Source organism: Pinus tabuliformis, chromosome 2_2, assembly GCF_031772625.1.
Source record: "Pinus tabuliformis cultivar Carrire ecotype Pingquan chromosome 2_2, CPIR1, whole genome shotgun sequence".
Classification (NCBI taxonomy): Eukaryota; Viridiplantae; Streptophyta; class Pinopsida; order Pinales; family Pinaceae; genus Pinus; species Pinus tabuliformis.
The window spans coordinates 984,437,265-984,509,353 of record NC_142300.1 but is presented as its reverse complement, the minus strand read 5'-3'; positions in this window follow the sequence as shown (position 1 = coordinate 984,509,353).

Here is a 72,089-nt window from a genome sequence, read left to right as displayed (position 1 = left end):
CACAGTAATAACAATATGGGGACAATAGGGGCACAACAATATTAATAAGGGATACAACTACAATATTAATGGGGTAATCACTAGTATTATAGGGACCCAACATGCCCCTCTCCTTCAAAAAAATGTTGTCCTCAACACTTGAATAGTTTTGGATGCTTCTGTATAGAATTCTCATCCTCCCATGTGGAATCTTCAACGAATAAGTTCTTCCACTTGATTAGATACTCCAAAATTGATCTATTTCGTAGCTGTCGAGTTCTTGTTTCTGTGACTGCTTCCGGTTCCAATATAATTTTTCCTTCCTTGTCAAGTTTTGGCAATATTGTTTAAACTGGGATCTTGTCACCTATAACCTTCTTTAAACATGAAACATGGAAAACTGGGTGCAATCGAGAAGCTACAGGAAACTCCAATTTGTATGCCATAGTACCAATCTTTTGCAACACCTTGTATGGACCATAATACTTTGGTGATAATTTATTATCCTTCTTAGCTTGCTTGAGGGACATTTTCTTATATGGTTGTAGCCGCAGGAATACCCAATCACCTACATCAAAACTTCTTTCGCTACGATGTTGATCTGCCTGTTGTTTCATTCTATTCTGTGCCAACACGAGGTTATACTTTAAGAGTTGGAGGACTTGTTGTTGATGTTCGATGTGATGTTCCACTACTTGAACCTTAGAACTTTCTCTTAAATATGATGTGATGGATGGTGGTTGATATCCATAAAGTGCCATAAATGGGGTCATTTTCTTTGTTGTATGGAAGGAAGTGTTATACCACCATTCAGCTAGAGGCAACCATTTGACCCATTGTGTCTATTTATCAGATATAAAGCAATGAAGATATCCTTCCAAACATTTGTTTACTATCTTAGTTTGCCCATCAGATTGATGATGATAAGATGAGCTATGAGCTAACTGAGTACCAAGACAAGAAAAAAGTTTTGTCCAAAAATTTCCAGTGAAAATGGGATCTCTGTCACTTACAATAATCTTTGAGTTTCCATGTAGCTTTTGAATTGTTTCCATAAATGCAATAGAAACTGTACTGGCTTTAAATAGATGTGATAATGCACAAGAGTGTGCATACTTGGTAAGTCTGTCAACTACCACCATGATGACACTCTTTCCCTCAGACTTGGGTAAACCTGTGATAAAATCCATTGAAACCTCCCCCCAACGTTGGCTTGGAATGGATAAAGGTTGTAATAGACCCGGTGTCTTAATTGTTTCAACTTTATTTGTTGGCAAACCAAACATTCTACGACAAACTTTTCAATATCCGATTTAAGGCCATCCCAAAAAATTTCCTTCTTAACCCTGTGGTAAGTTTTTAAAAATCCTCAGTGCCCTCCTAAGGGAGAAGTGTGCAATTCCATAAGAATATTTTGTTTTAGCTAGGAATTCTTATAGAGGTATAAGCGATCTTTGTACCATAACTAATCATTTTGCCAGCTAAATGTATCAGACGTACTGGAATATTGTTGTAACTTTCGAATAAGTGCCCACACTTCTTCGTCATTATTCCATTCCTCCTTTGCTTCGTTTATCCAATCTGGTTGGATAATAGAAATGGTGCACAACAATGCTTCCACATCCTTATTCTTTCTTGAGAGTGCATCTACCACCAAATTTTTCTTCCCCTTTTTGTAGATGATTTCAAAGTCATAACCCAACATCTTTGTGACCCACTTTTGTTGCTCTTCAGAGGCTAATCTTTGTTCTAAAAAGTATTTAAGGCTATCATGATCCATTTTTATCTTGAAGTGTCTTCCCATTAGGTAGGGTCGCCATTTCTTAAGTGCATGGAGTATTGCCAACATTTCCTTCTCATAAATAGCTTTGTGTAAAAACTTTCCCTTGATTGGACGACTTTCAAAAGCAATGGGTCTTTCATCTTGCATTAAAACAACACCAATTCCATTTCCTGAAGCATCACGTTCCACAAAAAAGGTTTTTGTGAAGTCCGATGTAGCTAAGACCGGTGCTTGGCACATTGCCTCTTTAAGATGTTCGAAGGCCTTTGTTGCTTCTGGAGTCCATGAAAATGCATCTTTCTTCAATAATATTGTTAGAGGTACTACTATTCTCCCATAATTCTTAACAAAATTGCGATAATACCCTGTTAACCAAGAAATCCTCGCAGATGCTTTATGGATGTGGGGATTTTCCATTCATTAATGGCTTTAATTTTTCTAGGGTCTACCTTAACTCCTTCATGAGATACAATATGACCCAGATATTCCACCTCTTGTACTCCAAAGAAACATTTGGATATTTTTGCATATAATTGTTTCTCCTCCAATAGTTGTAGCACCCTGTCAAAAATTCATAATGACCCTCATGAGTTCTAAATGTTGTTTTGGGAATGTCTTTAGTCTTCATTCTGATTTGATGATATCCTGAACGAAGATCCAACTTGGTGAAGTAAATTGATCCATGCAATTCATCGAGTAATTCATCAATGACAGGAATGGGAAACTTATTTTTAATAGTGAGCTTGTTGAGCTCCCTATAATCCAGAAACATGCGCCATGATCCATCCTTCTTGTGCACCAATAATGCTGGAGCAAAGAAAGAACTTTGACTCGGTTGAATTATACCAGCCTCTAGCATTTCTGCAACCATATGTTCAATTTCACTCTTTTGGGTATAGGTATATCTGTACGGCCTGATGTTTGGAGGAACACTTCCTGGAATCAGATGAATAGCATGATCATGATCACGAATAGGTGGGAGACCTTTGGAAGTCTCAAATACCTTGGAATGATTGTCCAAGAATTTTTGGAGATCTAGAGAAATAGATGATTCCAATGTGGAAACATTTGGCAAACATAATTGTGCAATTACACCTCTTTGTTCCTTTTTTAGAAGCTTTTTCATACCTTTAGAGCTGATTATCTTTCCCGGTTTCCTTGCAATACCCCTTAATTTAACTTCCTTTCCTTCCACAAAAAGTTTCATGAAAATTTCTTGAAAATTAAAAGCTATTGTACCCAAGGATTGTGGCCATTGGACTCCTAGTACAACATCAGCACCTCCCATTGGAATGGAAAGCATTGGGCTAGTCAATACATATTCTCCCATGGATAGCTTGATATTATGGCACTTTCTAGAGCAATTTATTGTTCCTCCATTTGTAACCATCACTTGACACTCTGGTGTTGGATATAAGAAGCAATTCAATTCTTTTGCTACCTTACAATGAATAAAATTGCGGGTTCTTCCTGAATCAATAAACACTATTACCTTTTTCTTCTTGATTTGTCCTTCTATCTTAATTGTTTGAGGAGTGGTAATTCCACACCCTTTATCTTAGATTCCATGCCATTTATCTTAGCTTCTGTTAGCTTTTGTGCAAGTGACACTTGTTGCACTTGGTCTTGTAATTTTGATATATCATGTAGCATTTCTTCCTCTTCTTCATGAGTCATGCTAGATCTTTCAGGTTGCTTACTAGGTGTTTGCATTTTCTTTCCTTGGGGCATCAGTTACCGATAATAATGCTCTACTATTCCCTTTGAATTCCTTCAAAATAATTTTTCAAACCAAGCTTAAGAAAATTTTTTAAAAAATCTACACACCTTTTTTCACTTTGTAGGAGCTAGATATTGTCTCTGATCATCCAGTTCTAAAATTGCAACCTGTGATAGCCCTCTATGTCCTCTTTCCAATGCCACTAGTCTGATCCAAATTGGATTCTCCAAGGAAGAGTTATGCGAGATCTCCCACAATGACTTGATTAGACTAGTTCAGTAGAACGAACTTGTACAACGTGCCAGGAGTCATTGTTTCGACCTTTAGCTCTAAAAAATATATACAAGAAACTATAGTCCGTCCTCTTTTTGTACCTTCTTACAAAATTTCAATTTAATGCTCAGAGAGAAATTTATGATGATTTTCCCTAGGTCACCTGTTTGGAATGTAATTCAGGAGTCTGCAAAAAGACCAACTTCCTCAGATCATATCTCCGCAAATATTGCACGAAAAGCTCTGAAATTTGGACCCGAGGTTCAGCACGATTTCTTCTCAAATGAGTTTTTTTTTTTAGCTTCTAGGGTTTCATAGAAAAAAAAGTTATAGCGAAAATGCCACAATGACCTAGTTGGAGCAGCGAAACCCTAGAATCCAAAGCTCTGATACCAAATTTTATGAAACCAGATCAAGAAAAAGATAGAAAAGATAGATCAACACCTTAGAATTCAGCCTCTTCGAGGGGGCAACCTCCTTTACGTTACATAAATGAACAATTCTTGGATGATTCAAATGACAAAACCTCCTTTCTATATATAGGAGTCTAAGGAGTCACAATATAACCCAGCCGACTTAACAATAATAATATAAAGCCACAAAAATAACAATAGAGGGATTCTATGCGGCACACTAATAACAATATGGGGACAATAGGGGCACAACATTATTAATAAGGGATACAACTACAATATTAATGGGGTAATCACTAGTATTATAGGGACCCAACAGAACTCTTAGCATCCCCTATGATTGTGGCCTCCTTCAAATGGCTAGGTTGTTATGATTTCTGTGAGCAAGTTCAGGCAATCCAACACAATCCAAAGTTGACTAGGCTCTTCATACCTAAAATTCAAGACAATCAAGTCACTCTAGCAGGTATCACTTTTACTTTATCTACTGCCATTATATCAGCTCCCACCGGAATCCCAGATGTTGGGGAGAAATGGTCTAAACAAGGTGATTTGGAAAGGCATTATTATGAGCCTTACATGAAACCAAGGTAACGAAATGAAAGAAGGGACTATTTTCCTTTTTCACACCTCCTTAATAGATATGCCCCAATGATGAAGATTATTATGAAATATTTTTCATGTGAAGGTAGCTTTTCTAGGCTCTATTCTTATCACATCCGGCTTTTAATGCATTTCACTAGGGTAAAAATGCTCAATGTACCCTACTATATTTTTCGAAGTGTTGAGAAGATGGCCCACATTGCCCAAAAGAGTGAGTATAAAGATCAAACAAAGATTCTCTTTCATCACTCCCTCATTAAAACTATAGTCCTTTATCATCTCAAGGAACTCAACATTGCTTGGAGTACCTTCATAGTTAATCCCATATTCACTCATTGATCTATTCAGAATGTTCAAAGAATCCATTCATCATCTCATCCTTCCACCTCCACTCCTCCATCTCATCCCATAGATCATTCATCCTCATCTGATGAGTCAACCTCACCATCACCTCCATCTTTGCCATTCCATGAGCATATTCATTCACCTAACAGAGATGAAATTAGAGAGCAAGAGCATATTGAACAAGGTGAGGTCATCAAGCTTAAAGGGGTTGATTTTGGAACTTTGACACATACTTATTAGAGGGGGCATAGGCAAGTTTTTGCCCCATAGATTGTGGGAGGGGCCTTTCCTTCTTCATCAGCAAATCAGGTACATAAGGGCAAGGAAAAGATGATAGAGATAGAGATTCAGCAGCAGGAGGAGGACCTCCTTGAGACAGAGCTGTATTTTCACTTAGTTGACCTAAGTGATCATGAAGACAGTGAAAACACAAGAATTATCATCAAAGAAAATGATGGAATCATAGGGGAACTATAAGACAACTTGTAGATGGAAAAATACATCATTTCATACTATGAGCAGGAAAACAAGCAATTTGAGACCAAACATGAGCTCATGGAGATTCAACTCATCAAGGAAAAGAAGGGGGATGAAAAAGCTAAGGCTTTACTTGATGAAGCATATGGAGAATATAGTGATCAGCTGAAGGAACAGGTACCAAGAAGAAGGCCACGGACCAAAGGCCTAAAAAGAGCATTGGAGCTAGAAAAATAGAGAGAGGTTGAACTAGCTAATAAGTGAACAATTTGCCAAAATGGTCAATGAGAACCGGGAGCATTGGCTTGAGAGGGTGAAAAACCATCTTTAAAACCTCCTAGACAAGGCCAAAAGCGACAATAACATTCAGAGAAAGATGAGAACGTATTATTTCCGAAGAAATAAAATAGCAAGGGCAAAGCTCAAGGCTACCAATGTAAGAATTGAAGCCCTAGTTCAACAAGGAGAGAAGAAGAAGCTTGATATACTTGTAGAGGCTTCACTCCATGCCTAGAAACATCAAACATCAGCTTCTTGCCCAATTTTGAAGAATTTTGGCTCATTTTTTGTAAATTTGTCTTTCCTATCTTTTTTTAGGCAATTTCATATCAGTAGTTTGGTCAAATGCATAATGCCCTAAGCATTGTGCACTTTTTAAAGGAATTTTTTGGAGGTATGGAAAACACCAGTGGATTCAAAGTGACCAATACATCCATGAAAACCATATTTCTAACCCTCGAAAGAAAAACTGGTAGGTGAAAAAAGAAAAAAACCACCTAAAAATCATGTTTCTGCCTCTTTTCTGGACCAGGCACTGTGGGTTTGAGAAGTCTTGGTAAAATTGAATTTTCAGGAGGAAAATCAAGCTTATTTTGAAAAAAATGGGAATTTTTGGAAACTAGACAGGATAAGCTTTCCAATGAGTTATCCTGGGCTAAATTTGGACAACATGAAGGCAGGTAAAAGTTAGCTTGAATATGGCACTAAGCATTTCACAGTTAGCCAAGTTTTTCACTGTTTCTCTCCAAAATTGGTTTTTACGTATGGGAAATCATTGTTTTACTGATGTAATTGATGTGGTTTATGTCATTATTATGTTTTTACTATTACCTAGGGTAAATACATTAGGTAAATGGCCTCCATGGCTTGTAATGAATCAATTTTCTTAAGTTAGGGATGAGTCAATTTGACCACCCTACACTCTAACTATCAATTCAGTTTTTGTTTTAACTGCTCCTACTCTCCTGGATTCGACCCGTGAGGTTAGGACGAGTTGGTTTGAGGCATATATCATGTAATTTTTCAATCATTCTATGGGTTGGACTCAATTGGATGTTGTATTAGTGTTTCAGACTTTGGCATGAAATATATTGGATGAGTTGCAGTTATTTTGGTGGGATTCCCGTGGCATGGTATTTTGATATTGTTTCCTCTTTAGTTACATATGTGTGAATGTTTTGTACCTTTCATGATACATTTCACTTTAAATATCTTTGATTTTCAAGGTGTGATAAGCAGAATTCATCTTCTATGCTCTCTTTTGGGAAAATCATCCTAATTTGTTTTATTTCTTTAGTTTAAAAAGAATACATGATTTTCATGCTCTTTTTAGTACCTCACTAGTCTAAACCATTTCATCACTATACTAAAACGTGTTAAAGTAACTTGCCTACCTTACCCTATCAGATGTCTGCAATTATGATTCTCTTTTACCCTGACCTAGTTCACTCTTTGACCTAATTCACTCATCTAGTGACTACCCCAATCAAAATCAAATCAAACAACCCTCTACACTTTATATCTAGCCTAGAACCCTAATCTATCCAGCCCTCTTAGCTGTGATCCTTTGGGGAGAGCCCTCTCCGGCCTAGTAGGGCTAGCTACCAAGTCAAAAGATTGGTTTGTGGTTACCTCCGTTGGACTCTTCCTCAGCCTTGGAGATCCAAAGGAGTGATAACAGTAAGTATGCACTAAAAGGAAATATCCAATGATTTAGACACACTTACAAGCAATCATAAAAGAAAAGGGTTGTAGGACAATGGTGAGAGTAGTTATCTATCCTCCAATGTCCCATTTTTCGACAAAGCTATGAACTGATCCTCATAAACCTTTTCTTATCAATGAAGCCTCTATTTTCTTCAATTTTCATTATTTTCATCCTCACATGCAACCTGTGACCTTTCTGTTGAGATTGCAACAAGATGATGGAGCTTAGTGAAAAGAGTCGCCTTCACTAAGTGGGCCTGCAGGCTATTTTTGGCGCAAGTCTATTTTTAGACATATGGATCATGTCTATGGATTGCAGGTTGCTGTTTATGGATGATTGGTCAAGTTGGGAAAAATAGATGGACTTCTATTTTTGATCAAAGTGTGAGTGACCACAGTGTGAGTGATCAAAGTCTATTTTTAGACTGGCTGTCAAAAATAGAAAAGTCAAATATTATTGTCTCATAATAATATTTGGACTATAAACTTGATCTTATTCTCTTGGAGCACTTCAGTTTGAGCTACAGAGGTGGCACATGCAGCTTTCAGAAGGAAATACGCTTTTCTTATGAGTCAGTTGAGTTGTTGCATGCATGACTTCAGTTAGAACTCAATCAGTTGAGTTTGGTGGAGTTGATTGTGGAGTTGATGGAGTTGTGTTTAGTTTGACTTAGTTTGACTTAGTTAAACTAGTTGTAATTAGTCTAACTGCAAATAGACTAATGATGAGTTGTTAAACTAATTATTAAATCATGATGCAACTAATGAATACATCAGTTAACTCAGTTGCATGTCAGTGCATGTTCAGTTCAACAGGGACAGGTGGTAGAGAATCAGATTGCTATCAGTTGTGACTATAGTTGTGCACCAGATCTTGCACAATCAAGGGATTGAGTATGCCAATGAGTTTGCTCACGTATTTTCCCAATATTGTAGCCTTTTCTCACGTCCAGCAAAGTGTGAGTGATTATTTTGAGGTGAAATACGAGTTTGGTAAACCATTCTCATCAGTTCTTGAGCAGTGTTGGCAGGCAAGCAGCGGAATAGATTTGGAGATCAGATCTTAGTTGTATTGTGTGTAACAGGTGGAGCTGGTATTGGATTGCTTGTGATAAGAATTTTACTTTGTAATGTTACATGGTCTCAATCATTAATATACAGATAGTGTGGGATTTTTAGCGAGATGCTTTCCCCGGGTTACATACTGTGTTAATGTGTGAATGCTCTTGATGTTTTATTGTTATTGATGCTGCTATATTGATGATCAACGTAGAGGAGCTTATGTATTGTGTATGTATTCCGCAATAATACATGATCAGGATAATCTCTGTTGAATATGTGTTAAATTATTCAAAATTTCTACATGGTATCAGAGCGAGCTAGATAATTGTAGAAAAAGTTTCTACATGGTATCGGAGCTATTGATCATCAGATCTACTATTCAGGAAGTGTTTACATTCTATTTCTTCAGGAAGAGTCTGTAATCGGGCCAGGTAGCCTCTGGCTTCATCCTTCCTTTGGAAGGTGAGATATCTGGTAAAAGTCCATACAGTCAATCTCTGTACGAGAAATATTTGTTCTCACGAATCTTAGATCGGAAGCGGTTGAGTTGGTAGCTGGTGGAATTCGAATTTGCAGCAGTGTTGTTGAAATGTCTTTCAACGGATTGCGAATGTTATTCCAAAGCAAGAGCGACCTGGCGCTCAAGGATAAACTCAATAACAATAAGTATGAGAATGGATCTTCATCAAAGGTATCTGATGAAGAGAATTGTGCTTTGGCTGCCAAAGCAAAGAAAGGGAAGAGCAAGAAAGCTTCTCAGTCTGGTGCGAAAGGCAAGAAGCAGGATATGTCCAAGGTGAAGTGTTTTCACTGTCACCAGCACGGACACTATGCCACTAATTGTCCGCAGAAGAAGAAGAACAAGCAGGTTGCTGGATCTTCAGCAGGAGAGGCTCTAGCCTCACAGTTTGAGCTTGATTTTTCATTGATCGCATGCTTGGTTTCAAGTGTGATGGGATCATTGTGGTTCTTGGACAATGGTGCGTCTTTTCACATGACGGGAGATAGAGATTTGTTCTCTGATCTGGAGGACAAAGATCTTGGAGTGCACATCGAGATGGGCGATGATGGTAGATACAATGCGACCGGTATCGGTACCATTTCCTTTGAGAGGTAATCTGGTAAACCCTTCGTATTGAAAGAAGTCATGCATGTTCCAGGATTGACGAAGAATCTCATCTCAGTGGCGATGTTAGAAGACAAGGGGTATGATGTTGTTTTCAGCGAGGGAAAGGTTTCCTTGCGCAGCAAGACAACTGGTGAGACCCGGAAGATAGGGGTTCGAGTGAGGAACCTTTATCAGTTGCATGTAGATGGATGTGTAGCAATGGCAGGCAAGGCAGAAGGATTGGTGAGTCGAGATGATGGCGAGTTGTGGCACAGGAGATTGGGTCACCTTCACCATGGAGCCTTGAAGATACTGCAGCAGATCACTACAGGGCTTCCTAAAGGCACACTTGCACAGTCAGATCAGTGCAAGGGGTGTACTTTGGGGAAGTTTATGAAAGCCACCTTTCACGAGAAGGATAGTCACGCCACGACGATCCTTGAGAGAATTCACACAGACGTGTGTGGACCTTTCTCAATTGCTTCGACAGCAAAACACAGGTATTATGTGATTTTTGTTGATGATTTCTCTCGTAAGTGTTGGATCTTCTTCATGCAGAAGAAGAGTGAGACATATTCAAAGTTCTGTGAATTCAAAGCACTGGTCGAGAAGGAGTCGGGGAAGAAGGTGAAGGCTCTTAGGAGCGATAATGGTGGTGAATACATCTCGGACGAGTTCAAGGATTTCTGCAAGATAGAAGGGATTCATAGAGAGCTCATAGCTCCCCATAACCCACAACAGAACAGGGTAGCTGAGCGGAAGAATAGAATGATTGTGGGTGCTGCATGGGAAATGTTGCATGATCAGGGCCTACCCCTTCACTTGTGGGCGGAAGCATGCAATACAACAGTTTATGTGCAGAACCGTTGTCCTCACAGGATACTTGGCATGAGTACACCCGAGGAGGCTTATTCTGGTAAGAAGCCTGATCTTTCTCATCTGAGGATTTTTGGTGCTAACGTTTACATGCATGTGACGAAGGATGCCAGGAAGAAGTTGGAGCCGACCGCAGAGGTTGGAATATTTGTGTGGTACACTGATACGCCCCACAATTATCGTGTGTATTTGCTAGATAGTGGTAAAATTGTTGTGCGGCGGGATATAAAATTTCAGGAGGAGAAAGCCATGAAGTGTTCGCTTGAGAGGGAGCTACACTTGCATGTAGATGAGGAGTTATTAGTTCCTAAGGATTAACTTCAGGATGTGGATCAGCCACAGGATGAGGTTCATGGAGTGGACGAGTCCACTCATGCAGCGCCAACCATCAGAGGGCGAAAGTGCTTGACAGAAGCTAAGCGACTGGCTCAAGATGCAGAGAAAGTTGTAGGACCACCTACAGCCCAATGCAGGCAGAGACAGTCACCTGATCGGTACACTGGATACATGGCTCTTATGAGCAAGTGTGTTGTGACTGATCCATCCTCTTTCGAGGAAGCTATGGAGGATCCCGCATGGGTAGACGCCATGGTGGAAGAGTATGATTCTATTGTTAGAAACAGTGCATGGGAGATTGTTCCTAGACCGGAAGGGAAATCAGTGGTGGGTTCGAGATGGATCTACAAGATCAAGCAGGCAGCTGACGGGAGTGTGGAGAAGTACAAGGCAAGATTTGTTGCCCGAGGCTTTTCACAGATTGAGGGGATCGATTATGAGGAGACCTTTGCACCTGTCGCAAGGTATTCTTCCATACGGACGATTCTTGCTCTCTCCGCACAGATGGGATGGCACATTCATCAGATGGATGTGAAGACTGCATTCCTCAACGGATTCATTGAGGAGGAGGTGTACATTGAGCAACCCGAAGGCTTTGAGGTCTTCAGCAGCGAGTCGCATGTGTGCAGGCTCAAGAGAGCGCTGTATGGGTTGAAGCAAGCACCACGTGCTTGGTACACACGGATAGACTACTATTTCACAGGACTTGGATTCTCCAAGAGCGAGGCAGATCCTAACCTATACCAGATTGTGGTGGAGGGTAAGTTGCTTATCATTGTACTGTATGTTGATGATTTGATTCTAAAGGGTGATGAGCTGTTGATACTGTCATGCAAGAAGGATCTTGCTACAGAGTTTGAGATGAAGGAATTGGGCCTCCTTCACTATTTCCTAGGATTGGAAATATGGCAGCGTAGTGGTGGACTGTTTGTTTCTCAGGACAAGTATGCTCGGGAGATACTGGAGAAGTTCAACATGCATGGCTGCAAGCCTATTGATACTCCTCTTCCTGGAGGTTGGAGGAAGGAGGATGCCACTTCGGGAGAAGAAGTGGATGTCGCTGTTTATCGACAGTTGGTGGGGTCGCTGATGTATTTGGTCAATACACGACCCGATATATGCTATGCAGTTAACCAGCTTTAACAAGCTATGGTTAAGCCTACAAAGCTCTTCTAGAAGGCGGGCAAGCATGTATTGTGCTACTTGAGAGGCACATCGGGATATGGTTTGTGGTACAGACAGGAGGATGAGGTGAAGCTATGTGGCTTCACGGATGTAGATTGGGCAGGGAGCCCAACGGACAGAAAGAGCACATCAGGAGGGGTCTTCAGTATCGGATCGACAACAGTTTCTTGGTACAGCAGGAAGCAGAGATCCGTGGCACTCAGTTCAGCGGAGGATGAGTATATGGCAGCAAGTTTGGCTGCATGCGAGGCTATATGGATGAGGAAGATCCTGGTTGGTTTGTTCGGTTCTCATTTGGGTCCTACTGTGATTTACTGTGATAACCAGAGTTGCATTAAACTCTCAGCTAATCATGTATTTCATGATAGATCTAAACATATTGACATCAGGTACCATCATATCAGAGATTGTGTGCAGCGGAGGATCATGTTGCTTTCATACATTCCAACGGAGGATCAGGATGCTGATATTCTGACGAAGGCTCTCACTAGGAGAAAATTCGAGTACCACCGAGGCAGGATAGGGGTTGCTGATAATCCATATCTTGTCGAGAGGGAGTGTTGAGATTGCAACAAGATGATGGAGCTTAGTGAAAAGAGTCGCCTTCACTAAGTGGGCCCGCAGGCTATTTTTGGCGCAAGTCTATTTTTAGATTATGTCTACTTTTAGACATATGGATCATGTCTATGGATTGCAGGTTGTTGTTTATGGATGATTGGTCAAGTTGGGAAAAATAGATGGACTTCTATTTTTTATTAAAGTGTGAGTGATCACAGTGTGAGTGATCAAAGTCTATTTTTAGACTGGCTGTCAAAAATAGAAAAGTCAAATATTATTGTCTCATAATAATATTTGGACTATAAACTTGATCTTATTCTCTTGGAGCACTTCAGTTTGAGCTACAGAGGTGGCACATGCAGCTTTCAGAAGGAAATACGCTTTTCTTATGAGTCAGTTGAGTTGTTGCATGCATGACTTCAGTTAGAACTCAATCAGTTGAGTTTGGTGGAGTTGATTGTGGAGTTGATGGAGTTGTGTCCAGTTTGACTTAGTTAAACTAGTTGTAATTAATCTAACTGCAAATAGACTAGTGATGAGTTGTTAAACTAATTATTAACTCATGATGCAACTAATGAATACATCAGTTAACTCAGTTGCATGTCAGTGCATGTTCAGTTCAACAGGGACAGGTGGTAGAGAATCAGATTGCTATCAGTTGTGACTATAGTTGTGCACTAGATCTTGCACAATCAAGGGATTGAGTATGCCAATGAGTTTTATCACGTATTTGCCTAGTATTGTAGCCTTTTCTCACGTCCAAAAAAGTGGGAGTGATTATTTTGAGGTGAAATACGAGTTTGGTAAGCCATTCTCATTAGTTCTTGAGCAGGTATTGAGCAGTGGAGGCAGGCAAGCAGCGGAATAGATTTGGAGATCAGATCTTAGCTATATTGTGTGTAACAGGTGGAGCTGGTACTGGATTGCTTGTGATAAGCATTGTACTTTGTAATGTTACATGGTCTCAATCATTAATATACAGATAGTGTGGGGTTTTTAGCGAGATGCTTTCCCCAGGTTACATACTGTGTTAATGTGTGAATGCTCTTGATGTTTTATTGTTATTGATGCTGCTATATTGATGATCAACATAGAGGAGCTTATGTATTGTGTATGTATTCCGCAATAGTACATGATCAGGATAATCTCTGTTGAATATGTGTTAAATTATTCAAAATTTCTACAGTTTCACCTTCCTTCTAGCCTATTTTCCATTATTTTTATAAATCACCATCACTATGTTTCTTCCCAACATTCAGCTTGGAATATGTGTCCCATGACCATTGTTATTATTTTTCCTTTATTAACTTTATTGCATGGATTTTTAACCAGAGATGATACATAGAGAATGGGGGCTTAATGAAAGAGAGAGAGAGAGAGGGATATAGGAGGGAGATTTAAGGATAAAGAGGGTATGAAGAGAGAGAAAAGGTTAAAGAAGGGGGATGGAAGGGAGGCAAAGTGAGAGGGAGAAAGGATGGAGAGATAGGGAAAGAGGAACAAAGATAGACCTAACACATTTTTTTTCATCCAATGCTAAATTCCTTGAACTTTTAAAGACATTTCTCTTATTACTCAAGAAGTATAGCCAATTATATATGGAAAAGTCATTAATGAAATTCAAGACATTGTTTGCATCAATGAGTCCAATTAAGACTTTGTTCTCCAAGAATTTCCTATTTGATAGGAATCCCAATGATGCTTACCAAGTATACATGTTTCAAATACTTCATTTGGGGGTGCAACCTTAGGTGGTCTAGTAACCATGTTATGTTTCACCATCAATTTCACACTCCATTCATTTGGATATTCGAGTTGTTCATGCCAAAATTTGCTAGAAATATTGATTTAAGTCATAAATGGAATGGGTATTAGATCTTTCTTGGGAAACTCTTATAACTTATACGATAGTATGCTTAGGGTAAATAAACCTTGTTGACACCAATAAATTTGTTGTCGGTATCTTTCACAAGAAATCAACTTGGTAAAAATTCTATTTTTTTGCCAACCCTTGGTACAAGCAACAAATTCAGAGACGAAACACATGAATAATCATACAATTTTAAAATTTAAACTTGCTACAACAAACAATAGTAATTCCACATCATTTACTACAAAAATTTAGAATTAAAAGCATTTTTACCCCTGTAATATATGTAAATATATATGAATCATACATTAAATTTAAATAGCAATTTTATTTATAATTATAAAAATAACTAAATATTTTTCAATTTATTAAAATTAAAATAATTTATTTATATTTTAAAATTAAATTTGTTTTTTTATAAAAATACCAATATAATAAATTAATAAATGTTATATTTAAAATAATTATTTAATAAAATTATAAATTTATTTTATATATATATGAAGTGTATCTACATGTAAAATAAAAAAGGCATTCCATTGGTTTGCTATTCTATACGATTACAATGTAAACTCCGGGAAACAAATAATGATATACTTAATCATAAAATTGCCAACCAAGAAAACGCAGAATAAATACGAGAAATCATTCTAATTTTGCTTTAATAACTGAAAAATACAGTGATGATATTATACGGTACATGCAAACCAGACATGAATTTTGTAAATATAAACAGTAAGATGAAGAGTCACAATTGTACAGTGGCAGGAGCCTACAAATATAGAGTCAGTGCAATGGCAGGAGCGCACAAATTAACCGGCGGGCTGCTAAAGCACTCGCCCTAAAGGTTTTGAAAAATAAAAAATCTTCTAGTTTAGTGGGCCAACAACTCCCAGATTTACAGGTTGTTTATCAATACAACACTAACGAAAAGTAGGCTAACTGTTAAAAGTTCCCAGCCAAAGCTTTTTCATGCAAATTTATGTTCCTGCTCATGCATGTCAGTGCCTATACGTTGCACCATCCTCGTAACATGTGCGCATCTCGTGGTGTTGACTTCATGCAGTTGATTCTTCCAATTCTCCAAGGCTTCTTCTGAGTAAGAGGCACATGCCCTAATGATGCATCAGCTCAACACTCTGTCAGCGATCAGATTTACATAGTCATCCGGTCGAGCTTTGAAATTATAAATATTATCCAGGTTCTCTAGACTAAGCTCACCTTTCATAAGATCGACATATTGGTCCCCTTCACATGGATCTAGTGGTGCAATGACTGAAATGTCTCTGCCCTTGAATATGGTCTTCCTCCTCTTTAAATTGATAATTACATCATTATCAAAGGCCGAGATGACCCCAAAAAGATTCAAATATGGATTGATGTCATCTACAATTTTGATCACCTTGAAATTGGCAGTGGTTGTCACCTCATCAATGTCCACATGCACTCCTCAAAACCATTTGATAGGAAAAATATGATGTTGATTGGCCAATTTAAGAGGGGGACTAGGTACTTCCTTGCTGGTGCAAATTGTGAACACCTATTGCTAGGAGGGCTAGCAAAAGAAAATGCAAAAATTAAAATCTCCATTATGTAATAACCTCCATACATTGGAAACAAAACAGTTTTAGAAATACAACACAAATAACATCTACTCTTAGCAAACTAGGAATAAGATACATCACATAGAACCTACTATAACTTAAACAAAACATAACCACTCCAATTAAAATAAATAACTGCAATAAACACACCATAAGGAACTATTGAAACTAACCCAAATAACATTAGAATTCAAATTCCTTTCATTGACTGGAACGCAAATTGACATAAGGTACAACCATCCCTACCATGGTGGCAAGGAGGCTACGTTTCCTTCCACCGCCTTCTTCTTCACCTAGACCTTATGCAACCTCTAGAAAAAATAAGACAGGCCTTAGATATCTCGAATTCTTCTTACATAATCCCTAACCCTAGAATCAAGAGGGGAATATTTTAATCATTTCCTAGAAATATATTCTAACAAACTTTCCCTCCATTCAATTTACATCACTTGTCATTTCAATTTCATCACATTTTACATTTACATTAATTTTCATAATTAATCTTCTAATTAACACCCAGGCTCCAACAAACATGGATAATATCTCCTACTTTTGATATTGTCTAGCTAGCTATGTTGAAAAGAGTCAATGCTTTTGTAACTCTATGCATAATAGCTTCAGCTCTAGTCATCTTTTTGTTGTGTCAGAAATGCTTATCAAGAGAAACACTTGTAATTTGAAGTAGCTTAATCTGTGTTATTGGGCCGATTTCCCTACTGGGTGGCCCGTAAGATAGAGGTAAACTATATGTAATGTTTTGAATCAGTAATAGTTTGGGCTCCTACCTTAGCCAAATATTCAACAATCCTAAGAAGGATGGACTTGGTAAACCACTCATGCAACAAATCATTAGGAAACTTGGTTTTAAAGAGACATCATCTTCTTCTCCACTCATGAATATGATAAAAAAAAGTGGTTGGAGGTGTCCTGATAGAAGTTAATGAGAATGTGGGTTCTAGTTTCATACCTAATAGGAAGTTGATAATGATTAACAAATTATTGATCTAAAGATATGAATTTATCACAAGTGATTCTCTCTACATCGAGATAATATTTGGAAGCACCACTCATAAGAGTCCTCTAGAAAATATGAAGCATAATGCTATAATCCATGAAAGAATTGGATGAGCACCATAAGTGGTAAGTGGTGGTATGAGTTCCAAGGTCTTATTTAAGTTTACCACTAAACTTGGGTATACATGCTTACAATTTAGGTGGGACCTGGCGCCATGGATGATTGTGCTTAATGGGATCATTCATCAACTTTGAAATATCAGGTAGTGCAAGGGTTTCCAAGCAGGGTGAATTGAATGATGCATTGGGAGGGGGGTACGTTACCCCCATGACCCAGGTGGAGGAGGTGCTCCACCCATAGCATGGTTTGTAGTGGTGGTTTGACTCAAAGAAATGGGTTGACTAGAGGTGTTAAATCTAACACCCATATAAATATGATGAGGGTTAGTGCCCCTAGTAGCAAAATGATTCTTAAAAGGTTATTGATCTCCCGTGCCAAAGGGTGTGCCAAAAGGTTGATAAAAAATATTGGTACCCAAAGGATCAAACATGTTGCTAGGGAAAGTGTTCCAAACCCCCTAGACATTCCAAGGATAAGGCATGGTCTCTTAGAATTTAGATTCCCTTAGTGGTTGATTTCCCCAAGGAGGTGTGAATACACTAGAAACAAATGTGCGCCTAGATGACTCCAACCAAATGGAAACCCACCATTGGATATGAACATACTTCCTATTGATATGTCAAAACCAATAGTGGGAACTGAGGACACATATGTGAATGTGGAGTTCGCACTTATGACTTGTGACATAGGTATGATACTCATAGTAGAGATAAATCCTCTACCAAATATGAATGGAGGGGCCTGGTCGATGATGTGGAGGTACCTGTAGTGGATGTACTAAGTGGAGGGAAAAGGATCTCAAAATATTCTACCAAAAGGAGAATATATTCTTAGTGAATGTAGTGTCGATAGGAGTTGTGGTCATAGAGAATAGTGTAGTAATAGTAAAAATAGGTGTGGACACACTAGATTCTACCATGGATGTGGTACTAGTCACAATGGACTCTAGTAAGGACTGTGAAAAATCTAAACAAATGTACACCCACACCTAAGGAGATGGCTTATGAGTTATGAGTAATGGGAGGATGAAGATGATGTGGAACACTCTCGTCAATCACTGGGTGAAGGAAAGGTTCAGCCGCTTGAGTATCACCCAAATTTACCCTTGACACGTGTGTGCCTATGGTGGTGGAAGGGTTAAGTCTATGTCTATGGGTAAGAAAACTATCCTTGTGAGGAGTAAGGTCTATAAGGCAACAAAAATGACACAAAGTAAAATCTTTCATGGTGGCGAAAGGGGCTATGTACAACTATGTAAAACAAATATCCTAAGGCCACTAGATGTGACTAAACAACAAACACCTATCAAATCTAAGGATCAAACACACAAACTAATCATCAAAGGGACATTCCTACAAGTAAAGCTTGGTGAATCAATGCCCATGTTGATTGTGAAAATATGGTTCAACCACTTGAGTAACACCCAAAGTGATCCCTGACATAGGTGTGTTTATGGTGGTGGAAGCATTAAGTGTATATCTAGGGGTAACGGGACCATCTTCATGAGGAGAAAGGCCCTCAATGTGACAAGAATGACACAAAATAAACTCTATCACAACGGTGAAAGGATTTGTGCACAAGTACTTAAAACAAATATCCTAAGGACATTAGACATGGCTAAACAATGCACACCAATCAAATCTATGGATCAAACACGCAAACCAATCATCAAAGGGATCTTCATGCAGCTAGAGCTTGGTTAATCAATACCTAAGTTGATTGTGAATATATGTGTTATCACAAAACTAGTACTAGGGGCTGCAACCAAGCAAAGCTTCATGTAACTGTTTCAGACCATGCTTTAGATTAGGAATTAGCCTTCCTAACCAGAGAGGGCTCTCTCACAATTCTTGATAAAATACTTCAAATACTAGATGGCTAACTCTTTATTAACTTATGAGAACATAACTGGTTGGGAACACATCAAACTAGCTCATTGGGCTATGGAGTCTATAATATCAAGTAAACAAGGAAAACTTTAATCATCTCATGGAAGCCAAGGCACTAAGCATTACATGTCAAACATAACTCACCAAAACATAGTTTGCTGTATACACAGGAAGTCAGAGCATGTAATCATGAATTCTGAGTGATTGCATACAGCAAGACTATCAATAACATAAAGTATAAGACACCATTCACTACATTTGAACATGACAATCCTTCGAGAATCTTGGGAAGAGAATAACTCTGTTTTACTATTACTGTCAAAAAGGGTCTTCCAATGGCCCAAAACCACACTGTTTTTTTATAAAGTATCCAACCCCTATTACCTCCTAGTTTTCACCATATATAGGAATACATTCCTCTCTCTAGAATGAGTTCGAATCTCCTATTAACTACTCCTATATGCCTTTAACTAACTGCATTAATTACATACATGCTAAACTATAATTACATAAAGTCCTAATCAAACTAAAACAATAATTCTTTTCTCCTCGTAGACTTCGATGCTTTCTTGAATGCTTTGACAGCTGTCCTCCTTCAATTAATCTGATATGGCTGAGCTACAGGTGCAATGGATGCTGATTTAGGATGCTTAAGAGCGCTGATGGCTCATTAATTGACCAGAAGAGATGCTCCTATCTTAACGGTCTCTGTCTCCCAGCACTCTCCGAAAGTGTAGAAGTATGTTCCCAACTCTTTAATAACTTTGAACGCTGCTACCAAATACCATACCATGTTTCCAGATGAGCTGTATTCTGCCTTGATGTACAGGTGTCTCTCCTCTTAACATTCCTGGTCAAACTGTTCATTTTGCATTGAAAACATCACCTACAGCAGTTTCGTAGCGCGCTACGAAACTGCTGTGTGATTTAAAAACACAGTCCTCCTCACTGGTTTTCTGCTAACATTGTGCTACATTTATTAATGATCCCCTCAGCTGAGTCTTTGACCATCATTTTCCAGCACAGAACAAGCAATATATTTGCATGTTGTAGACACATGACCTTGAAGTTTATTCTTCAATTCTCAGGGTATGCATTCTTCCATGGACCTCATCTAACTCTGCAACCAGTAATTCTGCAGCTCTTTTTGATTTTCTAACATCTTCTTCAGCTGATACTATTTTACCTTGCAAGTTTTGAAATGATTTACCGAGCCATTCAATCACCTCCACTGGATCCCCAAACTGAAATTGATGAATAGAATCAATAACATCTAATGCAGTCATCACTCTTTGCATCAAATTCAACCTGAAACCTCGACAGCACTTGTGCATCATGTGAAGGAGTAACAGTGCCCACGACTTCCTCTTGATTAGTTACCTTAAGCATGTTAACTTCTTCAGATAAAACTTTAAACCTATCAACAAGCTTCCTAAGACATTCTTCTAGTTCAGTGGCAAGTAAATTACTAGCATTCTGCACATCTTCAATCTGCTATTGAGCATCAGCCACATCCTAATGAGCTTGATTCAATGCTCTTCCTAGCCACTCAATTCGATCCTCTGGTTCCGGTTATTTTACTGAAGCTAGCATCTCAACACTGTCCAAGACCCCTTCCCATCTTTGAATAAGATGATTCCTTTCCAGTAAAGACTGCTCTAACATATCAGATTGTTCAGCCTCATGCAATGCAGCAGTTTTCGCCTACAGTTCTTGCCAACACATATCTAGCTCATTTGACTTCTCAGTCAATGAATGTTTCAATGCATCACGTTGTTGAACCAATGCCTTGCCTTTAGATACAGCCATGCTAAGCTTTTCTCTCAGAGATGATTTTTTTTTTTCTTTGAGTTCCCTCATTTGTTCCTCCTGTTGAGATATTACTGGATCCACCTCATCAAGTCTCTGACGTAACTGAGACAGTTCCTTCTCTTTGCAATTGAAGGCTTCTCTCAAGGCAACATCCAGAGGCAACTGAGTTTCCTCCTTAGAATCATCATCAGGTCGTGATACCAACTCTTCTACATATCTCTGAAACCTGTCATTTTGTTTCAAGAGATGCTTTGTACTTTCCAATAACCAAATGTACATAACTTTCTAGAGGAGAAATTATTTGCATGTCTGGATCAGCAACAGAGATTTCATCTTGAATAACTTCTTTGATGACAGTAACCAACTTCTCTGACATGGCTTCCAAGTGCCTTTTTGATTTAGACTGCATCTCCAAAGTGTCTTTCATCAGTTCTTCCCGTTCTACGAATGCCCTCTGAACAGCAGCCAACTCTGACGACAAAGTTTCCTTCTCCACAGAGAGTTCAGCTAGTTGGGAGACCATGTTAGCACGTTTCCCTTCAAATTTATGGTTTCAAACTGTGATCTTCCTTCAATTCTCTTCTGCAACTGTTCAGCAAAATTTATCTAATTCCTCAGACATGATATCAAAAGATAAGACAGCGTCTGCATTTTGTCCATCTCCTTCCGTGTCACTAGTCTCTGATGAAATCAACTCATCATTTGTCATAGTGGAAACCCGTAACCAAACACCCGCAGAACCATCTCCTCCGCCTTGCCGTCGCCCTCCCTTCTTTCTCGGCAGAAAACGCAAGATATAAACTTTACATCTTCGGAAATCTGAATTCATAGACTTTACGATACCAATCACCAGTATTCATTGCTTTTTCTCTAGCAGATACAGTCACAATACCATTTGTATCAATGTGCTGGTGGAATGACTTTAACTAATACGACCCCTTTTGCGCAATCTGCAGATGGCAATGAAAAACAAATATCAACCAGGTGTCTCTGACTTTCATCGGTGGCAGAGCAAATGAACGAACAGCTAATATCTTCGTTTGCCACATCTCTATCTCGGTGTCATTAATCATGGCGACCCTGTGGCAATCAAAACCTTTATAAAAACCACTTTACATTTGGCATTTAATCACTGCATTGCATAAGAGAAAATTCGAATGCTGATATTGTCAAACAGTTAATGCGCATCCTCCATGCTAGTTCACGGACATGGCAATATATAGCATTCATACGCGCCTTATAATCAAATGCGCAACCCTCAATCTTTGCTCTTTTTTCTCATAAAATGTGCCAGGTCACTATTAATATCAAGAAGCACTGTAACCAGACTCTGTAAGTGCGGGAAGTCTTTTCTGCACTATGGCTAGTTTGGTTTTACAATCATCATCAGCTAACCGAAATGACTGAGTCATTCACTGAATCTTCTCTCCTATTTCCCATCAAGGCTCCTCATGACAATGCCATCAACAACGGGAGACCTTCTATTTGAGTGAGCAATTATTAGACATGAGAGGAGATACCCAGCGTTTGAGGTCACTTTTCTTTCTGGATCACCAAGCTTGTTCACAAGTGTCGAAAGGAGCTTGCGTTATTGTTCAGGTTTATCCTTAAGAAGATCAAACATTGTCTTCAAGGCTTTGTCTTCTAAAAAAGGTAGCGCATCTTTTGAAACATCTTCCAATGCAACGACAAAGCGCTCAAACCTCTGCTTTAAACAATCTTCCCAATACCAAAATAGAAGAAATGAATTTGCATCCTTTGATTCTGATAGGACATGGAGAGATTGCTGGCCAAAATACTTCAGTTTCCTATCTGGAAGCAAACTGATTAAAAATAATTCCTTCAATGCATCAATACCAACACCTGCATGGCGCTTACCTACCTTAGAGATCACTTATGACAGAAAAATCAATCATCCTCAGATTGAAACACTGAAGTATTCTTATCTGTATCCTTGAACATGGTGTGAACATGAAATTAATCATAAATATTTTTTAATCTTTCAATCCATTGTAGCACCCTGTTTCGTGAAAGAAGTTACAGACGGTGAAAAGACAATTCCAAATGTCAAACACTCTATGATTTCTGGAATTTAATAGATTCTTTGTCTGGAGGATTCAACAGAAAATCTCTTGCAAGTCTACCACATTAGTATGTACATCTTTCACAATCACCCATGAGCCAGAATTCAGAGATACTCCCTTAATGTACTTTGATGCCAATCCCACAATAGCTGTATCATCATAGGGTGCCTCCTTGAACACACTGTCACTGCTCTCATCATCTAATTTTAGTATATGAACCTTCAGCTGAAAAACTGAGCAAATCTTTAATTTCGTAGCGCAGCCAGTGCAAGGTCAGTGCTTTCGCTACGAAATTACTAAAACAGATGGCGCTGCGAAACTGTTAACAAGTCTATGCGCTTCGAAAACACCCTGTGTTTTAGATATGCTAAAAAAATTTGACAACAGGCTTTTTAGTGATAACAATATGGTTGGAACAATTCTGTTTGCCTCCTTCTTAACAACTCTTATGCCCCACACAAGTACGCTTAATTATGTGCAAGAACCCTTGAGGAAAATTGAGTGAGTATTGATCAATGTCTACCTAAGTAAATCAAGGACATCCCCCCCACTCTCACCAATGTAAGGTCCCTAATATTACGACCACTAAGGTTACCACATATAGTTACTTGACTTTGGGAACAACTATTATTTGAGTCTACAAAAAAAGGCAAGGTATCGAGCCCAAAGCCTCCCTAACAAGACCCCTCCCAAGTATGTGTAGACCAATGTCACCAAGACCTAGTGAAGTAGGGTAGATCCCTCCACTAGCACCAATGTGATGTCGTAATTGGCCCTTTTGTTAGAAGGGATTCAAAATAAATATGCAAATACAAATGGATTTTCCCTCCCTATCTCACGATTCTATGTTTGTTTTAGTGGCCTTGGATAGTTTACCTCATCAACGTATGCCAAGGCTCTAGAACCAAAGAAATTGTGGGTCTATTACTAGAGAAAAGCAAAATATTGAATTATTTTTACTATGCATTCATTTTAATGGTTGTTGATTAAGTCAGAGATAAATGGTGTGAAACTTTTATGATGTTTGTGACTTGTCTTAAAGGAAAATAGTGCATAAAATTCTCATGCAATCTCTTCTTTTCAGTGAAACCTACATAAAGGAAGGTAAGGTCTTTTTTAAATGTAGATATGAATACGATCCTTACACCCTCCCATTGATTACTTAGACATAGAATGTAGATTAGAACCATAGGTGCAAAAAAACAACAATAGAAACCAAAGGAAACACACAAATGTCTACTCAAAACCAAAACCCTAGGAGTAGATAAGTATGCACTAAAAGGAAATATCCAATGATTTAGACACACTTACAAGTAATCATAAAAGAAAAGGGTTGTAGGACAATGGTGAGAAAGAGTTATCTATCCTCGAGTGTCCCATTTTTCGACAAAGCTATGAACTGATCCTCATAAGGCTCTTTTTGTTATTATCAATGAAGCCTCTATTTTCTTCAATTTCCATTATTTTCCTCATTTCCCTCCTCACATGCTACTTGTCACATTTCACCTTCCTTTTATCCTATTTTCCATTATTTTTATAAATAGATGCTAATAAATGCCACTTTGCCTTTCCAAAGCCTTTACCATTTCCTTTGCCAATTTCCATAGCCTTTAATTAATCACAAGAGAGCCTTTTCACAGTTCTGGGCTAAATCAACAGAAACAGGGTAGGTGCTGCGCGTTTCCTTTGGGCGCTACGCATTCTCTTTTGGCGCTACACGTTTACCTGGCACTGCGCATTTCCTTAGGGTGTTGTACGTTCCCTTAAGGAGCTACACATTTTCCTGAGGTCATGCACACTCTACATTGGCGTTGTACGTTTGTCCAGAAAGGCTATAGTCACCTCCTCAACTCCACCAAAGTGCATTCGACCTCCAAGCAGGTAAGTAACAACTAAGGATAGTGTGTTTCTTCCTCCTCAAGTCACTTCCTAAGTGTTTGAAAGAGTTAATTGAATATTTGGTTTAGTTTATATCTAAACCCTACATCTCCATCCCACCCACCCCCCCAAAAAAAAAACTTTGTTGCACTCTCAATCTCTTTCATACAATCCCCTACACCTTCCTTCCCTTTCCGTAAATCATTTTATCTCAGATACCCTCTAACCCTTTGTCCCAAAACCCTAAGTCCTAGGTGATACAACCACCTAGGCTCCCAAACACCCTATATTGCAAACAATTTCCCTCCATCCCCAAGCTATCATACTACTACCAATACATATCTCCCTTTACCCATCATATTCATATTTTCCCTTTCCCATACACCATATTTCCTAAAAAATACATTCCTACTACCTTACACCTCCCTAGGGTTTGATACTAAACACCATGGCAGATGAGGAATAAAAACCACACAATGAGGAAGAGGAAGCTGATAGAGAAGAAACGGAGGTAAAGAAAGCTCACAAAGGAGGCCGAATACACAGATTTGAGCCCACAGATGTTAGGGAACTCTTAGCATACCCTATGACTATGACCTCCTTGAAATGGCTAGGTTGTTATGATTTCTGTGAGGAAGTTCAGGCGATCCAACACCGTCCAAAGTTGACTAGGCTCTTCATACCTAAACTCCAAGACAAGCAAGTCACTCTAGCAAGTATCGCTTTTACTTTATCTACTGGCATTATATTAGCTGCCACCAAAATCCCAGATGTTGGGGAGAAATGGTTTAAACAAGGTGATTTGGAAAGGCATTATTATGAGCCTTACATGAAACCAAGATAATGAAATGAAAGAAGGGGTTATTTTCCTTTTTCACACCTCCTTGACAGATATGCCCCAATGATGAAGATTATTATGAAATATTTTTCATGTGAAGTTAGCTTTTCTAGGCTCTATTCTTATCACATCCAGCTTTTAATGCATTTCACTAGGGTAAAAATGCTCAATATACCCTACTATATTTTTCAGAGTGTTGAGAAGATGGCCCACATTGCCCAAAAGAGGGAGTATAAAGATCAAATGAAGAGTCTCTTTCATCATTCCCTCATTAAAATTATAGTCCTTTATCATCTCAAGGAACTCAACATTGCTTGGAGTACCTTCATAACTAATCCCATATTCACTCATTGATCTACTTAGAATGTTCAAGGAATCCCTTCATCTTGTCATCCTTCCACCTCCACTCCTCCATCTCAGCCCATAGATCATTCATCCTCATCTGATAAGTCAGCCTCACCATCACCTCCATCATCACCATTCCATGAGCATATTCATTCACCTAACAGAGATGAAATCAGAGAGCAAGAGCATATTGAACAGGGTGAGGTCATCAAGCCTAAAGGGGCTAATTTGGGAACTTTGACACATACTTATCAGAGGGGGCATAGGCAAGTGTTTGTCCCATATATTGTGAAAGGGGCCTTGCCTTCTTCATCAGTAAAGCAAGTACACAAGGGCAAGGAAAATATGATAGAGACAAAGATTTAGTAGCAGTAGGAGGACCTCCATGAGACAGAGTAGAATTTTCACTTAGTTGACCTAAGTGAGCATGATGACAGTGAAAACACAAGCATTGTCATCAAAGAAAAGGATGCACTCATAGGGGAACTCCAGGTCAACTTGCAAATGGAAAAATACATCATTTCATACTATGAGTAGGAAACAAGCAGTTTGAGACCAAACATGAGCTCATGGAGATTCAGCTCATCAAGGAAAAGAGGGAGCTAAAAGAGGGGAAAAATAGAGAGAGGCTGAACTAGCTAATGAGATCACCCTAAGTGAACAATTTTCCAAAATGGTCAATGAGAACTGGGAGCATTGGCTTGAAAGGGTGAACAACCATCTTTAAAACCTCCTAGACAAGGCCAAAAGGGACAATAACATTCAGAGAAAGATGGGAAAGTATTATTTCCGAAGAAACCAAATAGCAAGGGCAAAGCTCAAGGTTGCCAATGTAAGAATTGAAGCCCTAATTCAACAAGGAGAGAAGAAGAAGCTTGATATACTTGCAGAGGTTTCACTCCATGCCTAGAAACATCAAGCATCAGCTTCTTTCCTAATTCTAAAGACTTTTGGCTCATTTTTTGTAAATTTGTCTTTCCTATCTTTTTTCAGGCAATTTCATTTCAGCAGTTTGGTTAAACGCACAATGCCGTAGGCACTATGCACTTTTTTGAGGAATTTTTTGGAGGAATGGAAACCACCAGTGGATTCAGAGTGACCAAGACATCCATGAAAACCATGTTTCCAGCCCTGGAAAGCAAAAATAGTAGGTGAAAAAGGTAAAAAAACCACCCAAAAATCATGTTTCTGCCTCTTCTCTAGACCAGGCACTGTGCGTTTGAGTAGTCTTGGTAAAATGGAATTTTGAGGGGGAAAATCAAGCACATTTTGAAAAACAAGGGAATTTTTGGAAACTAGACAGGATAAGCTTTCCAATGAGTTATCCTGGGCTAAATTTGGACATCATGAAGGCACGTAAAAGTCAACTTGAAGATGGCACTATGTGTTTGACAGTTAGTCGAGTTTTTCATTGTTTCTCTCCAAAATTGGTTTCTACCTATAAGAAATCATTGTTTTACTAATGTTATTGATGTGGTTTATGTCATTATTATGTTTCTATTGTTACCTAGGGTAAACAAATTAGGTAAATGACCTCCATGGCTTGTAATGAATTAGTTTTCTTAAGTTAGGGATGAGTCACTTTGACCACCCTACACTCTAGCTATCAGTTCAGTTTTTGTTTTAACCGCTCCTCTCATGGATTCGACCCCTGAGGCTAGGATGAGTTGGTTTGAGGCCTATATCATGTAATTTTTCAGTCTTTCTATGGGTTGGACTCTAGTGGATGTTGTATTAGTGTTTCAAACTTTAAATATGTTTGATTTTCAAGATGTGATAAACAAAATTCCTCTTCCATGCTCTCTTTTGGGAAAATCATCCTAATTTGTTTTATTTCTTTAGTTTAAAAATAATTCATGATTTTCATGCTTTTTTTAGTACCTCACCTGTCTAAACCATTTCATCACTATACTACAACGTATTAAAGTAACTTGCCTACCTTGCCCCATCAGATGTCTGCAATTCTGATTCTCTTTTGCCCTGACCTAGTTCACTCTCTGACCTAATTCACTCATCTAGTGACTACCCCAATCAAAATCAAATCAAACAACCCTTTGCACTTTATATCTAGCCTAGAACCCTAATCTATCCAACCCTCTTGGCTGTGATCCTTTGGAGAGAGCCCTCTCCGGCCTGGTACAAGCAACAAATTGAAAAGTGAAACACATGAATAATTAGACAATTTTAAAATTCAAACTTGCTACAAAAACAATAGTAATTCCACATCATTTACTACAAAAATTTAATTTTCTGTAAGTTCATTTAATAATGAAAAAATTAAAAACATTTTTACCCCTTTAATATATGTAAATATATATGAATCATACATTAAATTTAAATAGCAATTTTATTTACAATTATAAAAATAACTAAATATTTTTCAATTTATTAAAATTAAAATGATTTATTTATATTTTAAAATTAAATTTGTTTTTCTATAAAAACACCAATATAATAAATTAAAAAAATGTTATATTTACAACAATTATTTAGTAAAATTATAAATTTATTTTAATTGATGATAATGATGATGGTTAATGTCCGCTAAGACCAAACATTGGTCTATCCGACCTAAAGAAACAAATTATTTATTTTGATTGAAGATTTTATTCCTATGCTCAAAAAGCTTGGAGAGAAGCCTCCCGAGCTCACTATAATTTTGACATTGTAAAAGGCTAGGAAGGTCAGTATTGTAACAAAGATTGTGAAACTGAGATCTAATGTGGTTGTACGCGGGGCACTCTAAGAGGAAGTGGTTTTCATCCTCGATGTTCCTATTCTCACATATATGGCAGATCCTTTCCATCCATGGCGTTTTAGGAATCTCACATATATGGCAGATCCATTCCATCCATGGCGTTTTAGGAATCTCACATATATGGCAGATCCATTCCATCCATGGCGTTTTAGGAACTGTCCAACGACTATGGAGTTCATGAGAATTCGTTCTAATCTTTGCTATATTAATTTTCTTCTTTTAGCTAGTTAAAATAGAGAGATACTTTTGATCTTCTAGGGTGGGGTTGATGACCTTATAATAACTTAATTTTATGAGAATTCGTTCTAATCTTTGCTATATTAATTTTCTTCTTTTAGCTAGTTAAAATAGAGAGATCCTTTTGATCTTCTAGGGTGGGGTTGATGACCTTATAATAACTTAATTTTATTTTAGTCGCTAAATCTTTCTCATCACCACATTTTTTCTTTGAACTTAGAAGTAACAATATCTTTAATGTTATCTATGTTTTGCAATGCATTATAAACTATATATATAAAGTTTATCTACATGTAAAATAAAAAAGACATTCCATTCTTTTGCTATTCCATACTATTACAATGTAAACCCTCGGAAACCAATAATGATATACTTAATCATAAAATTGCCAACCAAGAAAACTCGGAATAAATACGAGAAATCATTTTAATTTTGTTTTAATAATTGAAAAATACAGTGATGATATTACACGATACATGCAAACCAGACATGAATTTTGTTTAAAGGTAAATATAAACAGTAAGATAGATTCAGTGCAATGGCAGGAGCGCACAAATTAACCGGCAGGCTGTTCAAGCACTCGCCCGACAGGTTTTGAAAAATAAAAGATCATCTAAGTTGCTTATCAATACAACACAAACGAAAAGCAGGCTCAAAGCTTTTTCATGCAAATTTATGTTCCTGCTAATAACGTTCAGATTTCACAGCAGACTTCTCCATGCAAGTTTTTGCTCCTCCTAATAATTGTGCTTCTCCGATGTGGGTACCTTAGCAATTGGCAGCAACAGCAAATCCAGATCCAAATTGATCTCCTCAGGCAGGTGCAGTAGGAACTGTAACAATTCTTCAAAAGGCAAATTCAACAAATCATCTTCAAAGTGCTTCAGCAATGCCAAGCCCACTCTGAAAAGAGTCTTTTGCAGGCCCTCAGAGAACAATGCATCCCAGATCCTAAGAGTGAAGGGAAAAGGCAAATATGCAGAAAACAGAGTCATAAACCATCCGCTGGCATAATTTTCTTTTAATATATATATATATATATATAATATTTTAGAACTTAATTTTTACATTTTGTCATTTTATAAGATATTTTAGTATTTTGAAATATCTTGATATGCATTTCTATATTTTCTTATAATCATATTGATGTTTTTCCAAATTTCTATTTCATCAAAATATTATAAAAGAGAAACATTAACATGTACTTACTTAACAATAAAAATTAATATTTATATCAAGTGCAAAATTACTATTCTATTAAGTTTGAAGAAAATAAACATTTTATTAATAAATAGCTTTAATCTAGGTATTTATTTCATGTTGTTGCCATAGATAAATTATGGAATATTAAAAAGTAAATACAAATGATATGCATTATGGAATTAAAATGAAGAAATTAATAATTACAAAAGAATTGGTGTGTTAACCTATTGCTTATTATTTTTTTTTGTTAGACATGGACAACATTGTTCTATAGGAATAATGGATAACTAAAAAATGCAACTTTCAAAACATGGTTATATTTCAATATTGTTTTGTATAATTAGTTATTGGACATTCATAACATTTAGTCATAAAGATGTAAATTTTAGAAATTCATTTTCAAAATATTGTTGTATTATCTGGTCCCTAAGTTTATCAACTCTTAGTTAGACATTTTGCAAAAATACTAATTAATTATAGAAAAAGAAAATGAAAAATATTTAAACTTTAAAATCTTAAGTTTAATTTGTCATGATTACCAATTTTGAACTATAAATTATGAAAAAATTAGAATAAATGATATTAACTAATAAAAATTAAAAAACTCATCCTCAAAATACAACTATATAAATGAACAATATTTGAATACAAAAATAAAAAATAAAAATAAAAATAAAAATATATTTTTAAAATTTATAATATATTTTTATTATTACTATGGCTTCAATTGTGCATTGGATGGCTGAATTAGGCATCCAGAGCATGTTCAGGAGGCAATTGGTGGTCAAATTTGGTTGCAGAGGCTCAGGGTGGTGCATGAAAGCTTAGGAGGCTTTCACAAAGCAAATGAGCGAAAAAGGGTGAAAATGGGCGTCTTTTGCCTTTTAACTGGAAATAGTTAGAAATTGGTGGGGAATTTCATAATGAACAGTGATGGTTTTGGGCTTTGTAGGGGAGGTGGTTTTGGGGGCCATTGCACCGCTTTTGGCCATGAGGCGGTATTTTCATGAGAGCACGCGAAATAGTGTGGAGCTACCATGTAACCAAAAGGGGCCCGAGCAAAACCATCCATTTTGCGTGCTATCGGGAGAGTAAAGGTCAATAAGGAAATCAGCCCTATATGGATGCAGGTCGTCAGATTTGGGGGTAGTAGGCCAGACGACTGTCTAGCGGTGGAGCTGCACGGTGGGAACTCAGGCAGAGATATGTGGGGCTCAGGGGTTAATTACAAATGATTTGTAATTAATTTAATGAATAAAGTGTGGGGTTTAAATATAATGTGGGTTTAGTTAAATGGAACCAGGGTTGTATGCGGAGTTAATTAAATAAAGAGGAAGGGAGAGAAAACTTAGAGTAAAGGGATTTTAAGGGGTAAAAGGGATTATATCAATAAATATAGGAATGGGGGAGTTAATAAAGGAATGCGGGGTGGGAAGGGGGCAATTTAACCATAGGATAAAGGTTTATAGTGGATTTTTAGGCCAAATAGGGAAATTAATAAAAGAAAAGTGGTTTCTTCAAAGGGGAAAGGGTTTCACACTAGGGAAGGGGGGTTTTTGGATAGGGAGATGAGTTTGGAGGGTAAATTGCTAGGGAAATGTGTGAAACCAAGGGGCAAGGGTGAAAATTAAGGGAAAAGGGTATTTTCTTAGGAAATGATGGGAATATGGGGAAATTAGTAAGTATTTAGCGGGGGGTGAAATGGAATGATGGGAAGTTAGCCAAATCAACTTGTGACCATCCTTTCAATTTCCTAACTGTTCCTGCACACTGAAACATATGATTAAGCATGATAAATGTGTTTTTTCTTTTAATCAACTTTGTACTTCTGCAACCTTTATTCTAATTACCCTTTACTTACCCTAACATTTTTTCTTCACTTTATTGGGTGCATTTAAGCTAGCAGACCATTTCTTTCCTTTTTCTTTTGAAAAGTAAGCTATCTAATTCTAACCTTATATCTTCCAATGGCTCAGATTAATCTTATGAGCACATTTTATTTATCTACCTAACTTTTGATCTGCCAAGATTAAACAATTTGGCTAGATCTTTATTCTCTATCTATAAACATGAAATTTAAAGCATGAAGTGGTCAAGATTAAGCAGTTTGACTATCATGGGTTGTGGCATTTAAGACAAGTTGCACACAACCATTATTTTGGACAATAAAGTAAAAAGTAGCGGCACTTAGACTTGCACACTTTCATGATCCATTTTTGTTTAGGTTTGTATATTTTCACTTTTTTGATCTTTTCTTATTCTTTTTGTCCTTTGATATTTGTTTTAGGACATACCCTCTTTACATTTTTAAAATTTTTAATATGGAAAACATTAGTAGAAAAGCAAAGCTATGTACAATATTACAAGATCAACCACAGTCAATTTAAAATTATGAATCCTATTAATATAGGACCCTAACAGGGCCAAGCATTCACAGATGGTCGAGCTGAAGGCTTCTGAGTTAGATGCATCTTCTGACTTTGAGTCAAAACCAAAAAAGGGGAATGACAAAGGGAAGAAAAGCATTTACGCAGAGCCCAGTGCCACTATGGCCACCACCAAGATCCATATGATTGAGCCTGAAGATCTAGAGGAAGGGTAACACCTATTCCACTCACATATGTGGGTGAAGGGTTCTTCGTTGTAGATCATTGTCGATAGAAGGAGCCAAAATAACCTCATTTCAGCAGAGGTCGTGAAGTGGTTAGGCCTACCAACTACAACACATATAGAGTCGTACACCACTGGGTGGCTTCACCAAGGACAAGATCTTTGCATCAATGAGCAATGTCGCCTTCCCTAGAGCATCAAGCCCTTCACAAATGAGGTACTATGTGATGTTGTTCCTCTTGAAGTTTGTGATGTATCATTAGGAAAACCATACTTGTGGAAGTAGCATGTTGTATATGAATTTAGACCCCACTCTGTTATTACTTCTTTGGGTAGTAAGTTATAAAGGATACCAAAGGTATCCCTGCCTACCACCATCTCTTTGATCTCTGCTAAAAAATGCAGTAAGATCATTTCCTAGACAGGGAATTTTTTTTCTTTCTAATTCCTTCTTAAAATAAGGGGAAGATCGTAGCCACATCCATGGCCCTAGGGAAGGGTTCCTCCACACAGTAGAAGTAGGTGTATATGGTCTTGGAAGAATACAAGGACATATGTATATGGTCTTGGAAGAATACAAGGACATATTCTCCTCACACATAGGGGTACCCTTGTAGTGTGAGGTCAAGCATTCGATCAATATGACTCCCTGAGCACCTCTACCCAATGGGTCGATATATCTTCCCTCCATTCTAGAAAATGAAGAGATCAAGCAGAAAATTGAGGATTTGCTGCAAAAAGGGAACATCTGACCAAGTTCCTCACCTTGTGGGAGCTCAATTGTACTTCTACAAAAGAAGGATGGGACCTGGAAGCTCTGCATTGATTATTAGGCACTAAATAAAATCATTGTGAGGAACATGTATCCAATCCCACAGATTGATTACCTTCTGGACCAACCCAAGGGGGCCAAGTATTTTAGCAAGATCGATCTGAAGTATGGCTATCACTAGGTTCCAATAGAGCCTATCGATGTTTGGAAGACTGCATTCAAATCCAAGGAAGGCCTTTTTGAATGGTTGGTTATGCACTTCTGGTTGACAAATTCCCTACATCTTTTATGAGGCTAATGGATGACATCTTCTGGCCCTTCACCAACTCATTCATGGTTGTTTATCTAGATGACATCCTCATCTTCAATAAGAGTTGGGACAAGTACTTCAAACCCTTCGACAACACAAATTGCGTGCCAACTTAGAGAAATGCAACTTTGGCGTGAGCCATGTCCAATGTTTGGGTTACATCATTGAAGCATGGCGTGCATGTGGATTGACTAAGATTCAAGTCATTCGGGATTGGCCAGCCCCGACCACTCCAACGAATCTTCGTATCTTTTTGGGTCTTGCAAATTTTTATTAGAGGTTCATGTTGGGATTCTCCCATATCACTTGGCCTTTGAGTCAGATTACAAAGGGCGGGGCGAAAGCAAAGTTTTCTTGGTCTAAGCCCCAACAGAAGGAATTCGTTGAGTTGAAGCACCAACTCTTCTCTACATCAGTACTCACATTGCCAGACTTGCAACAACTGTTTGAAATCAAGATAGATGCCTTAGAATATGTTATTGGTGCATTCCTCACCCAACACGAGCATCCAGTAGCCTATCGTAGCTGGCAATTTATTCCGGGTTTTCTTGGTTGGCAATTTTATGGGAATCGCCCGGGCGCCCTCACCCGCCCGCCCGCCCGTGCCCTCGTCCGCCCGGCGCCCTCACCTGCCTCACCCACCGGGAATCGCCCGGGCGCCCTCACCCGTCCGCCCGCCCGTGCCCTCGTCCGCCCGACGCCCTCACCCGCCTCACCCGTCCGGCGGGCGGGCGGGTGAGGGCACCAGGCGGGCGAGGGCGTCAGGCGGGCAGGCGGGTGAGGGCACCTAGGCGATTCCCGGAATCGCCCGGGCACCCTTACCCGCCCGTCCGCCCGGCGCCCTCACCCGCCTCACCCGCCGGGCGAGCGAGGGCACGGGCGGGTAAGGCGGGTGAGGGCACCAGGCGGGCGGGCGGGTGAGGGCGCCCGGGCGTTTCCGGGAATCGCCCGGGTGCCCTCACCCCCCCGCCCGCCCGGCGCCCTCACCCGCCCGCCCGCCGGGCGGGTGAGGCGGGTGAGGGCGCCGGGCGGACGACGGCACGGGTGGGCGGGCGGGTGAGGGCGCCCGGGCGATTCCCGGAATCGCCCGGGCGCCCTCACCCGCCCGCCTGCCCGTGCCCTCGTCCGCCCGGCGCCCTCACCCGCCTCACCCGCCCGCTCGCCCGGCGCCCTCGCCCGCCCGACGCCCTCACCCGCCTCACCCGCCCGGTAGGCGGGCGAGTGAGGGCGCCAGGCGCGCGAGGGCGCCAGGCGGGCGGGCGGGCGAGGGCGCCCGTCCGCCCGGCGCCCTCACCTGCCTCACCCGCCGGGCGGGCGAGGGCACGGGCGGGTGAGGGCGTCGGGCGGGCTAGGGCGGCGGGCGGGCGGGCGGGCGGGTGAGGGCGCCCGGGCGATTCCCGGAATCGCCCGGGCGCCCTTAGCCGCCTGCCCGCCCGTGCCCTCGTCCGACCGGCGCCCTCACCCGCCTCACCCGCCCGGCAAGCGGGCGGGTGAGGGCGTCGGGCAGGCGATGGCGCCGGGCGGGCGGGCGGGTGAGGGCTCCCGGGCGATTCCCGGAATCGCCCGGGCGCCCTCACCCGCCTACCCGCCCGTGCCCTCGTCCGCCCAGCGCCCTCACCCGCCTCACCCGCCCGGCGGGCGGGAGGGTGAGGGCGCCGGGCGAGCGGGTGGGTGAGGGCGCCCGGGCGATTCCCGGAATCGCCCGGGCGCCCTCACCCGCCCGCCCGCCCGGCGCCCTCGCCCGCCCGGCGCCCTCACCCACCTCACCCGCCGGGCGGGCGAGGGCACCGGGCGGGCGGGCGGGTGAGGGCGCCCGGGCGATTCCGGGAATCACCAGGGTGCCCTCACCCGCCCGCCCGCCCGGCGCCCTCACCCGCCCGCCCGGCGGACGAGTGAGGCGGGTGAGGGCGCCGGGCGGACGAGGGCACGGGCGGGAGGGCGGGTGAGGGCGCCCGGGCGATTCCAGGAATCGCCCAGGCGCCCTCACCCGCCCACCCGCCCGTGCCCTCGTCCGCCCGGCGGCCTCACCCGCCTCACCCGCCGGGCGGGTGAGGGCATGGGCGGGTGAGGCGGGAGAGGGCGCCGGGGGGGCGAGGGCACGGGCGGGCGGGTGGGTGAGGGCGCCCGGGCGATTCTCGGAATTGCCCGGGCGCCCTCACCCGCCCGTCCGCCCGGCGCCCTCACCCGCCTCACCCGGCGGGTAGGCGAGGGGGCAACCGGGTGAGGGCGCCCGGGCGGGTGAGGGCGCCGGGGGGGCGAGGGCACGGGCGCCCTCACCCGCCCGCCCGCCCGGCGCCCTCGCCCGCCCGGCGCCCTCACCCGCCCGGTGCCCTCGCCCGCCCGGCGCCCTCACCCGCCCGCCTGCCGGGCGGGTGAGGCGAGTGAGGGCGTCGGGCGGACGAGGGCACGGACGGGCGGGCGGGTGAGGGTGCCGGGCGGGCGAGGGCGCCGGGCGGGCGGGCGGGTGAGGGCGCCCGGGCGATTCCCGGAATCGCCCGGGCGCCCTCACCCGCCCGCCCGCCCGGCGCCCTCGCCCGCCCGGCGTCCTCACCCGCCTCACCCGCCCGCCCGCCCGGCGGCCTCGCCCGCCCGGCGCCCTCACCCGCCTCACCCACCGGGCGGGCGAGGGCACGGGCGGGTGAGGCGGGTGAGGACGCCGGGCGGGCGAGGGCGCCGGGCGAGCGGGCGGGTGAGGGCGCCCGGGCGATTCCGGGAATCGCCCGGGCGCCCTCACCCGCCCGCCCGCCCGGCGCCCTCACCCGCCCGCCCGCCCGTGCCCTCGTCCGCCCGGCGCCCTCACTCGCCTCACCCGCCCGGCGGGCGGGCGGGTGAGGGCGCCGGGCGGGCGAGGGTGCCGGGCGGGCGGGCGGGTGAGGGCGCCCGTGCCCTCGCCCCCCCGGCGCCCTCACCCGCCCGCCCGCCCGTGCCCTCGCCCCCCCGGCGCCCTCACCCGCCTCACCCGCCCGTGCCCTCGCCCGCCCGACGGGTGAGGGCGCCGGGCGGGCGGGCGGGTGAGGGCGTCCGGGCGATTCCAGGAATCGCCCGGGCGCCCTCACCCGCCCTCCCGCCCGGCGCCCTCGCCCGCCCGGCGCCCTCACCCGCCCGCCCGCCGGGCGGGTGAGGCGGGTGAGGGCGCCAGGCGGGCGATGGCGCGGGGCGGGCGGGCAGTGAGGCCGCCCGGGCGATTCCCGGAATCGCCCGGGCGCCCTCAACCGCTCGCCCGCCCGGCGCCCTCGCCCGCTCGGCGCCCTCACTCGCCCGCCCGCCCGACGCCCTCGCCCGCCCGGCGCCCTCACCCGCCCGCCCGCACGGCACCCTCGCCCGCCCGGCGCCCTCACCCGCCCGGGCACCCTCGCCCGCCCGCCCGACACCCTCACCCACCTCACCCTCCCAGGCGCCCTCGCCCGCCCGCCCGCTCGGCGCCCTCACCCGCCCTCGCCCGCCCGGCCCTCGCCCGCCCGCCCGGCACCCTCACCCGCCTCACCCTCCCGTGTGCCCTCGCCCACCCGCCCGCCCGGCACCCTCACTCGCCTCATCCGCCCGGCGCCCTCGCCTGCTCGGCGCCCTCACCCACCCTCGCCCGCCCGGCGCCCTCGCCCGCCCGCCCTCGCCTGCCCGCCCGGCGCCGTTACTCGCCACACCCGCCCGCCCGGCGCCCTCACCAGCCTCGCCCGCCCGCCCGCCCCGACGCCCTCACCCGCCCGCCCCGACGCCCTCACCCGCCCGCCCGGCGCCCTCACCCGCTTGCCCGCCAGGTGCCCTGACCCGCCCGCCCCCCCGCACGGGCGCCCTGACCCGCCGGCCACCCTCACCCACCCTGCCTCGGCCGCACCCCCCCTGGCAGGCGGCAGGGCGATTCCGACAATCGCCCGGGTGGCCCTCACCCGCCCGCCCGCCCGACGCCCTCACCCGCCTTGCCCCCCCAGGCGCCCTCGTCCGCCCGCCCATCCGGCGCCCTTGCACGCCCGACACCCTCACCCGCCTCACCCGCCCGAGCACCCTCGCCCGCCCGCCCGCCCGACACCCTCACCCGCCTCACCTGCCCTCCCGCCCGCCCGGCACCCTCGCCCGCCTCACCTGCCCGCCCGCCCTCGCTCGCCCGCCCGCTTGGCGCCCTCGCCTGCCCGCCCCGCGCCCTCAGCCGCCCAGGCGCCCTCGCCCGCCCGCCTGACGCCCTCACCCGCCTCACCCGCCCGGGCGCCCCCGCCCGCCCGCCCCGGCGCCCTCACCCGGCTGCCCGCTCGCCCGGCGGCCTCACCCACCTCACCCGCTCGGCGCCCTGACCGGCCCGCCCCCCTTCCCGGGCGCCCTGACCCACCCTCCCCCCCCCGGGGCGCCCTCACCCACCCTGCCTCGTCCGCGCCACCCGGGCGGCCCCCGCCCCGGCCCGGCAAGCGGCAGGGCGATTCTGGTAATCGCCCTGCCGCCTGTCGGGCGGGGGCGCGGGCCGCCCGGGTGGCGCCTGCCTCGGCCGCGCCACCCGGGTAGCCCGCGCCCCCGCCTGGTGAATCACGTGTGGCAAAAAAGGCAAAGGAACCCCAACCACCATTACATGGAATGTTTGGAAAGACATACATTGGGAGTTTCGCAGACATCAAAGACCCATTAGAAGAGGAAAATGAGCAAAATGAAACAGAAAATATTGTGGAAGAGGACAATGATGAAACTCTAGAGGACGAAGAGTTTGGATTACGTGACATTGTTGATCAAATTTAAGTTATGTTTGTAAATCAAGCTTTGCAATGTTTTGACTTTGACATTTTATGAGAAGAATAAACACTCAATTATGGTTGTTATACTTTCAATATTGGTAATATGTGATTTTTGCATTGATTTTTAAGTTAATCATTATTTTTTGAAAAAAAAAGTGATTTTTATTATTTTTTTGACATGAAATTCATAGAAAAAACTATTATTTAACCATTTTTAGTTAAAATTATCGTATAAAAATTGTGATTTTGACATGTCAATTCTAACAAAAAATTATCAAAACGTGTAGTTTTTTAGTTATATTTATGTTAAAAATGGTTATTTTTATGTCCATTGTTAAAAAATATTGTTTTTTAGAAACAATTATTTCATGTCGATTGAAAAATTAATTAAAGATGTATAAATATGTAGAATATCGAAAAGTCTAAATGTCGACCTTCTAATTTAAAAATGCAAAACAGTAAAAACCTCACGAATTTTTTTTTTTAAATTATAATAAAAACCAAGGAAATGTGAAGAAAACGACCACTTCAAAAATTATCAAATTTACTAAATAATTATTTACATTTTATACATTAAAAAATTTAAAGCCAAAAAACAGGGCTTTTAAGAAAGGAGTGTGATGCAGAATGCTCACTTTTTAAAATCAGCATGAAAATCACTACCATTCTAAAACGTGATGTACATAAAAAAAACTAAAGTGCCAAAAACTATGCTCTAGAAAAAACATGTGCGTTCTGCATCACCCATTTTCAAAATCAGGTCACTTTTTACCTATCTCTACGAAACAGGTAACAGTATCAGTTCCCGTTTCATAGTTTACATTGTTTTGCCTTCCAGTGCAGTGGCTTAAGCTTATGCTGTCTGAAAGTGACACTTCATAACAGAGTAATATTTTTCTTGGGTCTATATCAATGTTTGCTTGGGTTATCTAAAATCAAATTATATGATTAAAAAAAATAAAATTTCTTAAGTATAAGATGGAAGTATTATAATTAATATGATTAATGAAAATATCAAAATCTCTTAATTTTAAGAACTAAGTTTTATAATTAACATTATATAGTGATGCATAAATTAACTATCTGTAAATTTGTTTTAACAAATTTTACCATTTAAATAATAAACTAACATTTTAATACAAACATATATGTATATTATATTTTAAATAAAAAGAAATAATTTATTGTTAAAAAGAATATAATTATATATATGTGTGTATTAAATATTTTAAAACTTAATTTTTACATTTTGTCATTTTTAAGATATTTTAGTATTTTGAAATATTTTGATATGCATTTCTATATTTTTTTTATAATTATATTGTTGTTTTTTCCAAATTTTCATTTCATCAAAATATTATAAAAGAGAAGCATTAACATGTATCTACTTAACAATAAAAAATAATATCAAGTGCAAAAGTACTATTATATTAAGATTGAAAAAAATAAACATTTTATTAATAAATAAATTTAATTTAAGTATTTCTTTTATGTTATTGCTATAGATAGATTATGGAATATTAAAAACTAAATACAAATGACATGCATTATGGAATTAAAATGAAGAAATTAATAATTACAAAAAAATTGGTGTGTTAAACTATTGCTTATTGTTTTTTTGTTAGACATGGAGAACATTATTTTATAGGAATAATGGATAATTAAAAAATGCAATTTTCAAAACATGGTTATATTTCAATATTGTTTTGTATAATTAGTTATTGGACATGCATAACATTTAGTCATAAAGATGTAAATTTTAGAAGCTCATTTTCAAAATATTGTTGTATTATGTGGTCCATAAATTTATCAACTCTTAGTTAGACATTTTGTAAAAATACTAATTAATTATAGAAATAGCAAATGTAAAATATTTAAACTTTAAAATCTTAAATTTAATTTTTCATGATTATCAACTTTGAACTATAAATTATGAGAAAATTAGAATAAATGATATTAACTAATAAAAATGAAAAAACTCATCCTCAAAATACAACTATATAAATGAACAATATTTAAATACAAAAATAAAAAATAAAAATAAAAATAAATTTTTAAAATTTATAATATAATTTTATTATTTTATATGATGATGATGATGGTTAACGTCTGCTGAGACCAAACAATGGCCTATCGGACCTAAAGAAACAAATTATTTATTTTGATTTAAGATTTTATTCCTATGCTCAAAAAGCTTGGAGAGAAGCCTCCCGAGCTCACTATAATTTTGACATTGTAAAAGGCTAGGAAGGTCAGTATTGTTACAAAGCTTGTGAAACTGAGATCTAATGTGGTTGTACGCGGGGCACTCTAAGAGGAAGTGGTTTTCATCCTCGATGTTCCTATTCTCACATATATGGTAGATCCTTTCCATCCATGGCGTTTTAGGAACTGCCCAACGACCTGTTTCACTATGGAGCTCATGAGAATTCGTTCTAATCTTTGCTATACTAATTTTATTCTTTGAGCTAGTTAAAATAGAGAGATACTTTTGATCTTCTTGGGTGGGGTTGATGACCTTCTTATAATAACTTAATTTTCTTTTAGCTGCTAAATCTTTCTCACACCACATTTTTTTTTTGAACTTAGAAGTAACAATATCTTTAATGTTATTTATGTTTTGCAATACATCATTTTCGTTGGTCTCCCAATAGTTTAACCAGGCCCTTGTGTCTTTATGCCACCCTCGATTGAGCCTTAGGTGGTTTTGGCTAGAATTTAAAGCTAGCTTAGGAAGTCTATAATCGTATATGTTATTGATTTTATGCTTGTACAACAGAAACCTAAGCATAGCTAGGCTCTCAATAGTGGAAAGCCCTGCTTCTATAAGGAGAATAGGATAGGGTGTATTACTTTTAATTTTCAGGTTGTAAGTTATAAAACGCTTCTAGATTTGCTCAATCTTTCTCCATGATTCTCTGGAGATGCTACAACCCCAAACCTCACAGCCATATAAGATAACAGGAGTGACTAAAGTTTCAAAGATGAACTTCTTTTTATCCGACATTACGAGGTTTGCTATTTTACAATTATTTTCAAGACCAAAATAAGCTTTCCACCCCCCATTAATCCTTTTCTCAATGCTATGGTTCCAGTTGAGCTTGTGATGAATATCAATTCCTAGGTACTTGTAAGAATACACTTCCTCCAAGTTATTATTGTCATACATAAAATTAGCGTAAGTGTCCTTCTTGGATTTGATAATCATAACTTTTGTTTTGTTAGTGTTAACAGTCATACCCATGGTAGAGCAGAAATCCTTAAGAAGCCTGAGTTTCTTATCAAGATCAGATGGGCACCTTGACAAAAGAACAATATCGTCAACATAAAGAAGAAGGATGACGACTATCCCAGCTAAGATCGTGCCATCACATCCTGCTTCCTCTAAATAGCCTTCGAGCTTATCGATGTAAATGCCAAATAGGGTAGGGGAGAGGGGGCAACCTTGTTTAACTCCGATGTTACACTTAATATCTTTCGACCACCCCTCATTGCTCTTTAGCTTGGCAATTACATTCTCGTATAACCTTATAGTGGCAACTCTCAACTAGAGAGTAACCCTTAGCTCTTCTAATCTATTCCAAAGGTTGTATCTAGGAACCGTATCGAAAGCCTTTCTAAAGTCCACAAAGCAACCAAATAATTTGGATTTATCATTACGACATTCCTCCGAAATGATCCTAAGCATAAAAAGGTGGTCTGTTGTTGAGTGATGCCTTCTAAAACCTACTTGGCCTTTAGCCCGCTTACCTTCACTTTCAAGCCATATGCTTAAATTCTTTTCCAAAATACTACCATATAACTTGGCTAAGAGAGGGTTGATCATAATTGTTCGACAATTAGAGGGGTTATTTGTATCCTCACTTTTAAAAATAGGGATAATGAGGCTCTCAGTCCAAGGTTTAGGGAACCCTTGCTTGACTGCTTGATTGAAAAGCTTGTGGATGTGGCGGATGAGGACAGGACCTCCAATTTTTAAGATTTCTTCTTGGTAACCTTCAATGTCCTTAGCTTTCCCATTAGCGAGGCGATTAACCCCAAACTTAATGTCTTCTAAAGAAAAAACTTCTTTCCTTGTGAGAAGGGTTTCCAAATTATCCATGACATTTGGAGATTCATAAAGCTTTTTAAGATAGGAATTCCAATCGTGAAGAGCAATTTTATTATTATCCTTAGTCTTCCTAGTTAGAATCTGCCTCCAAAATTTCTTAGGAGCTACCTTAGAGAGGTGTAAGAGATTCTCCTGTCTTTAACGAATGTACTTCCTCTTTTTCCTTTTAGTTAGGGCTTTGCATATTTTTATCTTTTCCATTTTAAGAGATTCATCAACAGCTTCCTTAATTGCTCTCCTCGCACTTTTACAATCTTTGTCATACCATGGATTGGTTTTGCTATTTATTTTATTATTTGAAACTTCAATTGAGAGCTTGTTAATAGAATATGAGAGGGTTGTAGTAAAATTATGATAGAGGTCTTCTATGTTGTCTATACTAGATAAAGGAAGCAAATTAGTTTTTAATTCATTTAGAAAGAGATCATTTTTATTTCTATCAAATATTAAGTTATTTTGGCTATAAGTATTATTTTCTATGGGAACTCTATGCATGACAAAATTGAGAGTTATAAGTAAAGGCCTATGATCAGAGTCAGGTTCGTGGTCGTTTAAGATGTCAAAATTTATTATTTCGTTGTATAATGGGAGATCGTAAATAACGTAGTCTACCACACTGCTACCAAGTCCATGGATGCATCTTTCTAGAATTGGGCCACTTCTTTATACCGTTGCAAATTATGAGATCCTGAGCACTACAGAGTTTGACTAGCTCCGACCCAAACAAATTCTCCCCGAGGTCTTCAGAGCTCCTTTTGTACCTTCTAGCCAAAGTAGGGTCTTCGTCTAACCAAAGAGGATTAGGGTTGGAATGATTGCTTAGAATAATAGCTTGGTTGTTTGAAGTTCGAGCATTAAAGTCACCTATTAAAAGGATATTACCGTCATTCCTTAGGCTAGAAATATCATTTTCTAAACCATTGTAAGGGTTAGTTTTATCTAGATTCTTCTTCTTATAGAAGTTAGAATTAATGGGGGGAAAATAACATATTGCTATGTAGGACTTTTTATTATTAATGTCTTTGATCTCTATCCAACTATATTGGTTGTGAGGGTCATTTTTATAAATCCTAAAATGGGGGGAGATGTTCTTCTTAATGTAACAAGATATTCCCCCAATGCCTCTACAGGAGGATTGCTTGTTCCAGGTAGACCATAGCGTAAAGCCATCTATGTTAGGGACCTTAGATTCTTCGTGCTCCCATGTTTCAACAAGCAAAATAATATCAACATCATTTGAAATCCAACTTAGCTTGGGGCCTTTGTTCCATGGGAAGCCCCGACAATTCCAAGAAAGGATCTGGAGCATGTTTAATTGCTATTGATTACTATATTTTTGGTTTCTATCTCGAATAAAGGCTTTTCTATTTCTAGTTATTGCCTATTTTCCTTCCTTTCTAGCTTCTTTTACCTTTTGAACCTCCTTTCTTAATTCTTCTTGATCTTATGGAATGAGATCTTCATTTATGAATATTCCTGTTCCTTTTAGACTTGAGGTTTTACTAAGTATGTCGTGCTTATGATCAGTGGAGCTCACCTTTATGTGGATTAGTCTTCCTTTATTCTCGGTTAATTTCCCCAACCTTGTTGCTTCTATGAGACAGAAGGTTTCAATTTGTAATCTATTATGTAGTTCTGTCTGGGCTAAGGCTAAAGTATCCTAATCTACTTCCTCTTTTAAACTGAATATTATAAGGTTTAAGGCCCTTTTGTTACGTTCGTGGTCTAATTCTATTAATTTTTCATTTCATCTTTAATTGGTTTGATATCTAACTTATCTACCACATTATTTAGGGTGAGGCGGCTATTAACTTTTTCTTCTAGTTCTTTAATAATGTCTTTCTGATTTTAAGACTCTCTAAAGTATCATAATCTCCTTGCTGGGATGGTTGGTTAGTATCTTGGTTTTGTTTTTTTATAACCTGCAGTCTAGTCTCCATTGCCTCCATTTTATTCTCCAGTAGTTCTATTTTATTTTCTATTTGTTTTTGGATCGTGTCTTCAAGAGATGCAAATTTATTTTCCAGCATGGCTTCTAACTATTTTTGTAGCTTGGCTTCTCTTTCTTCTCTACGTTTCTATAAAGACTCTATATACTCATAAAGGCCTTGTAGAGTAACTGTGCTAGGTCTTCCCTTGGTAATCTTTGGTAACTGTTGTGAAATATTCATACTTGAAATTATATGAGCAAATATGTATTAGAAAAAGAAAAAGATAAGGAATGTGTGCACCTGATATCAGAAAACCTAACTGCAGATCACCCGTCTGCCCTTGGTAATCTTTGGTAACTGACTGCAGATCACCCGTGCCCACCGCAGCCCGCAGACTGAAGAATATATGCGAAGAATATATAGAGTACGTTTTTAATTCTTTCACTAAGCCTTAGAACTCTTTCACTGAAGAATATATGAGAAGAATATATAAAGTACGTGCTTAACTCTTTCACCGAAATATATATAGAGTATGTGTTTAACTTTTTCACCGAGCCTCAAAACTCTTTCACAGAAGAATATATGCGAAGAATATATAGAGTAAGAATATATGCCAAGAATATATAGAGTATGTTTTTAACTCTTTCACCGAGCCTCAGAACTCTTTCACCGAAGAATATATGCGAAGATCAATATATAATAATATTGATCTTAGTTATACAAATAACAATATAGTATTATTACAATAATAATAATAATAATTGTTACATCTCAAAATTATATTTGTTTATACCCTGATCGGGGTGGAGAACTACGGCCAGTATAGGGCAGTGATGGGATGGGGAGGTGGTCGGCAAGCGTCATACAGAATGATGATCATTAATAGAGCTGAGGTGAAGGGTGTGTTGATGCCTCGAAAATCGTTGCAAAAACATTGGGGGATAACCACCCGGTCCGGACCTTAAAAGCAGCTCCTTTTCCGTTTGATGTGGTGGCTCCGACTGTTCATCTAGGTCCAGTTACCTTCTCCCTATTGCTATTGGTTTATAATGTATCTTTAACTACCAATAGACAGGGACATCAGATCAATTCTTCTTGCTGATCAGGCAAAAGAATGACCCTTAAGCTGATTTGGGTTCAGCCAAGCCACAACTAAAGTTTTGCCTCTTTGAGGAGAGGACTTAAAAGAATGTAGAATTTACTCTAAATGCAAGTTTATTCTATGATGCAAGCAAAAGAAACTAATCTAAATCCTATCTTAATTAGGTAGATATAGATCTAACCCAACTAAGAGCAAGATAATTAAAAATATTAGGATTTAAACATGTCTTGTTTATAATGAATATCAAGTTAATGAAGTAGTTCAATTAACTGATATTATGGTTACCAAAACACATTCTATTGAGACCTTAAAACTGAAATAATAAATCAACAACATTCAGGAAGTAGTTCTCAAAATGATATTGATTATCAAATCAATAAATCCAATAATTGAATAATGATATGTGGAAATAGTTCACAACACATTATCATTCAATAAATCAGTTTCATAAGACAGATTTCAAAGTAAGTAGTTACTCAAAAATGAGAAATTAATCCATAAAAATAGAGATACATAATAACAAGATTGAGACAAATTACCCATATTGACAATAGTGCACAAATATGAATAAAATGACACATTCTTGTCACCTTAAAATTAAAACTGATATTTGAAACAATAGTATTAGTAATACCAATTTATTGCATCCATTTCTCTGTCCTTGGTCTCCAACAACCCTTTACATTGCTTGAACTTCTGCTTTCAAAACTAGAGCCACAATAGTGCAAGCTTTGTTCTTCATGCATATTTCAATATACAAAGGGAAAATCCTCAATAATCCCCAGATCTGAGATTTTTCACTCCTCCCTCCTACAACTCTAAATTCCAATTACAATAGTGCTTTCATGGAGTCTAAAATTGCAGAGGAGAGCCGCCTTTTTTACATTCTGCAATCTGTTGTTTATAATATTTGTGAAGGAATTTTTGGAGAGGAGAGTTTGTTGAAGAGAAATCTGCCAAATATAATTTTAATTGCTCCTAATTCTGGTCTTCAATTGCTGGAGCATTCTCATTGCTTGAAATCCTTTTCTCCATATCTTTTCCACTGTTTTCCTGCAAAAGAAATCAAAATAAATAAAAATGCAATCAAAATATCATTTCTGGCAATTAAATCCAATCCAATCAAATTCTATTTAAATAAATAATTAAAAACAAAATATAAGCTCTGTATCGATGCTTGGAATGGTTCGATTGGTAAATGATATCATTGACCAATGGATCTGCAATTAGAAGAGGCTTTGGACAAATGAAATTCAAAACAATAACTCAGAAAATTGATTTTGTTTTCAAAATTCGGAGCCTGATCTTCTGCCTGATTTTTGGCCCAATAAATGATCAAATCTGTTGGTGAAACCTCCTTCAAAATGTTCTCCTTGATTTTCTCTTTCCAATGAGCCGTCCTGGGCCTCATTTGGCCAAGTAGAACTCAATTTATGAGCTTCCAAAGTTGATGGGTCAAATCTGATGTAAATTTGGAAATTCTGTTGCTGGGCTAAAAAACATGAGAATTTGAATTAAAAATTAAATCCTAAATTAGTCCCTAATTAATTCTAATTTAATTGCTAATCATTAACTAAACTAATTATCAGTAAACTATTTATTAATTTAACTAACTAATATTTAATTAACTATTTATAAACAAATTTAATCTAATTACTAATTAATATTAATCTAACTGATATTTTACATTTAAATTAATCAAACTAATTAACTGTTATAAATTAATTAATATGATTAGTTTAAAATTTATTAATTAAATAATACATATTAATTTAAATAATATAATATATATTACATATTATGTATTAATATATATTAACTAATGTTAAATATGCCAACCTACACTACCCTATTAAATAAACTAACCTACCTTTCTTATCCATATGGAAACATGCTCCTATATTAACATATATTAACTTACAGTACTTTTTAACTCCATTCATAAACTAATATACAAACCCACACCATACGTATGAATGCTCCTTTTAAAAAAAATCTCAAACTAATATAAACATAAAGTATGCCTTTAATGCCTTTTCACAATCGGTATTTTGGCGTGGAGAAGTGTTTCGGCTTTTCGCATCGGCAAGGTTTTTTATTCCTTTTCGCATCGGCAATTCGGGAGGGTATGATCATCGACTTTTTTAAAATGATGCGAAATCCCGATGCGATATATCACATCGGGGGTGACTAATAGGCTTGTCGGGGTTTCTTAAAAATTGTTGCAAATAGAACTCCCGATACGATCTTTTATTTATTTTTTATATTCTTTTTTTTTGTTTGTTTTAAATTTTAATTTAATTAAATTAATTATATAATATATTAATTAATTTAAAATTTAATTTTAAACTTAAATTTTCATTTTTTTGTTTTGTTTTTATCAACATAAGTTTTTAAACTATAGCTAAAAATAAAACTACAGTCACTTAGAAAATAAATGAAAAATAATAAAAATAAACTACAGCCACTTGAATGTTTGGTTTTTCGAGATTAAGATTTGATTAGAAAATTGGAGTGAATTTCTTAAGTCCCGATGCTTAATTATTTGGCTGCATAATGAAAAATGTTAGTAAAACCCTCTACGAGTTAATATTTAAACTGAATGCGTTATTGGACAAATTTATTTACAAAATGCGATATTGTACATTTTATGCATTTTTAACCCAGGCTAGATAAATGATGAGATTTCAAAGGAGTGCCATTTTCAAACCAGTTGACCAAATGAGGTGAAACAAGCGTCAATGTGAAGCTTATAAAAAATCGATTCTAACAAAGCAATCAAAACAAGAATCCAAAGAAAACTAAAAATTAACGAAAGCGTAGGGCAATCAATTAAAATAAAAATAAAAAAGGTGCTTAGCCAAAATTTTTATAGAAAGGGTCCCCATTATTCGAAGCGGACGCATCAATAATGGGGGGTGTTGTGTTTTTACCACAACAATTGGCGACACACGGGAGAAGAACCAGTTATCTCTGTTATGAATGAGATTTTCCTAAAATTAAAGCAAAAATAATTAAAGAAGAGAAAATTATGCTTGAAATGCTTGACTAAGTTCATTAGTCTGACTAAAAACAAGAATCATCTAACTGTAATTTTTCTTAAAATTTCTCATAAATTAAAATATTTCAAAACTCTACATCAGTCCTTAATTAGTTGTAGAGATAAAGCAGGGGTCACTTTACAGCTTAGCTTTTCAAAATATACTCGTTTGTCACAGGTAGAGCCACTGCTGCCAGCAAACATCTATAGTTTCGACAGGGTTACCTTTTAATCATAAATGATTCAGAATCCCATCTGTTTAAGAATTGTTGATCTAGAGATAAATCCATTTATATATGTATTATTATTATTATTATTATATTTTTTTTTTAAATAAATCTTAAAAGCCGTTGTCCTAGTATGGTAGCCAGATAGTTGACAATGCCATTCACTGGTTAAAATTGGGCTGAACAAGCTGGCTCATGATGAGACCCCTTGTCTTATAATTGTTTGCATCATAAGCCATTACCCTGGTTTGTTTAGCAGTGTTGGTAATGTCAGCCTATTTTCCCCTATGATCATGGTAAGCAGGCTCACGATGAGACCTCTTATTTTTTAAGTTTAAATATATTTCTGGATTATTCTCTAGAAAAATAAGACTCTTTGGGACAGGGAGAATCATTGACTCCTTAAGAGTTAAGAATGACAATTTCAGAGTTAAAGGTGCTTTGCTGTAAAGTGTCTTTACTTGGTTATAAATAACTTTTCTTGACTGATAATAGAACTTTGAAAGATCTTAATAAAATTTTGAAATCTCAAAATGATTACAGTTTGATAAAAAAGAAATTTTCAGATTTTATGATACTTTGCCAACTTCTCTTGATTGGTAATCTCTTCCTTAAGTATGTCTACCTTTATAATAAGAAAATCAAGCTTCACTAAGAGATTTAAGAAAAAGCTAATAGGTGACTATTAACAATTCTTTCCATGTATGCTGACCATTGTTAGGTAACAAGAAGACCTTCCATATAAATTACGGCAAAGTCACCAAAATCAAAACTGAAAACCAAAAGAAAAGAAGTCTTATGCTAAAGTGAGAAAAGAAATCAGCAACCAAAACAAAAATGAATTTTTTTTTTTTTTTTTTTTTTAGTGGAAAGGAAAATCCAAGTTTCAAAAGATAAACTCAAACATGAATGTTTATATGAATATCTCAACAATATGAAGAAAAAGAAAAAAAAACATGTAATCATTCCTTCTTATGTTGATATTTAGAAAAACATACCTTGCAGAGTTGTGAATGCTTTAGGCTTTTTGGATAGCAGTGACGATAAAATTCAGCCACCATGAAAACTTTCTGTCTGATATTAATATTCTTGTTTGAAAGCATCATCTTGATCATTTTCTAATAAAAGGAATGCTTAAAGAAACAAACTAAAGGTTTAAAAACTTCCTGGTGTGGCTGTTTCAATGGGGATTATCGCTACTTTTTGAAATAAAGCCAGGAGAAGAGTATGGACTTCGAAAATATGATCTGGCTGAGGATCAGAAACTTCAAATGGAGAACTGCAAAACAGAGTTTTATATCAGCATAATTTAACAACAAAAATGAAACTAGAGTGATGAAATGGAAATTAATGAAAGTGGGCACATGAATCTTACCATTGGATAATTGCTTTTGATCTTACCTGAAAGGTATCAATTTCTCCAAACTAGCTGACTCCTTATTTTAATTATCATTAAAAACATGAAGAAGTCACACTAACCAAAATCTTGTAACCCAAAATCATTATTTATTTTATTTACACTAAAGCAAGCAGTAAAACGTAAAAATGAAATGCCTAGTGTTCAAGGGAGTTGAAATTAAAGCAAATGCATCAAAAATGAGAATGAGAATTTGTAGCAATGAGTGTTTCTCAAAATATCACAAGTTTTATATAAATTCCATGATTTTATAAATTGTCCAGAATCAAGACCAATTCTATGATAATAAAAATTTAAATATGAAGATAGAGGTCTTGAACTCCATTTTTAATTATGGAATTATATATTTAAACTAAAATGTATGAGAAATTGAAATAATTTGGATATGCTGCAAATTGGTCATTAACTGCTTTCTTACCATAGTGGTTACCCAAGCTCGCTTTTAAAATAACACATTGCCGTATCGGATGATTCACATAACATGTTTCTTCACGACGTTTCAAATTTAATCTGCAGAACTTCACCTTTATTGCTATGCCATATATCGATTAAAAGTTAATGGCTCAAAGGCATGCATTGGAAGCTATCACATCAGAGATTGCAATGGCAAATTGCTGATAAGAACATGTGCAATGAAATGAAGCGATCACATTATTAAAGAAACATTATATCGGGGATCAGAGAATAAATTGCATCGTGCTTCCCATATTGCAAAATACACATTGTAGATTCAGAGAGGTGATGTGAGCGTAAGAATGTGATGAAATGATTGCAATATCGGCGATGCGATGGAAGTCGTAGCTAATCGGAAATCGGCAAACTTTGGGTACCCAATGTAACACAATATATTTTTTGCGATGCCGATATGCGATGAAGAGCGGACCCAATAACTTTTTATGATGGGATTTTAATAACATATCGGATCCGAGATATCGGCCATAAATAAAACTGCAAGGAAGCGATTGCGATATCGGCGATGCGATGGATGACGTAAATCGGCGATCGGCAATCTTAAGCACCCGATGTAACACAATATGATTGTTGCGATGCCGATATGCGATGAATGACGTGGCTAATCGGCGATCGCGATCGGCAATGTTATGCGCACGATTTAACAATTCTCAATACGCCGATATGTGATGAAGAGTGGACCCGATAATTTTATGTTGAAAATTTGATAACATATCGGATCCAAAACATCGGCCTCCTTTAAAGTTATACTCCTACCATTATTGCGATTGAACAGACGCGATATTTTTTTATGAATTTTCTTTGAATTTCATATCGGGTCCGGAATTATGTGTTTATCGCAATATCAGTAAACTCGATTATCGGCGATTCATGTTCATAGAAGTACACTTCGCTTGGAAAGCTACGATATGCGAAATGCGATATGGCATATGAGTAAGATAATACATCGGAGGTCTTCGATGAAAAATTCTTTATCAAAAGAAATACTAAGAACTACTTCCGATGAAATCTTATGATGCGAATGGGTTTTCTAATGAATGAAAGCAAAGCTAAAAAAAAATGCTTAAATTCTAATGAATCAGAATTGAATTTCCCTGAACCTGTTTGCAAATTTGGAATGATTTTGCTGCTTACTTCAATTTTTTGAAAACAAATGAAAACCTGTAAATAAAACATAACACGAATGAAAAATAAACTAAGGAAAAGATAAACTAATAATGGATGAGAATAAACTTGTAAATGCGTACCTGAAAAGAATTTGTCTGTAAATTTTACCTTATGAATCTTCAAATTCTTCCTTCGATTTAGTTTTGTTCAAAAATATCTCATCATTTATTCTAAATCTAAGTGTGCAATCAGCCTAAATAAAATCTGTTTATTCATGTCCAGGGAATATAAAATTTATCAGAAATAAATATTAAGCTATGCTTCCCTTTTGAAGTGAAACAACAATTTATTACTTCTGCCCATTCCGAATTAATCTTGAGAAAAATCTGTATTGTTATAGTGACTGTTCAATGATGCCTTCAGTAAATAAAAATGATGCATTTTACAGCATCAGATAATAAACTAAAGATTAGAATGAGATTAAGCCACTAATTGTGGAAAAATATCAAAACAGATTTGAATGTGTGTACTTGGCAAAATGGACATCCTTAAGGTCAGCTTTTAGCAAATTCCGAGGAAGATAATATGAACTTCATATGATTACCGTGAAAGGTTGGACTGACTAATAATGATGGAATTAGAATTAAGTTTATCATAGACAGTCATACATTTCATGGGATAATGGGGTCATGAAGCTTTTTTATCCTCAAATCCTTACCATATAAATTTCAAAAGAAAATCTTAGAAGGAAATCCCGAAATGAAGGAAAGTGGCTTTGAGGCAATCGATACCAAGTGCAACTTTAATTAAATTTAATCAAGACATTATTCGAGATAGGCAGAGTAGAGGTATTGTTGTAAGAAATTTAAAAGAAAGCCAGAATTAAAATTTTCTGATAGGGAAAAATGTTTTTACTGAACATGTATGAGAATGGCTGATTGCTTTGTTTTATTTTTAATCTACAGAACTGCTGAAAATAAATTAACTACATAAAACAAGCTAACTAAATTAATTCTACTCCTATTCTAACCATATACATGAAAATGACTAGGTATAGTCATATTTCCAGTGTAGCCATTTTCTCATTTTAATTCCCGCGTTTATGTACAGTTCAAATGTTAGTAATAAAAATACAGATTTGACTAAACTAAGGAAATTAAATATGAAATCAGAATATACAGTTATTGTTAGTAACTTATTTAAAATCTCTTTCTCATGAAATTTCCTTTCCAATTGAATACCAATTGGGTCATAGAAATCTGGATGGATTTCTATTAAAAATTGGGAAATATTCAAAGGAAGAGATAACAGGCCAGATTGTGAAGATGAGCATTTAGATTCTTTCACCTGAAAAAATTTGTTAGTGTTATGTACAAATGTTAAATCATTGACAATTTTCCTTGAAGGAAAAATTTCCAAACAATTTTCAAATAAGTCAATGAAAAATGGATGGAAGCCTTTCAAATAAAATGACAATTTATTAATTGAATTGGATTGCTGACCATATTGTAAAAATCCATTCTTTAGTTGATATTGCCTTTGAGAAGATAGAAGCTTTTGATAAGCAATGAACATCGATTGACATTGATATGTTAACAGTTTTCTATGTTCATGGTTATAATATGAAACTTCAATTTCCCAATTCGGCAATGCCTCAATTGAGTGTTTGATAGTAAAGTGTTCAATATGCCAGCAGAAAGTGTGAAAAAATTGAAAAATAAAATCTGAAAATAAATCTAATTTTATACAAAATAAGTGAGGAAATAAAAATAAAATGAAATTACTATTTTTACAATTAATGTTACAGCACATTTGGGATCGTTTTGAAATGATTTCATTTTCACAAGGAATGGCCAGAATTATGGAATTTGGGTAATTTCGAATTCCAACTTGTGAAATAGAAAACGAATTATGATTATGAATAGGAATGAGAGTTTGATCCTCATATGAATCATAAATTGGAATGATTTCTTGAATGGTGAAATCATGAAGATAATTTGCTGCTCTAAAATGAGGATTAGTTGAGATAATTCCTAAATTGAAGCGTTTTTCATCCTCAGATGTTATTTGAATTTTATTAAGAGGATTCTCTTGAAAAAAATTGAAATCAACATCCTCAATATCAGAGTAATCATCATAAATGACCTCACAAGATTCTCTAGAATTCCCTTCAATCTCATCCAATATATCAAAACAAGGAGGGACAAGAATTTCATGTTCATCAGTGGCAAAAGAATGATCAATTATTGTTTCTTTATCTTGATAAAAACTTAATGGTAATTCATTTAGATCAGCCTCTTTAATTTCTGGAATATCATTAACATCAAGAGGAAAAATATTACCATTATTGAAAATATCAGGATAAAGGGAAAAGTGTGAACCTGAAACAATGCATTTAAAACTGTCTCTGTTTGAGAGCTCTTGTGCATTATGCTCATTGTAAATTTCAGATTGCAGATCATTCCTTTGCGTGCATATGCTTTCTTGAAGAACGCTGCTTTGCTTTTCTGATTTTTGCATTTGCTCATCATGGAGAAATTCAGAAATTTGTACAGCAGTTTGCATTTCATTTACTTTGATTGCTGCTTGTACTTGCTGATTTGCGATTTGATTTTCCGAATTTACTTCAAAGTAGCTTTCAGATTTCAAGGCGGCTTTTTCTCCAAAATTGCTGTTGTTGCCTTCTTGCATTTGAATGGAAATAGTTTTCAAGCTTTGTGAAACCACTTCATCACCATTTATTTGCACATCCAAATTGGGATTCTTATTTATATTGGAAGGGGATGGAACAAAGCTCGAATTAATTTCATATGGATTGGGAATGGTTGGAAGAGAACTAATATATTTAAACCAATCTAATGATTCTTCTTCCGTATGTTTATCTTCGTCGCTAAATCTTAAACAATTCAAGTGAAATCGAATATGAAAATCATTAACAGATTCATTTTTAAACCTTCGTAGATATTCAATTTCTTGACATACCTGTTCATAATCGTAGCCGTCAAATTTACACATGAAAATTGTAACAAATTGATCCCAGCTGTGGATTGAGGCAACTGGAAGAGTTTTGCACCAGTGTCTGGCTTTTGCCGCAAATGTGAGAGTAAAAATTCTGCATAAAATGCCTTCATCAATTCCTTGAAAATCATAATTTGAAACATTTTGAATAAATTGAAAGACATGGTTAAAAGCAGAAGAATTTCTCTTACCATTAAACTTTGCCTGAGACAAGAGTCTTACCACTTCGGGTGGAGTATTGGAGGATGCACGTCCATGGATACAACTCCATATTGGAAGGTCAAGAGGAGCCATCACAATAAATAAAGAATTAAAATTGAAAAGACTCCAACAGACAAAAATCTCAGGCCCTCTTTCTAGTGCCAAAAATGTTGATGCCTCGAAAATCGTTGCAAAAACATTGGGGGATAACCACCCGGTCTGGACCTTAAAAGCAGCTCCTTTTCCGTTTGATGTGGTGGCTCCGACTGTTCATCTAGGTCCAGTTACCTTCTCCCTATTTCTATTGGTTTATAATGTATCTTTAACTACCAATAGACAGGGACATCAGATCAATTCTTCTTGCTGATCAGGCAAAAGAATGACCCTTAAGCTGATTTGGGTTCAGCCAAGCCACAACTAAAGTTTTGCCTCTTTGAGGAGAGGACTTAAAAGAATGTAGAATTTACTCTAAATGCAAGTTTATTCTATGATGCAAGCAAAAGAAACTAATCTAAATCCTATCTTAATTAGGCAGATATAGATCTAACCCAACTAAGAGCAAGATAATTAAAAATATTAGGATTTAAACATGTCTTGTTTATAATGAATATCAAGTTAATGAAGTAGTTCAATTAACTGATATTATGGTTACCAAAACACATTCTATTGAGACCTTAAAACTGAAATAATAAATCAACAACATTCAGGAAGTAGTTCTCAAAATGATATTGATTATCAAATCAATAAATCCAATAATTGAATAATGATATGTGGAAATAGTTCACAACACATTATCATTCAATAAATCAGTTTCATAAGACAGATTTCAGAGTAAGTAGTTACTCAAAAATGAGAAATTAATCCATAAAAACAGAGATACATAATAACAAGATTGAGACAAATTACCCATATTGACAATAGTGCACAAATATGAATAAAATGACACATTCCTGTCACCTTAAAATTAAAACTGATATTTGAAACAGTAGTATTAGAAATACCAATTTATTGCATCCATTTCTCTGTCCTTGGTCTCCAACAGCCCTTTACATTGCTTGAACTTCTGCTTTCAAAACTAGAGCCACAATAGTGCAAGCTTTGTTCTTCATGCATATTTCAATATACAAAGGGAAAATCCTCAATAATCCCCAGATCTGAGATTTTTCACTCCTCCCTCCTACAACTCTAAATTCCAATTACAATAGTGCTTTCATGGAGTCTAAAATTGCAGAGGAGAGCCGCCTTTTTTACATTCTGCAATCTGTTATTTATAATATTTGTGAAGGAATTTTTGGAGAGGAGAGTTTGTTGAAGAGAAATCTGCCAAATATAATTTTAATTGCTCCTAATTCTGATCTTCAATTGCTGGAGCATTCTCATTGCTTGAAATCCTTTTCTCCATATCTTTTCCACTGTTTTCCTGCAAAAGAAATCAAAATAAATTAAAATGCAATCAAAATATCATTTCTGGCAATTAAATCCAATCCAATCAAATTCTATTTAAATAAATAATTAAAAACAAAATATAAGCTCTGTATCGATGCTTGGAATGGTTCGATTGGTAAATGATATCATTGACCAATGGATCTGCAATTAGAAGAGGCTTTGGACAAATGAAATTCAAAACAATAACTCAGAAAATTGATTTTGTTTTCAAAATTCGGAGCCTGATCTTCTGCCTGATTTTTGGCCCAATAAATGATCAAATCTGTTGGTGAAACCTCCTTCAAAATGTTCTCCTTGATTTTCTCTTTCCAATGAGCCGTCTTGGGCCTCATTTGGCCAAGTAGAACTCAATTTATGAGCTTCCAAAGTTGATGGGTCAAATCTGATGTAAATCTGGAAATTCTGTTGCTGGGCTAAAAAAATGAGAATTTGAATTAAAAATTAAATCCTAAATTAGTCCCTAATTAATTCTAATTTAATTGCTAATCATTAACTAAACTAATTATCAGTAAACTATTTATTAATTTAACTAACTAATATTTAATTAACTATTTATAAACGAATTTAATCTAATTACTAATTAATATTAATTTAACTGATATTTTACATTTAAATTAATCAAACTAATTAACTGTTATAAATTAATTAATATGATTAGTTTAAAATTTATTAATTAAATAATACATATTAATTTAAATAATATAATATATATTACATATTATGTATTAATATATATTAACTAATGTTAAATATGCCAACCTACACTATACTATTAAATAAACTAACCTACCTTTCTTATCCATATGGAAACATGCTCCTATATCAACATATATTAACTTACAGTACTTTTTAACTCCATTCATAAACTAATATACAAACCCACACCATACGTATGAATGCTCCTTTTAAAAAAAATCTCAAACTAATATAAACATAAAGCATGCCTTTAATGCTTTTTCACAATCGGTATTTCGGCGTGGAGAAGTGTTTCGGCTTTTCGCATCGGCAATTCGGGAGGGTATGACCATCGGCTTTTTTAAAATGATGCGAAATCCCGATGCGATATATCGCATCGGGGGTGACTAATAGGCTTGTCGGGGTTCCTTAAAAATTGTTGCGAATAGAACTCCCGATGCGATCTTTTATTTATTTTTTATATTCTTTTTTTTTGTTTGTTTTAAATTTTAATTTAATTAAATTAATTATATAATATATTAATTAATTTAAAATTTAATTTTAAACCTAAATTTTCATTTTTTTGTTTTGTTTTTATGAACATAAGTTTTTAAACTATCGCTAAAAATAAAAATATAGCCACTTAGAAAATAAATGAAAAATAATAAAAATAAACTACAGCCACTTGAATGTTTAGTTTTTCGAGATTAAGATTTGATTAGAAAATTGGAGTGAATTTCTTAAGTCCCGATGCTTAATTATTTGGTTGCATAATGAAAAATGTTAGTAAAACCCTCTACGAGTTAATATTTAAACTGAATGCGTTATTGGACAAATTTATTTACAAAATGCGATATTGTACATTTTATGCATTTTTAACCCAGGCTAGATAAATGATGAGATTTCAAAGGAGTGCCATTTTCAAACCAGTTGACCAAATGAGGTGAAACAAGCGTCAATGTGAAGCTTATAAAAAATCGATTCTAACAAAGCAATCAAAACAAGAATCCAAAGAAAACTAAAAATTAACGACAACGTAGGGCAATCAATTAAAATAAAAATAAAAAAGGTGCTTAGCCAAAATTTTTATAGAAAGGGTCCCCATTATTCGAAGCGGACGCATCAATAATGGGGGGTGTTGTGTTTTTACCACAACAGGGTGGTGGAGCAGTACGCAAACCAAGGAAAGGAGTGAAACAAATCATGGCAAGGGCAGGAGAAAGGTCCGGCGGCGATTATCTGCAGCTTTAGATGCTAGGTGGCGAAACTCATTTAAGAAGAAACGCAGGCGGAATGACAGATAACCGGAAGGCAGGGAAGGTGGAGAGGGAGGAATTAGTCTGGTAGAGAGATGTAAATCCACGACTCAGACGCTGCCTAAGTATTAGGATGGAGGGAGGAAGAAGGGGAAGACAGGAGAAGGAGGGGGAAGGGAAGACCACCAGGAGAGAGCAGGAACATATGACGGTGGCGACCGATAGCTCTGATGAAAAGGATATGGAGATAGGGAAGGAGGATGGCGGGGTGAGAGTGACCTTTGAAGTCGGGCAGAGCAGTAGAAATAGCAACAGAGGTAGGCCGGGTAAAAGAGGGAAAGGAAGGAGACACAGAGAGCGAGGGAGAATGAGGCAGGAGGATTATGGTGGAAGGGAAACTCCAGTTTCTGATCAGCCGAAGAGAGGACGACGCTCTATCGGGCAGGCAGCTTAGGCAGCGGAGGCAGCCTACAGCAAGGAAACAAACGTAGACGTAAGGAGGATAATCGATGCGTTGGAGAGCAAAGTGTTGGAAGAACCTTCGGACCCTAAAATGGAAGAGTGGGATACCCTGCTGCCAAACCCTGGGAACACGAGAGGGAGATTAATGTTGTACAAGCAGGCATTACATATGTACCGGGTAATGAAGCATCTGCCTGCCAGGGCCATGGAGCAAGTTGTAGTTGAGATGACAGAGATTGCCCAAGGGGTGCCGGACATGAAGAAAGAGATGGCCAGCCTGCAGTTTATGACTCGGAAACAGGACATCAAAATAGAGGAAATAAGATGTATGCTGAAGGATCTGATAAAAGCAAAGTGAGAAGAGGAGCCCAAGCAAGAAATTACGGTAGATTGAAGTGTCTGCCCAGTCTCTCTTTTTGTTTCTTGCATGCTGTTATAAACTGTAGTGTTCCTATGTTTAAGGTAGCTTGTCAAGTCTCTGATTATAGACAGCTAGGAACAAATTGCAGACAGAAAATTGTAAGGATTTTTGGATAGACGATGGTTTTATGTGGGATAAGTAAACAGCTCCAGACAATATTTTTGAGGGACCAACAGACCTGGTTTCCCTTCGAGGCAGGTTGAGGTCGTCTTTGCATGTATATTTTATTTTCGATGTATATAATAGAAATAGAAATGCCGTAGCTTACAAAAAAAAATTATATTCATTTAAAAATTATGATAATGACTTATCAATTTTGTTTATATATTTTGATTTATGTGTATGATAATTTTTTAAATTCAAATGATATAGTAAATTTAGATTTATTAACAATTTTCCTTGCATATAAAAATGTATTTAAATAAAATTTAAATATCCATTTTTAATTTAAAAAAATAAAATTTTAAAATGATTAAATCATTACTAAATTATTAATATTATCAAAATTAAAAAGATTTATTTATATTTTAAAATTATATCTAATACAAAATCATATCAATAAAAATGAAAATTTTAGTTTAAAATAATTATTTAATAAAAATATAAATTTATTATGTTAGCTAGGAGTTAGGAATGGAATTATTGCACCTAAGTTCAATTATTGTAAGTGATATGAAACATAAATATCACTTCTGAAAAAAAAGAAAACAATTAATTGTAAAATATATATATTAAAAAAATAAAATAATATATCTATATATATATATATATAATTCAATTTTTGACTAAGTGTTTCATGGGTTCTTGATAATGGTTTGGAACTACCAATGGTTTGCTTTGAGTTAAGATATTCAGGGATGGTTTTACATAAAGGAACGTGGGTTTTACAGAGTATTATGGATATCCTTTAGAATATCCACATACAAGAAATAATAACTAAGACATTAGTTTTATTTTAAGAAGAAAGCACATAATTGCAAGTACAATAGACATTATAAATAGCCCTAACTTGGAAAAGATGTTTTTTGAAAAAGGGACCTCCATTTTCATTCATGATAATGGTGTCTATTATGAAAGGTATATGCAGGCCACTGTTTCCCTACCCAACATTGAACATTCAATCATAAACATAACAATGTGTAACATTGGGTAATAACTATAACAACAATCATAGTAACAACAAGTCAAGTCTTGTAGAATTTCTAACTGTAGATCAACATATTATGCAGTATACTAAAGCAAAATACCATATCTACTTCTACCACAAACTTGTAGAAGCTTAATCGATTATGAGAAAGATAAAATAGAACCCATATAATTGAGAATGAGAAAGAAATCACACATGAAACACATAAGAATACTCTGGGGAAAGCCTCAGCTAAAAACCCCGATCTTTGTAATATCACACAAGTGGAAATATCTCAGGATTACACAAAGCTTTAGCTCATAAGATATCCAACTCTCAGTACAATCCCTCAATGCTGCTCATAGACTGAATAGACACAACATATGCCTTCCCTTAGTCCTCTAAGCCTCCTATTTCCTTGCGTAGTTTCTCCTGTGTCCTCAAGCTGCCACTGTGTGTAATAATCCCTCACACACTGCTCTCACCTCTGAAATAACTGCACAAACTTGAAGGAGATAATTCCTTCTGCGTGGATGAGTTTCCTTTATAGGAAAATTCCTCCAACTGAGAGTACACTATCCCTACCTCTGATCTCAACTAGGTCCCTAACTGAATTGACATGCATGCGTTATTTATGAGAGAATATCCAGTTATCTGAAGTGCAGCAGTTACATGCATGCATGCATTAACTAACTGAACTCGCAATCAATTCCACAAACTGTTGGAACTAATCTAACTAGACTTAACTAAGATAACTGAGCTAACTAATTACAACTCAAAGTACAACTCATCTTGATCTCCTTAATCAAGGGATAACTTCCTCAATCAATGGAGAAACTGTTGCATGTCTTCACATAGACTTCAAGTTTGATTTCCTACAACTAATTAACTCAAGATGAATTAATTAATTATTTTACAAATAGCTACTAAGATAAAATTCAAATTTTACTTGTCAATTTTAGTTCAGGGACTAACTAAAATTGGAATCTAACCCAAAATTCTATTTATAGCAATGCTATTTTTAGAATTTCCATTTTTCATTCCTTGTTGTTGTGTCTAACACTGGTACCTGAAATGATATTTATAGCAGTCTTATTTATAGAATTTCTATTTTTAGCATTTCTTGTTTCTATTTTCAACAAGTCTCACAACAACACACTGATAAATCATTTCACAACAAGGAAATAATGCAACAGAAATAAACCTACACACACAACTAATCCAACAATGTCTGGTCAGGAGAGTGGGCCCAACTACCTGATCAGGGTTGTGGCAATATCAAGAACTATGAAATGCTTAGAAGATCAGAAATTGCATTAATCAAAATAAAATTACATAGGTATGTTGTTACAACTCATAATTCTCATGTATCTCTTAGCAGTGGCTTTCCCAGCCCCATAACACTACTTATAAATTTCATTTAACAATTGAAAATTCCTAAGATTATGGTAGATGTATGCCTACAAATACATAGCAATTCTCAAGATACAACATAATATAAAGATAGCACTTGTGTTGGTCGATAAGTTGAACCACTGTTGCAACTGATATCCAAAGATAGTGCTACCAGCTCGATAGTCATCATACGCTGAATCATGGTCTTGATCATCATTCCTTCGAATTTGCATGGAAACGTAAGTTAACAAGTCGATTTAGGCAATAATCCCCAATAACTATGCTTCATCAATTAATAATTCACAAAGACATAATAATAGGTATACCTTTGTTGTTTAGAATACAAATTGACCAACAAGGACATGAGTTGAGTACACGAAAGGGATAAAAAGGCAGGTAAAAAGTAGGAAAATTTAGCAACCAACAACGACATGCTTAGGTTTAATATTAGGGTGATGGGTTTGGGCTCAAAATGTCATTCAATTCAAAATGTTTGGCAATTATGAATCATGGAGTGGTTTTATGACACGAGTTGTTGGCATTATGCTTACTCTCATTATCCATATGAAAAAAATGGCCACTCAAACACAACCGAGATATTATGGCTAGAGGGAATTGCATCCCATCAAAGGCACCATCTGGCTCACAGGTTGCTATCATTTATAGTTGGGCATCTTTGAAATAATTCAATGTGGTTCTCGATGGAGAAATTTTGGCATTCAAGTGCAACAAGTGACTCGAGACCTCATTTCAAGTAATGCTTCACATGGTCTTGTTGAAAAGTGTAGCAAGAAAGGATTAATTTGACTTTGCCTTGGTCAAATTAAGAAAATTTGAATTTGCACATCAACAGACAACTTGGAGGTAGTTAACTTGTGTGACATGGCTCTTGTCACTTATTTAGCTCAATAAATTCGAGTTACAAGGCTTAGAGTTTAGTTAAGAATGTGTCATTGCTAAATTTTCATAATCACATTAATTTATATCCAGTTGTGTCTAGTTAAACTATTTCTAACAATTAGAGGAATTAGTGGAAGGTTAGTTGTGTAGTGCGACAATAGTTTAACTCAGTGATCATCAAGTTAGTTGATCAATCAACCAAAAATAGCTAGTGCATGTAGAGAATTATAGTTCCCAACTGTGGTGGAGATTCTAAGGCAATGTAACAAGCAATTGTAAAGTAGTTTTATTGTACAGGTATTGCATGCATTCAGATGATAAATCCTTGGAAATTTCACAAACAATTAGAGGAAAATTCCAAAAAAATAGGAGCTAATTCTTCAGGATTTGCGCAAGGAAATAGGGGCTCAAGTAGAGGCTGAAATTGAATAAGTTTGGGTCATAGCTTCTTAGTGAATAGAGAGAAAGGTTATTCAGTTGCATGTTGTGCTCAGTGTGGGAAAGAAATTGTAATACATTATTTGTTCATCTTATTAATGCAAAGAGGCTTGATGTGTTTTCCCCCAGTTGGGTTCCCATAGAAAAATATTGTGTATGTGTGTTATTTCTTATTGCATGTTTTTTAATGTTGTTCTAGATTATGAATTAAATTTCGGAGATCAATAGAGTAGAATTGTGTCTCTTGAATTTAGATTAAATTTCTTGAGTAGTTTCAATTCTATAACTAAATTTCTACATGGTATAAGAGTGAGATTCACATTAGAAAAAGAATTTCGACGTTGTTTCTCAGGAGGTTCGAATTTGAAGCTTCAATGTAGCATGATCTCTTCAAGGTTGGGAGAATGGACTTCAATGGATTGAGACTAGAGTATGCCTTCGAAGGCAGCTCTAATTTCATTGCATGGAGACATAACATGGAGGTGGTGCTTTGATGATAATGGCTTGCTGGAATATGTGAAGAAAAATATTCCAAAACCAAGCTCAGTTGGTGCCAAGAATCGAGCCCAATGGAAGAAATATGTCACCAAGGTGAGGAGAATTGGATAGAGTGCAAAACTACATTGTCTCAAACCTCCATGAGAAAGAAATTCCTTTCACAACTTGCAAGGAACTAATAGAGTTATTCGAGAATAACAGTGACCACAGAAACCTAGTCCTCAAAGAAAAACTTCAAAACATCAAGATACAAAAGAATGATACTATTCTAGAGTATCTCACCAGATTTACACAAGTTTAGGATGAGCTTGGAGGGGTTGGTGTCAATGTTAGAGAAGACAACTTGCTAAGCCTAGCTCTTCTAGGCCTTCCCAAAAGTTGGCATAACTACCATGACTCGTGAATGGGAGGGAGAGAATTACTAAATTGAGAATGCTTGTTGTCTGATTTTGTACAAGAAAATATTAGGCAGAATACGAGAGATGGAAGTTCATCCAAGGGGGAGGATGAAGAAATTTTTTCATTGGTTGGAAAAGGAAAGAAGGGAAAAGGGAATAAGTCTCAAACCAAACTAGAATCTAGCCAAGGGGATAAGAAGAAAGACTTGTCCAAAATAAAATCCTTCAATTGTCATGAATTTGGGCACTATGCTACAAAATGTCCACACAAAAATTTTGGAAAGAATAACTTAGGAGGAGAAGTAGGTGAGCCATTCGCTTCATAGTTTGAGCTAGACTTTACCCTTATCACATGCATGGCCAACACGATGATGGGGAGTGTGTGGTACTTGGACTCAGTTTCCTTGTTCGACATGGTAGGGTGTAGATTTTTTTCAGTGACCTAGAGGAGAAAGATATTCAGATATATACTGAGCTTGGGGATGACAAAAGGTAGAGTGTTGTTGGGATTGGTACAATAACCTTTAAGAGGGTATCGGGATCCCCTCTTCAGCTCAAAGATGTCATGTTTGTGCCAGGACTAAAGAAGAATATCATTTATGTAGCATTTTGGGAAGACTGTGGTTATGATGTGATCTTCAGCAAACATAAAGAATTCCTAAGACACATAACCACTACACAGGTGAAGCAGATCGAGGTTTGTGAGAAGAACCTATATAAATTTGATGTGGAATATTGTGATGCATTAAACAGTAAGGAAGAGAAAATGCAGAGTCGCGATGTCAATGGACTTTGGCATAGTAGATTGGGCCATTTACATCATGGCGCCCTGAAAATTATGCAAAAAATAACCACTAGCCTCCCTAAAGGAGCACTTGTGCAACAGGATGTCTGCATAGGTTGTACCTTATGGAAGTATGTGAAATACACATTCCATGAATGAGAGAACAAAGCACATGTAGTCTTGGAAAGAGTCCACTCTAATGTTTTTGGACCTTTATCGACAACCTCTACTATCAGACACAAATATTTTGTTATTTTTATTGATGATTTCTCAAGGAAGTGTTGGATATTCTTTATGCAGAAGAACGATGGGACATTCTCAAAGTTTGTAGAATTCAAGGCACTAGTTGAGAAAGAGACCGATAAGAAGGTGAAGGATCTTAGGAGTGACAATGGAGGTGAGTATGTTTCAAATGAATTCAAGGAGTTCTATGTGAAATAAGGAATTCAAAGAGAGCTAGTAAGACCCCACAAACCACAACAAAATGAGGTAGCTGAGAGGAAGAATCGAAGCATTATGGAAGTTTCGAGCGATATGCTACATGACCAAGGCCTGCCACTACATTTGTAGGTAGAGGCATGTAACAAATTAGTCTACTTGAAGCACCAGAGTCCTCATCAAATTCTTGGTATGATTACACCAAAGGAGGGTTTCTTAGGGAGAAAGTCGAATGTGTCTCACTTTAGGATTTTTGGAGCCTCTATTTACTTCCATGTCTCTAGAGATTCGAGGAAGAAAATTGAGCCGACAAAAAAGTTGAGAGTTTTTGTGGGTTACACCAAAACTCAAAACGATTATGATGTGTAATTACCTTCATTAAGAATAACATTTATGTGAAGGGATGTAAATTTTGATGAGGAGGAAGTGATGCGGTGCCCTCCTGAGAGGAAGCTTTAGATACCACTGGAAGAGAAGATTTTAGCTACGAAGGAGGAGCCTCAGGTAGTTGTGGAACAATCACAAAAAGAGGATAAGAGAGGAGGCAGAGTGGAGACATCCACTCAATCATAACCACCCAGAGCAAGTAAAAAAAGAACTAGGGAAGCCGATAGATTAGTGCAGGATGTGAGGGAGAATGTGGGACCTCCTTCAAATTTGTGCAGGCAAAGAAGGTCACCTATGAGGTACACTAGCTACATGGCTCTAATGACTGAGCTGTAGAGACTGAGCCATCCTCTCTTGAAGGAGGAAGTTGAGAAACTTGTTTGGGTTGATGTAATGGGGGAAGAATATGAATCCATCATGAAGAACAGTGTTTGGGAAGTGGTCCCAAGACCAACACATAAATCAATTGTAGGTTCGAAATGGATCCTCAAGGTTAAGCATGCAAAAGATAAAAGCATAGAGAAGTATAAGGCCAAATTTATGGCTAAATGATTATCTCAAGTCGATGGAATTTACCATGAGGAAACCTTTGCTCCCATAGCAAGGTATTCATCCATTAGATCAAATCTCACACTGGCTACACAGAAGGGGTGGAAAATCCACTAGATGGATGTAAAAATGACATTTCTCAATGGTGTTATTAAGGAGGAGGTGTACATTGAGAAACCATAAGGTTTTGAAACATTTGATCAAGATTTTAATATGTACAGCCTCAGGAAATCATTCTGTGGTCTCAAACAGGTACCCTGTGCTTGGTACACCAGGATCGATAGTTAACTCATTGGTTTGGGATTCACCAAAAGTGAAGCAGATGCGAACCTTTATCATATCTTGGTAGAAGGTAAATTTCTTATCATTGTTTTATATTTTGATGATTTAATATTGACAGGTAATAAGCAAGTGTTCATCTCTTGCAAAGAGGACCTTGCCATGGAATTTGAAATGAAGGACATGGGTCTCATGCACTACTTCCTCAGGCTAGAAGCATGGAAATATGACGAGCGATTATTTGTGTCTCAACGAAACTATGCCATTGAGATACCACAGATATTTCACATGGACAGTTGTAAACCCATGGGGACTCCTCTAGTGACCAACTAGAGGAAGGAGACTGTCATTTCAAGTGAAGAGGTGGATCTGCTACCATTTATTGACAGTTAGTGGATTAACTTATGTATCTTGTGAACACATGACTAGATATGTGCTATGCAGTCAATTAGTTTAGCCAAGCTATGGTTAGGCTAACCAAATTATATTGGATGGAAACTAAACATGTTTTATAGTACCTAAGAGGCACTAACCATGGATTATGGTACAAATAGACAGAGAGAGTGAAGCTATGTGGCTTCACATATGCATATTGGGTGGGGAGTCCATCTGACCGAAAGAGTACATCAAGTGGAATTTTCGATGTTGGGTACACAACAATTTCCTAGTATAGTAGGAGGAAAATATTTGTGGGGCTCAACTCAGTAGAAGCAGAATACATGGTTGCAATTCGAGAAACATGTGAGGCAATATAGATGAGAAAGATACTCTTGGGACTATTTTTTCAAATGATGGATCCAATTGTGATCTTTTGTGATAATCAAATTTGAATTAACCTCTCTAAGAATCCTGTGTTTCATGACCGATCCAAGCATATAGATATTTGGTATCATCATTTACGGGACTATGTGCATGGGCAGATAATGTTGCTACAATATATTCTAGCAGAGGAACTAGATACAGGCACCTTGACAAAGGCTTTGTCATGGGGGAAGTTCTAATTCCAAAAGTGCAGGATATGGGTGGTTGATAATCCCTTTATTGCTAAGAGGGATTGTTGAAAAGTGTAGCAAGAAAGGCTCAATTTGACTTTGCCTTGGTCAAATTGAGAAAATTTTAATTTCCACATCAGCAGACAACTTGGAGGCAGTTAACTTTTTTGAAAATTGGATAAACCAATGCTCCCCATGTGTTTCGCGGCATGGACTAACCACTTATCATGGATCCTTATCTCTAGTGATGTGATCGTTAACTAACGCCTTTGGGTTTTGGTCTAATGACAATCGTGATTCCCAAGAAATGGTATCAAAGCATAGGTCACAAGTTCGATACACACTTGGCTCGCATTCAGGGGAAGATTGTAGGAAATTGGATAAACCAATGCTCACCATGTGTTTCGTGACATGGAAAAACTGCCTCTCTTGGATCCTTATCTATGGTGATGTGATAATTGACCATCACCTATGAGTTTTGGTCTAATGACAATCATGATTCCTTAAAAAATTGTGTGACATGGCTCTTGTCACTCAGTTAGCTCAGTAAATTTGAGTTAGAGGGCTTGGAGTTCAATTAAGCATGTTTGATTGCTAAATTTTAGTAATCCAATTCAAATATATATAGTTGTGTTCAGTTAAACTAGTTCTAATAGTTAGAGGAACTAGTGGAAGGTGAGTTGTGCAATGGGACAAAATTCTAACTCAGTGGTCATCCAATTAACTGATGAATTAACCAAAAATAACTAATGCCTGCAGAGAATTCAAGTTCCCAACTGTGGTGGAGATTCCAAGGTAGTTTAATATGTAGTTGTAAACTAGTTTAAGTGTACAAGCGTTGCATGCAGTCAGATGAATAATCCTTGGGAATTGTGCAATCAATTGGATGAAAATTTCTAAAAATAGGGGCTAATTCTTCAAGATTTGTGGAAGGAAATATGGGCTCAATAAAGGAGGAAATTGACTAAGTTTGGATTAGATCTTCTCAGTGAATAGAGAGAAAGGTTATTGACTTGAAGGTTGAGCTCAATGTGGGCAAGAAATTGTAACACATTCTTTATTCATCTAATTAATTCAAAGAGGCTTGAGGTGTATTCCCTTGTTTGGTTCCCCTAGAAAAATACTTTGCATGTGTGTTATCTCTTATTGCATGTTTGTGAATGTTGTTCTAAATTGTGAATTAAATTTCGCAGATCAGTAGAGTAGAATTGTGTCTCTTGATTTTAGATTAAATTTCTTGAGAAATTGCAATTCTATCACCAAATTTCTATAGGTCGGGGACTTAGAGCCTTGCTTCTTGGTTGATTTTGTCTAACATTCATGGTACCTCTATGAATTATTGTTTGTGCCTCTTTTTCAATATGTCGTTTTCAGCTCTTAAATGGTATGTGGTTCGTGACTTCTTCCTGGATGATGATTCAAGGCTCGTAGCTGCTTAGTGGTTGGTAACTCCTCATTGTCCCATGGCTCATTACTCCTTAGTGGATGATGGTTCATTTCTTCTTGCTTGGGATTTGTGGTTTCCTGCTCGTCCCAGGTCATATTATCATCCACTGTTGTCTCAATTAAACATTGTTGGTGTGCAAGATTCTAATAGATAGGAAATTTGTGACACAATGGCAAACGAAGACCCAAGTAACATCGTCCCTTTTGACAACACCCATGAAGTGAGTGAAGTATCACTAGAGACGATAATTGGTGACTTTCAAAACTAGGTTTCTGCAATCTAATAGGATTTTCTTATGACTTACAACACACTACTCTTGACTAACACATGCTACAACGACTAATTGTTACTACACATTGCACATAGTGTTAAACCTGTTTACCCAAGCCACAACGCAAGTTCGCATCAACTATGTGTGGTATATGAAACCATATACAAACTCAGTTTATTGAAGGAAGAGTCAACACTGAACTCTCTCAACTCTAGTATTGACACACAACATTAATTAACACATGGACTCACTAACATTCAATTGTCCCTTTACACCCATTCAAAAATATTAAGCACATACAACATTACGGGTCCATACCAGATCATGTCATCGCCATACACAACAATTCCATAGCATACCATTAACATAAACATTGAGTTTATAAGCCAGAGTTAATAACCATCAACTTATCACAAATGATAACGTAAACTAACAAACAAACAAAAAAACTCACACTGATATGCAACAAGAGGATAAAGTAACTTCACCAACCACTGGTTTATATTCATATTAGTAGAGAGGCATGGTATCCAAGATTACATATGTTAATTCAACCAGCTTGTCGGTCTTCCATGATAGCTCTAAATACCAACGTTAACTAGACTGTAACCATCAATACTAAGATCATATAACCAGAGACCAAAACCATTACAACATAGTTACGATTCAACAATAGACTTAACTACATACACACAAGTTACATCTAAAAGAAACAAGTTTGACATACAGATTCTATGATTCACCTTATTTTATGCTCATATGTCCCAAAACCACTCAACATTCCACTACCCTCCAATGTTGCTAATACTTATGCCCAACCCCTTCTTTGTCTTCAACAAGCTATCTTATAGCTACTTGGAACCCTCTTGAATCCATTCAACTTCCCGCCTAATCATTCCAGTTGTCCTAAGAAACTGTTAAGATATTTCCTTTGTCCCCTTGAGCTATCCCATGCATGTTAACCATTGTCCAAAATATCTCTTCCACAATTTGGCTCCACTCCACTCCGTCTCTTCCTTCTTCAAAATTATCTCTAACCATGCGCTCATCACAATCTCCCTAGTCGAGTCCATCCTTTGCAAAATCATAACCATCAATATTCGTTTGCATGCATCCCCCTTCCTTAGGTGCCATTGTCACTTTTCTATGTGGCGTCTATCTTTTTCATGCCCTACGTAGTGCACCAAACCCATGGCATGCTCCATTTACCATGCCATCCCTATGTTGCACTCTATCTTGTCTATCCCATTCTCCTCATCCCTGCTACACAATCCTACAATTCCAAAAAAAATCAAAAAATTTATGGGCTTCAATAGGTCCCTAACATAAAAATATGGCTCGTCCTTGAGCCACTCAGTCCTTATTTTAACCCCATGGATCTAGGACCTCCAATGTCACTAAGGTTGTCTCCTTTCCTTTGGTATTGCGGCACCAAGAGGAAACATAATGCTTGATCAACTTGTATCTCTTAAAACAACCGAAGAGGCGTCAACCATGTTCCCCTCCCCCATAATAGTAATCTTAGAAAGAGAAACTTGGTCACCATTGTTGCTTTAGGTCTAATATCTATGTCTATCCCTAACTTCATGTAGTTATACCCATTCTATCCCTCGACGAGTGGAAAATACCTTGAGTTAGTTGTTTTCTTCATGATATAAGCCTCAGCCTTATCCTTGGGCTAAGACGTGGGAATTTTCCTATGCGTCTTCATACTTCACTATCATGCACCGAGACAAAACCTCATCTTACTTCCAATCCTTCTGGTGTGGATTGCAGGGAAACCATCCTTCCATATGAGGTTACGAACTAACTAGTCTGTCTATATCCTTATGTGAGAACCATCCTTATGAGTGACGAGGATTATCCCTTTTCCAGATTCCCTAAATGAAATCCTTCCACCTCTCTGTACTTATATCTCTCATTCCCATTTTTCTTACATAGGCCTTTTTTCCATAATCTCATTTTCCATACCCACATCATATTTTCAACATTCATGCCTAGGGTTGTTCCTTCCGTCATTCCTTGAACTTCCTTTTCTCTTTCTTTCGTGTTATCTGTGTGTACCTACAACTATCCTCTCTTCATCATGCTACCCTTACATGATTTTCTCCTTTCTACTTCACAGTTCTCCTTACTCCAACTATTCACCTATGAGTCTCAAACTTATCCTTAAACTCTTGCTTGTTCTCCTTAAGGCCCATGAGTGGTACCTCATACAATTTCCCCCTCCCACTACATCATCATGTGTCTTGGTGATTTCAACCTAGTCATCATAGGTTTCTGATTTGAATCACCTCAATTGGCATCAACCTATTCCATGGTCATTTCCAAGCTTAGACTTATATGATGGTTCACATGAGTGATATGACACACTAGTCAGTCCCAAGTGAGTTAGATCTCTTCACCTCAACATTAACTCTCCTTGACCATCTTGTACCAATAATCCATTGGTGGATTGATAGTTTGCAGGTTGTCTCCTACCACAAAAATGAGATGTGGTGATCTGTTTAGTTGCTTTCTTCCCTTTCCCCAAATATTTCC